Source organism: Prinia subflava, chromosome 21 (genome assembly GCF_021018805.1).
Source record: "Prinia subflava isolate CZ2003 ecotype Zambia chromosome 21, Cam_Psub_1.2, whole genome shotgun sequence".
NCBI lineage: Eukaryota > Metazoa > Chordata > Aves > Passeriformes > Cisticolidae > Prinia > Prinia subflava.
Window position 1 is genome coordinate 1,913,352 of NC_086267.1, and position 71,204 is coordinate 1,984,555.

General features: G+C 49.0%; 1 protein-coding gene across 1 annotated transcript; it reads right to left on the bottom strand.

Moving 5' to 3' along the window:
- Nucleotides 1–7,130: 7,130 nt before the first annotated feature.
- LACTBL1 (lactamase beta like 1) lies at nucleotides 7,131–22,929 on the bottom strand. Its single transcript, XM_063417077.1, has 7 exons — nucleotides 22,909–22,929; nucleotides 19,487–19,631; nucleotides 17,558–17,667; nucleotides 16,283–16,440; nucleotides 14,159–14,406; nucleotides 10,403–10,508; nucleotides 7,131–8,109 (listed from the first exon to the last, which is right to left on the bottom strand). The coding sequence occupies exons 1-7, from the start codon at nucleotides 22,927–22,929 to the stop codon at nucleotides 7,131–7,133; spliced, it is 1,767 nt and encodes a 588-aa protein (XP_063273147.1).
- Between the last annotated feature and the right edge of the window lie 48,275 nt (nucleotides 22,930–71,204).

A 71,204-nucleotide genomic window follows, 5' to 3' on the forward strand; every position in this document is an offset into this window, starting at 1 on the left:
CAAATTTCCTGGCAGGCACCAGGGAACGTGGATGGTGTTAAGTGATCAGAGGCTTTTCTGCATCCTCACAAGGAAGGAGCACCCAGGTGCGATGGCAGATGGGGACAGATGTGAAACCCCTGAGGGGGTTAATCTCTTACAGCAAACACAATATCAACAGATTTTTGGGAGTGATGGGGCTGAACCCCAACCAACAGCAGTCAAACACTGTGGCCAAGAGAACTGGCACTGGAATACTGAAGATTTCCCCAGTTTTCCCAGTTCCTAGGAGGAGCTGTGGCAGCTTTCTCCCACAAGTTGTGGGAAGCAGCCTTCTTGTCACCCTGGAATTGACTTGCTCTTTCCAGAAGAGCTTGTTTTTCCCACAGTTTGGGGGCTGCAGGGCACAATATTTTCCAATTGCCTCTTTGGGAGCACTTTGCACCCATCTTTCAGATTTTTGATTTAACCAACTGCTTTTCTTACATCTTCATCAGTATATCTGATAATTAGCTGAAAGTGACTGGAAATTGTGGCTGGACATTTTTATATTCGGCTCCCTCTTGTGCTCATTCCATCCTCCTGCTGACTCCTCTCTTCCCATGTTTTTCCACAACCTTTTGCCAGCAGGATGCTCTCACATCTCACCCACGGTGCTCAGGTGGAGCTGAAATTAAATGAGATGTGCCTGCCCATCCCTAGCAGAAATATGGCTCCTTGGAGGAATAAACTGGGAGCTAAACAGGAGCTGCTGCCAGGCAGAGCTGGCACCAACCACGATCCAAATAATTGGGTTTGAGTCGGGAATGGCTGCCAGGGGAGGCTCAGCACCTGCCTGGAGCCACAGCCAGGCCATGAGGGGGAAGGAGGGGGAGAAGACACCCAGTGCTGTGGCACTGGGCAGCACCTGGGCTGAGGAGAGCAGAGTGGGAATGGGGGAGAGGTGCAGGAATTGTGAGCGACAGACATCCCAGAATCCCAGAATCTATTAGGTTGGAAAAGACCTTTGAGATCTTTGAGTCCAACCAATGTCCTGACACTACCTTGTCCCCCAGACCATGGCACTGAGAAGGATTGTGTGACATCCCTGTGACAGGCTGCATGGCACAGGTCACTTCAGACTTGCAAGCTCCACCCAAATTCCTCCTAAAAATGATTGGAGGAGCAGCAGGACTGTCCTGATTGTAAGTGTTCTGTCTTGTGATAATAATCTTTGTGTCTCGGCTTGGGGTGAATGTCCAGAGCTCTCAAAATGCCATGAGGCCAGGAACCTTTGTGTGTGCAATGGACAGGTAAATAATTACCATTTACCATTAATGGTAAATAATTACCATGGACAATAATTACTTAATTATTTAATCAAGTACACACTGTCTCAGTAATAGCTTGTGACTATATTTCAGCTATGCTCTCCTCTGGCAATTCCTGTTTGTATCTGCAAAACGGCCTTGAATCCAGCCCAGGGGAGAAAGGGATTTTTTTTCTTTCTGTTTTTATGTTTTTGAGTGTTTCTGGGAATGAAACATCAATTTACTTTTATTTTTTTTTTCATAATTTTTTGTCAACTTGGCTAGCACCGGAGACTGAAATATAACTGTAGTTCAGCTCTGTCTGTGCAGTGATTCCACCTGGAACATTAAAACCATGTTTACTCATTAGCCATGAGGGGTGGGTGTGCCAGAGGAAAAAGCACTTTTCAGGACAATGAGTGGATAATGTGAATTTGGGGGATATGCTCCACTTCAGGCTCTGAGAGGAAAGGGATGAAAGGTGGGAGCTTCACAGGCTGGAGTGACCAGAGACAGGGAGCTTGCAGCAGTGAGGGCTGGGGATAAATGGGTGTCTTGGGTTGCAATATGTAACCAAAAGTGTGTATTCCATTTGCCATCTGTTGAATCCGGTTGGGGAGGTGTTTTTCTTTATCTCTTGTATAATCCATTCCTCATAACTCCAGCGGGGAGGGGGTGGGTGTCTCCTGTTAATGGCCAGCTGCTAAAACCAACTGTGGCAGGGTTCTTTATCCCTTCCAGGACCCATCCTCCCTGCAGGGGATCTCTGCTGTCCATGGGCCATCGAGGCTCCCTGCAGGGCTGATCCAATTCCATCATCCATGGGAGATGCTGCACCCAGGGGAGGAGCCCAGCATTCCCACCTGGATAAACCCTGGGATTTGTAACCCAGCACAGCCTGTGTGCACTGCATTCCCACCTGGATAAACCCTGGCATTCAGAGCCCAGCACAGCCTGTGTGCACTGCATTCCCACCTGGATAAACCCTGGGATTCAGAGCCCAGCACAGCCTGTGTGCACTGCATTCCCAGAGGGAGAGCAGACCCATCTCACCACTTCTGGACTTTCTCCAGGATCATCTCTGCTCCAAGAGAACCACATCTGTCACTGCAGGAGGATTTATTTGGACTGTTCCCAACACTCTGACCAACAGGGTGTCAGGTCATGTTCTGACTCTGTCAGTGTTTCTAGGATTTTTTGTTTGTTTGTTTGTTTTTGTACTACTACATTTGTATTTTTTAAATATTCCTAGTAAAGAGCTGTTATTCCTATTCCCATCTCTTTGTCTGAAAGCCCTTTAATTTCAAAATTTTAATAATTCAGAGGGAGTGGGTTTACATTCTCCATTCCAAGGGAAGCTCCAGCTTTCCCTGGCAGTCACCAGTCCTTCCAAACCAAGACAATGGGACACAACTGCAAAAGAGAATGGGAGCAAAATCCTCATAAATGAGGTGTAGCTGCAGGAGGGAGTGGAGCACAGCCATCCCTTTATGCATATCAGGTATCAGTGTGGTCCTCACCTGAGCTGACACTCCTGAAGGCAGAGTCCTTCCAAAGGGCAAGAAATTGTCATAACTGATGTCATGTTAGAATGGGACCACAACAAGCACCACCTTGTTTTGTTTGGAGCTATTAATCTGTGAACCTCAGGTCTTCAGGGCAATGGTGATGAGCAAGTTGAGAACTTCTCCTTACCTGAGAGCAGATTCTGGAGGTGTTTCCCTTCCAGCTGAAGAGATGCTGATAACAGCAGGGCCTGGGTCCATCCCAGCCAGCTGGGGGCTGGGGATCTGTAGTGTGATTCATCAGTTTATTCCAATTATACCCTTTGACATGAGATGAATCCACTCCACTGACTGGAGTCATAAAAACTCACTGGAAAGGAGTTCAAAGGGTTCAAAGTTCTGAGATGTAGGTGTTTATATTTTGCCAGATTATTCTCATTCTTTGTGGCCCAGAGTCTTTTAACTTGTGGAGTAACTACAGTTTAAGGGACACTATTACAATATTATGTGGTTTCATTAGTGCTCCTTAGGGCAGAATTTGGTCTCTTAAACCAATAAAGTAAGTTTTGTTCCTGTCTGTTTTTGATGCTGGGAATGTTAATGAAGCATTTTCTATCTGTTTGGTTCCCTGATGAGTAATTCTAAAAACATTTTTAAAGCACTGTGTTTCTATAGGCTGTTGCAGACACATTGAGTCACTTTTTAAAGCACAGATTCTGTGAAAAGTGAGCAGATGGGCAGATTTTGCATGTTTGTTGTACGGATTGTGGAGCCAGTCTCTGACATGGGTGAAGTAACAGTGGGATATTTTTAAATTCAGCAGCAAGCATACACAAAAGCTTAAACATTATTCATAGTAGTAGCTTAGACTCTGTAAAAGTTCAAGGAAAAAAACCAGGCAAATTCACAACGAGCTGTTAAAGCTGGTGTAAAACACCTGGAAATTGAGTCAGGTCACCCCACCCTCCCCCTCCCAGGGACAGAACTGTCTCTCCTCTCCTCTCCTCTCCTCTCCTCTCCTCTCCTCTCCTCTCCTCTCCTCTCCTCTCCTCTCCTCTCCTCTCCTCTCCTCTCCTCTCCTCTCCTCTCCTCTCCTCTCCTCTCCTCTCCTCTCCTCTCCTCTCCTCTCCTCTCCTCTCCTCTCCTCTCCTCTCCTCTCCTCTCCTCTCCTCTCCTCTCCTCTCCTCTCCTCTCCTCTCCTCTCCTCTCCTCTCCTCTCCTCTCCTCTCCTCTCCTCTCCTCTCCTGCTGCTTTGGCACAAAGTGACAGAAAGAAGTTTGGAGTCAGGATTGTGACTCTCCATGACTGACTGGACCACCCCAGCGCTCCACCTTGTCCTGTCTGCCATGCACAGCCTCTCCCAAATCCTCTGTACAGATCTTTCAAGGTGCTCTTTTCCCCCTCTGTGTCAGGGAAGGGCTCTCCTGCCCACACTGAGCTCTTGTTCACCTTCCCAGGGTGAGCCAGGCTTTGGGGGGGGATAAACTTTGCTGCAGCTCAGGAAATGAATTTGACTCTGGAGTGGCAAAGAACATAATTTGCTGTTGATGAGAATGAATTAGAGCCCCCAAAATGTTGGTGAGCAGGTGTGAGGATGACTCACTAGAAAAGACTTCTTGGTGTCTACGTTTCTGATGGAAAACTAAAACATCTCCAGCTTTCCCTCACACAGATGGAGGTTGTCCAGTGTGGTCTTTCCTCCTGGCCAGTGAGTGACATGGGATATAAATCCTATTTTTTCTTGGAAGCTTTTGAGGGTCAACAATCACTTCTTTTGTTTCAAAACAAGAAGGACAGCCCCATATTGGCTTGTAGCCCTCCCTCAGAAGAAGCAGAATTAGACCACTCCAGGATTTTGCAATCAGACATCCCATCCCATGGGCTTGGCTGTGTCAGGAATGTCATGGCAGTGGCATTGTCCTCAGGAAATCAGCACCAAACGTGCCTGCACTCACCCCCCTGGGCATGACCACACAGGACAGCAGCATTTCCACAGATTTTATTGTTCTTACTACAGGCCAGACTAAACACTTGAGCATACAAGGTTGTACAAGGTATGGGAAGTGTTAATCTACAAAGTCCAGAGGAAACCAACACAGCAGCAGCTCTGTAAGGCAAGGTTTGCATGGTTCCATGTGCTGATCAGGGAGCTGAAATTATCTGAGAAAAGGCAGGGAATTTCTGGGCCTTCAGTGATGGTCTCTCTATTCAAAACTGAAGCTGAAGTACAGCCCACAGTGAAAACACTGAGAGAACCAGACAGAAGGGAGCAGAGAGGGGGTTTTTCATCCTCTCTGAGACATGTCCACATCCAAGAGTCTGTGTGGACCAGAAGCAGCAGGATATTGTCCTGTAAGAGGATAAACCTCTTAGCAGAACATGCAGACAAAGGGTCTTTGATTGTGCAGTGCCCCTGTCACACTTCCCTCTGGATTTCCATGCTGTGCAGCCTCTGCCATGTCCTGAAGTTTGGATATTGGCTTTAAGGTCAGAACTGTCCTGCCCTGCCTCTTTTGCTTGCTTTTATTTCAGCTCCACCCAGTGCTGAAATATCCCCTAATTCTGAAGAGTCATTGAGGACCCAGGACTCTGCAGTTGTCATGGTCCTGTCTGCCCTCGTGTCTGACACTGTCCCTGTCACAGTGAGGTGGTGTTGGCCATTGACAGCACAGAATCATTGATTTACTGAGGCTAGAACAGACCTTCAAGGTCATCGAGTCCAACTGCTCCTCCAGCACTGCCAGGGCCACCACTAAACCTGACCCCAGGTGCCACATTCACACCTTTTGAACACCTCCAAGAGATGCCTCTACCACTGCCCCATTCCAGTGTCTAAACACCCTTTCTGGGAAAAAAGATTCCCAATATACAACCTAACCTTCCCTTGGTGCAGCTTGAGGCTGTTTCCTCTCCTCCTGTCCCTGTTCCCTGGAGCAGAGCCCGACCCTTGCCTGGCTGTCCCCTCCTGTCAGGAGTTCTGCACATCCAGAAAGTCCCCCCTGAGCCTCCTTTTCTCCAGGCTGAGCCCCTTTCCCAGCTCCCTCAGCTGCTCCTGGTGTCCCAAACCCTTTCCCAGCTCTGTTCCCTTCCCTGGACACATTCCAGCCCCTCAATGTATTTCTTATGGTGAAGAACCCAGAACACACCCAGGGTTAAAGGTGGGTCCTCTCAAGAGCCCAGCACAGGGGTCAGTCACTGCCTGGTCCTGTGCTCACACCATGGCTGGGACAGGTGAGGTGCTGCTGGCTTTCTTGGCAACCTGGGCACACCTGTGCTCATGTTCAGCCACTGTCACCAGCACCTCCAGGGGTTTTCCCCCTGGGCAGGGTCCAGTCACTCTGCCCCACACCTGGAGCACTGCCTGGGGTTGGTGTCACCCATATCCCCTGTCCTGCCTGCCTTGGCATGGAGTGGACACAGGAGGGGATAGTAAAACACACCAGTGGCTCTGTAGGTGTAGGGGCACTGTCCCCAAGGTGGTGCTCCCCAGGCTGATGCACGTTCCTTCATCATCTTCACTGCCAGCTGCAGAAACCCAGTGGGTACATTTGCATCCAGATGTCCTGCCCAAAACATACAGAAAGGTTCCCTTGCAATCCTGAATTTCCACACCATGCTCACACACTTTCCTGGATGCTGAGACTGTCACAGAGCTGAGTCCAGCTGGAACATCCCACCTTATATTCCTGTGCTCCTGCTCCCAGAAGTGAGCCTCAGCATCTGTACTGCTCCAACAACCTTTGAAGGACCAGCCAAGGAGCCAAGACAGAACCACATTGCTCTGCACTTCTCAAAGTTTATGATCCAGGGAAGAAACAGATCCTCACCTCCCAGGAATCCCAAGCAGGGCCTGGTGTTAGACTGGTGCTATTTTTTAGCACATAATGCTTTTGGCAAACCCAGGTAAGGGATCTTGTTTGTGACAGACAGGCTCTTGAAAAGCCCTGGAAAAATCCTGGGACTGATGAAGAGACATTTTCTGAGAGACCCAGGGAGTTCTCAGCCCTTTGATGATAGCAGTGGATCACCACAGTGGTCACCAAACAGACAATATAAGAGTGGACACTTCAGTGCTCATCTTTTTATGATGGCATCCAAACACATCCATCCAGCACATTCCCACTTCTTTTTCCTGCAGGTAACTCCAGGTGCCAGCTGGCCTCTTGTGCACTGCTGGGGGCCAATGACAAGTCATTAAAGTCACCTTAAAAGTGAGAAGGATTTTGTTTGGCAAAAGAGTCATTTGTCTCCATCCTTCCCTCTCGAATGGCATCCACAAAGCCACACAGGCAGGAGAGTCTGGTAAGACACAGATGTGGAGCCAGCTCCCAGCAGTGGAGGGTGGAGCAGGGCGTGTTTAGCTGTAGAACACGGGCTTGCGCAGGACACGCACAACGTTGTAGGTGTTCAGCCCCGGGGCGTCAAAGCCCGGGGACAAACCCTTGCGGTCGAAGGGGTAGAAGTTAAAGAGCTGCCCATTCTGTGTCTCCAGTGAGATGGAGGCAGAGCCCAGGTGCAGAACACACGGGAACTCCTTGTCAAAAACGACCTGGAAAACGCGGTCTTCCAGGTGGTGGAGCTTGATTGTCCGGTACTTTTCGGGGATCAGCTCTTCCACATGAGGCCCAAACTGCTGCATGACCAGCACCCCACCAATCCCAACTTTGATCTCGTAGAAAGTCAGGTTGGAATAGGTGTAGTAGCCAACGTAAGGGATTGGGTTTGGAGGGGGAACCAAGCTTTTGTCGGCCTCTCTGAATGCCGTCTCCATGGCGGGGATGAGATACTCGTACGTCTGAGTCACAATGTTCCCACCCTGGGGTCTGGGCCCTGCCATCAGCACAATGAAGCTCAGGCGGAGCTTGGGGATGAGCGAGAAGGTTGCTGAGTACCCATCCAGGTCCCCATCCTTCCTGATGACGTCGTACCCCAGCTGCTCGTTGATCTCCCAGGGCGTGCCCGTCTTGTTGGCGAAGTACTCGACGGAGCACTTGAACAGCGGCGTCAGCATCGTCTTCACCGTGTCGGGCTCCAGCAGCCGGCGGTGGTAGGTGCCCAAGAAGACCATGGCCAGCTTGGCGAGGTCAGCAGCCGTGGAGTACATCTGCCCAGAGGGCCTGTACCAGCCCAGGTCGTAGAGCGGGGCCGGCTGCTGGCTGCCGTAGAAGCCCACGGCCATCTGGGAGCGGACGGGCGCCGTGATGTCGAAGCCGGTGTCCTCCATGCCCAGGCGGTCCAGGATGTTCTCCGAGATCCAGCGCTGGTACTGCCCGTCGGCCGCGTGGTCAGCCAGCACGTGGGCCATCAGGGAGAAGGCCAGGTTGCTGTAGTGGCACCTGGGGAGGAAGAGGAGCGTGTTGGGTGTTGGGCTGCATCGGGTGGATGTTTTCTGTGTAAGGAAAAGGGTCTCGGTTTCACCCCAGCACCTTTTAAGGCAAGAACACCAGAAACTTCTTTGCTCTCCTGGCAGTAATGCCAAGACAAAAATGCTGATAGGTCTCTCTAGGTGTTTCTCAGAAAAGTAGTTATTTTCTGCTGGGCTATTTGCCATAAAACCCACCCAAATAGTTCAGTATTTAAGGGAGAGCACTGAGGCTTCTTGGCGCATTTTCGGGGTGTTGTAGCAGGTGTGTGGGACCTGTTCTTTGGTTTTATATTATTTTCTTCTTTAATTAAAACCTTTTTGCTTTTTTCAAGACACAGTCCATCAAATTATTTTAAGCCGTTGCTCTATGAGGGCTGGCCCCTCAGAGGTGTCAGACCTTCATGGGGTTTATCACATCTGGCCCCACACAAGATTCCATCAATTGGGGTCAGCTGTTCATCAGTGACAGGCAAAAATCAGTGGCTGGGTCTCTCTCCTTTAGGGGAAAATTCACATTTTATGGAATGACAGATGAAAGGGAGGCAGAGGAAAGCTGTGTGTTGTTGCCATGATTTGTTGTTAAATCAAGAAAGAGAAATGTTTTATGGGAACATCAGCAGAGCTGTTTAACCCTGATGTACAGAGAGAGCTGAAGATGGAAAATAAACAACCCCTCTATATTTGCATAACCTGACTTGCTGTTTATAATTGTTCGCCATCCATTCTTTTTAAGAGCAGCGTGGAGAGTTCCAGGTGCTCACCTTAAAGGTCTCAAAATCCCGGGTAAACCTCTTTGGGGATTTGCCATGGGATAATCACTTAGACACCTAAGCTACCTTAAGATGGTAAAAGCACTTAAAAAGCACTTAAAAGCCCACAAAGCAGCATCCAGCAACGTGGAGTCATTAAAGAAACCTGAGTGCTCCAGTCTTTAATAACCATGAAGTGATTTAAGTCTTCACACTTGAATGAAGTTTAATGGCATGAAGACATGAAGGGGCATTTTTTAAAAATACATTTTCAAAATTCATTATATTTTCAACCCTGTTGGTTTTTTTAATTGTGTGAAGCGACACATCTCATTGAGACCTATTTAGATCATAAATTTGGTACCACTTCAACCTTTTCCAGGCCATTTAGTTGAATAAAAGCATGGTGAGCATATACATTCTTACCCTAAGAATACGCACATTCTGTATATAAAACCATGTATCTGAAATGGAGCTGAATTTCAACACAGAAATATATTTTTAAACATCTATATCAGTGAATGGGAACTTCCTTTGGGAAGAATGGGAAGCACAACCAGGAAAAAGGAGAGAGAGTAAAAACTATCAACATATCAATTAACAAGGCGTTGCGAGACTATGAGGGTCCTTATTTATCTTCATGAGGATCATAAAATAAAGATACCAATAGAGATAAGTTACAATAAAGACATAAAAATACCAAAGAAGATGATGGTATTAAAATCCTGAAATCCTTTCAGGAATATCTGTTGTAGCCTCCTACGTGATGTGGAACAGAGCTAACACAAGTGACTGGCAGATCCTCAGCCATCCTGGGTAAGTTATTTCAGACTGTAATTAATTACCAAGAAATGCTGGAGTCTTAGAAATTTTCTTCCCAGTTTGTTTGAATCCTTTCCCTCATCTGCTGTCCACTGTTGAAGGCTGTGGGGAAGTGTCCAAGGCCAGGCTTGGAGCAACCTGGGGTAATGAAAGGTGTCCCTGCCCATGGCAGAGGGGTGGAAAAAAAACGATCTTTAATGTCCCTCCCAACCCAAATCAGTCTGGGATTCTATGATTCCATGATATTTTTGAGTGTTTGCAACCCACGTGTCAGACTTTTAACAGGCTACAGGAATTGAAACAAGCATTCATAGACCTTTTAGATAATTTAGACACATAGCTCACCACAGACATGATTTTAACTGAAACCTGTGATGATTTAAACTGCTTAAATTAAATTGCCTTTCCACTTTTGAAACCATGCATCATTTAAGGCTCATTAAGCAAACTGTAGCAGTTTAATTTGGCTCATCTGGGCTTAAAAAATTAAACCCAACCCTGACACCTTTTTTTTTTTTCAGGAAAAAAGACCTGACAGTCTTTTTTTCTCCAGCCTCTGGCAGGTGTGTGGGGAAGATGGCTGGAGCTCTCTTGGGAATGGGTGCCTTTAATCCACTGGCCATGGAAGCTGGGGATGGGGCTGAGGGTGGAGAACACATCCAGGCCAAGAACTTCTAAATAAATGCCTCTGACCTGGTTCCTGGGTCGGCCACCAGGACATCATCTTTGAGCAGCGCGAGGGCGTCCTGCGTGTTGCCCTTCCAGAGCAGGCTGGTGGATCGCAGCCTCCTGGGCAGACCTGTGCCAGGGGAAAGAGAGAGAAATCATGGAAATGGTGGAGAGAGAGCAGAGGCAAAGGTTTAATGGCAAAATGGAAGCACCAGTGGTGTGCTGCACTGCACCAGGTAGATGTTTGCTATATCAGAAAAAGGTTTCACCCCAAGACGTTTTAAGGGAAGAACGCCAGAAAATTCTTTGCTCTCCCTGGCAGTAATGCCAAGACAAAAACAGTGATAGGTCTCTTTAGGTGTTTCTCAGAAATGTAACTATTCTCTATTGGGCTGTTTGGCAAAAACCCCACTTAAATCATTCAATATTTAAGGAAGAGCTGGGGCTTCTCAAGGCATTTTTGGGGTGTTATAGCAGGTGTGTGGGACCTGCTCCCACACTGTGCACAGCTTTGTTCTTTTGTTTTGTATTATTTTCCTCTTTAATTAAAACATTTTTGCATTTTCAAGACACATTTGATCATGCCATCTCACTAATTATTTCAAGCCATTTCTCTGTGAGGTGCTGGACACCCTCAGAGTGTGTTGGACACTCATGGAGCTAAAATCTCCTGGCTCAGGGAGAATTCCAGTCGTGGTGGATATGAAGCTCTGGAGGCACAGCAAGGGCCTGCTCCTGCTGAGCTGCAGGACAGGGTCTCAAGCCATGGACTCCTGGCTCTGGGTTACATGGGTCCTGCCCCAACTTCAAATCTGGGCTGCTGCATCTCAGTGAGAACACCTCAGTGGATGATGGAAATTATCCTGGATGCCCCAGTGTGGTTTGGAAGAGAGGGGCAGATGCAGTGTTGGGATATTTCCATGTGACTGCATTCCCTTGAGTACAAATGTGTGTAACAGCCCCTTTTAACAAGATTTCATTCTACACACTTCATCACACAGGGCCTAAACTTCTCTGGACAGCTCCAGGCTTGGCCTAAAGTATTTTTATCTTCCCCTTCATCTTCAGCAACATTTATTCAGGGTTTCTGAATATAGAAAAAACCAAGGTTCTTTCTACTTTCAATTATTCAGGGTTTCTAAATGTAGAAAATATCAAGTTCTTTTCACTTTTCATTCCTCACTGAACATGGACTCCCTAAAATTTTTTGGTCAGTACTTTTTGAATCACCCCAGCTCCTCTGCACAGGATCTGTGTCTTGCCCAGGCCAGAACTTGGATCATTTTTGGAATGGAATCCTTGATATGGATGTGCAACTTTCTTTGATGTTTGGGAGGAAATTGGAAAATGTATGTTTCTGACAGAACAATGACTCACAGCCGTGTGCTAATGATCATGTCCTAATCATGGATCCACTAAGGTTGGAAAAGCCCTCCAAGATCACAGAATCCAACCATTAACTCATCACTGTCATGTCCACCACTAACCCATGTCCCCAAGTGCCACCTCTCACATTTTTTGAACACCTCCCAGGATGGTGACTCCACCACTTCCCTGGGCAATCTTTGCCAATGCTTTACAACCCTTCCTCTGAAAATTTGTTTCTTAGTATGTGATCTAAGCATCCTGTGGTGCAACTTGAGGCCTTTTCCTCTTGTGCTGCATCCTGGCAAAGCCAAATGATGCCCCATCCTTTTGTGGCAGAACTTGTTTTTCTCAGCTAGCCTGAACTTGGCATTTGAGCTGGAGTGAGAGCATTGCTTCTGCCCCTGCTCTGGGGTTGTTTGTGCAGCTGCATGACCAGAAAAGAGATGCACTGACATCTTCCAGTGGACAATGGGCTCCTTCATTACTTGTCCCAGTGGTAGCAAAGAAAATGTTGGAGCAGTGGGAGAGTTCACCAGCTCTGTGACAGCAGTGCAGTGTCTCCTTGAGGTTCATTGGAAATGATAAACCAGAGCATAACATAATCCAGAGTCGTTGATTTTCACCTCATGGGCTGCTAATTGAAGTGACAAGCACGCTGTTAATAATTTACAATTGCATCCCATCCTGTCATTTGTGTGGAAAATCACAGCCTTAACAAGCTGGAGCTCCCCTCCAGCAATGGGCCCGTCAAGCGCTGAGGAGAAAAACCTTTGGAGTTACTTTTGTAATAAGCAATGGAGAGACCAGATAATGAGGATCTATTACAGATCAGTTTCCACTGGGAAATTCAGATGAAACCCACTTTACAATGTGTCATGCAGTGGCTTTGATCCCAGTGCCAAGCAGAACTTATTCCTTTTTGGGGTTTGACACGCGGCAAACTGAAACTGGAACCGGAACATTCCTTTGATTTGCAGTTGGGATTTTGAAGCTGTGCATCTCCTTCTGCTGAATTGTCAGGGTCCAAGGGCTGATGTGTCCTGTGGGAGTGCTCTGGGAAATTTGGGCCACATTTTAAAATCCAAAAATACACAGGAGCATAAAAGGAGCCGAGCAGGGGCACAGATCCAGCACGGTGATGGAAGCAATGGAAGGGCTGCAGAGTACAAGCAATTATACCGTGACCAGGTACTCTTTTGACTGATGCTCCTTATAACATTTCTGGGGTGCACTTCACACCTCCCTGGGTGACAGCAGCAGCCAGAGCAGCTCCAGGTGCTCGTGAGAGTCAGAGGGAACCAGGCAGAACTGGTGCCCCTGAAGGGCACAATATCAGGCTGGATAGAGCCACATCTTGTCTGCAGGGAGAGGGGCTGGGCAGGGAGGTGGCCACTGGCCACTTTGGGTTGTTTATCTGCTTCTTTCCAGGATTCAGCATTTTGGGGAGCCCTCATTTTCATATTGGCTTGCTTCAGATGAGGCTGTACCCCATCTCAAGGTCCTGCAAGTTGCAGACATGCTATTTTGATTTTAGGTCCTAATTTTAGGGCATTTATTCCAGTCTGGAAGAAAGTAAGTGTTAGAGAGATTAACCAAAATACCACACGTGATATCAGCACACCCTCTTTGGCTGTTACAGTTTGTAATCCCTCAGTCAAGAATTAGCAGCTTTGTTTCTGTGAAAGGTTAAAGTTCTTTGTCCTGTGAGCTCCTTCTCCTTTAATGTGTGAGTTTCCCAATTCTGAAGGTAGCAGCAGATTAACACTTCTCTGACTGCAAATGCCAAGCTATTAATAGCTCAGGAATCCCGGATCAGGAACCACACTGACTGCTAAATTTAGCTCAGCAATCAAGCTCTTTCTATTCAAAGCAAAGAGATTTGACCCTCAGCTCTACATCTCAGAAAAATGAGAGCACTCAGGGCTGGAGTACAAAACACTGTTGTGCAGTTGGAGCCTGATTTCAGGTCATGGTATTGAGGAGAAAGGAATCTGTTACCTGAAAGGAATCTGCTCACATGAAAGGAATTTGTTCACCTGAAAGGAATCTGGTCACCTGAAAGGAATCTGTTCACTTGAAAGGAATCTGGTCACCTGAAAGGAATCTGTTCACTTGAAAGGAATCCATTCACCTGAAAGGAATCTGGTCACCTGATAGGATTCTGTGTTCACCTTGCAGGAGAAAAAAACTCCTCATCTCAGCCAGTTTCCTGCCAGGTGTTCTGGACAAGAGTTCCCTTTGAGCATGCCACGAAGCTGTGACACCCTGCCTGATCCCTGGGAAGTGCAGAGTGCAGGGTCCAGGCTGGGAAACAGCCTCCCAGCAGGTTTTTCACTCCTGGGATCTGTCCTGCTCTCTCTGTGGTGTCTTTCAGGGCAGAGAGGCCCAGGGACACTCTGGGAGCTGCCTTACCTGAGAGCTGACTGGCCATTCTGCGCAGGGTGACTGGGGATGGCTTCAGTGGCCCCGAGCCTTTTTCCAAAAAAACCAACCCATCTGCTCTGTATCTCTGCTCCGAGTCCTTGAGCCTCCCCAGAGGGTTCTTTATTACAAAGTTCTGGGCGTAGCGCTCCAAAGGGTCATCAAGGGATGTGACTTTTCCCTCCTCCCACATCTTGTACAGCATGATGGTGGGGAAGATCTTGGAGACACTGGCAATTCTGTTAGGGAAGAGACATTTGGAGAAATTTAGCATTAAGAAGCCCGTGAAACAAGAGGTCTTTCCTCTAACTGTGATCTAACTGTGATGTTACGTGTCACATCTTTGCTCATTCCAGGTGAAATGGCTAAAATACAGGTAGGAAGTTTGAATTAATATCCTTAAATGTGAATCTTTATAGACTGCAACATAACCTCTGCCTGTCCCCAGCAGTGGGCTGCTGATCTCTTTCTATTCACTTGGCATTCATAAAACCATTTAAATTGTTAATTACTGGTTAGTAAATACCATAAAAACTCTCAAGTAGTTTATTGGAATTTCAAGGTTAAAATCACAGAATCATTTAGGTTGGAAAAGACCTTTCAGATCATGGAGTTGGACCATTTACCCAGCAGTACCAAACTCTCCCTAAATCCCAGATTTCCACAGTTTTGGGTCTATCCAGGCTGTCCTTGGGGTGCAGTCAGCATGTTCTGCTGGTAACTGAAAGCTTGGAGGTTTCAGCCCCCCCAGGGACGTGGACCTGACTCCTGGGGGGTCTGGAACCAGACCTTGAATGTTCCATCCAACCCAAATCATTCAATGGTTCTGGAGGAAAAATGGCATGAGGTCATTTTACCATTATACAGATGGGGAAGAAACAGATAATCACAGCTGCTGAAACTGTCCAAAATTGTTTATTCCAGGGACAAAATTTTATAGTTGGAGTGCAGCCCATGTTTCTTAGATAACACAGTTACAATTGACTGAAAATTGATCTTTAGAGGAAGGAAGCATTTCCTTTATCGTTGTTTTCGGTTTTTAGCACACATTAAGACCTTGATTCTGTCTTAACCTAAAAAATAACAGCCAAAATGAGTTCGACTTCACTGGAATGATGAATAAGCTTATGGGTCTACTTTGTGTAGACATCTACTATGTGTTCTGTAGATATTCATCCCCAAAATCAGTTTTTCCTACACTGACATTATTATAATTTTTTTTTGAATCCTGTGGCACTGTCTCCTCTCTGCTCTCCAAATCTGTGCCAGCTCTCGGACTTCAGGTTTGAGCCTTGAACATGAAACCATTCCCATGTAAGGAATAATATGTTTCCAGGTTTATTGTCATTCCAATTTAAAATACTGTCAGAATTAAATGAAAAAAAACCCATAAATAAATCTAAAATAACTCATCTCACAGTGCTCCTATCCTATGGTGGTTCTGGGCTTCTTTTTCTGCCAAGGTTGGGATTAATACAGGGGAGTCACAGCTTCATGTTGGGACTTGGTGTTTATTAATTCTTATCTATAGTGCACCCTCACAAGCTGTGAGCTCTAACTAGCAAGGTAGAGAATGGAGGTAAAATGGAGCTCCTCTCTATGTCTACAAGGTCTTTTCAAGGACAATCCGTCCAGTTGTGAAATGCCACCTGAATTATTTTTACCTTAAACCCAGTAACTAACCACTTGAAGTCCGCAAGGTGGACTTTATTAACCAATTACAGAAAATCACCCAAACCCATGAAAGTGAAGAAGGACCCAGAAAGGCCCAAAGTCCTCCATCTTGCCCCATACATTACCATATACTAAAACCCCAAATTCTAAGTTTTTCCACCCTGTGAGATCACACAATACCATTCAAACTACACACCCACAGCCCCAGTGCTATCACTCAATTTTGGAAGCCTGTTCCAAGACCTCAAGTCAAAATGTAGTGCTTGCTTGAGGGCCACTGCCTTTTAGCAGAGAAACCATGAAATTTTCAGCCTCCAGGGTTCCAACACCGTTCTGTTCATGCAAAACCTCCAACACAGGCCTGCGGTTTGTGAGGGAGCCTCTGCTCCCAGGTATCAGCTCTCCCCAGGTGTGCTCGCACAGCTGTGCCAGGTGCCTCACCTGTAGATGGTGTACTCATTGGGCGCCCCCGAGGCGGGGTCCGAGGCGTTCTTCTTCCCAAAATTGCCCGTCCACAGCACGGTGTCGTTGTAGATGACGATGGCCGACATGGCCGGGAGGCCGGAGCTGTGCATCTTCTGCCGCAGCATCTGATCCACCTGGGGAAGGAAGGGAAATCCTGAACTTCCAAAAGTGCAGATTTTTTATCTTCTTGTCTGTTAGAGTCGGGATTAAACACTCGAGAGACAGTGTTTCATGTTTGGGCTCAGATGTTTGTTAATTCTTATCTATGTTACAGTCTCACAGGCCGTGACTCCTAGCTAACAACCTAACAAACGGCTCCTCTTTCTTTACAAGGCCTCTTAAAGATAAACTGTTCAATTATGAAATGACACCTAAATTATTTTTACTTTTAACCCAAGAACCAACCACCCCTGGCCCGCAATGCAGACTTTTCTATTCAATTACAAACACCACCCAAACTCATGGAGAAGAAGTTGGAAAAGAAGAACTTAGCTTAGGCACTAAAACCTCCATATTGCTTTATATATATTACTATATTATAACACCTTAAACTCTAAGTTTTCCACCCTGTGATATCACACACTTCTATTCAAACTACACACCCATAATCCCAGTGCTATCAGTCAATTTTGGAAGACTTTTCCATGGCCTCAGGTCAAATGTCACACCCTCTTCCAGTCAGATGCAGGTCTGCTTCCCTTTCCCCTTCTCCTTCCCTTTCCCCTCCTCCTTCCCTTTCCCCTCCTCCTTCCCTTTCCCCTCCTCCTTCCCTTTCCCCTCCTCCTTCCTCTCCACTCCCTTCCCTGGAGTTATGTACAAGCATCTTTTTGATTTTTAAGCAGGGATGTGGGGAAAGCCAACAAAGAAAGGAAACAAGGAATTGGCACTGGCTGATGAGTTGGGACTAGAGAGTACCTGAGCCAGGCACTCTCCAGGCCATGAGGGCTGCCTAATAGTGGACCAGATGCCAAGAGCCATTATTTTTTGCTGGTGGAAGCTCACCAGACCTTCTGATGGACAAGTGATGATGTTTGTCCATCCCAGCTCACGCTCTGGCCAACAGAACTGCTCACTGGCCTGTTCACTGAAGGAGTTTTACACCTCCATTTCCAGGTTTGTGTGTTCTCCCCCTCCTCAATTCCCCACCTCCTTCCCCAGGGATGCTCAGGGGCAAAATCCTCCATGCCCCTTGTCCCCCTGGAGAACAGCAGCCAAGAGCTGTTGTCCCTGTGGTCCCTGCTCCCCACAGACCTTCTCCAGTGCTTCCTTCAGGATGGGGAGGGGGTGGTCCAGTGGGACAGGCTCAGGATAGCGGGGACACATCTGCACAGCTTCCGACCTCACCTCCATCACAGATGGATCTGGAAAACAGTTCAGGGTGGCACAGGTGACTCCAGCAGACACATGGATGGGCCTGAACCTCACCCAGCAGCCACCACAAGATTTCTTGCGTGTGTTGGCCTAAGGGACACTTCTGCATAGGGAAGGGACAATGCTGAATTATTTCTGTCTGATGTAAGGCAGGGCTGGCAGGGGCACTGTGCCCTGTTATTGCTTATTCCAACACAGGATGTATTTAACTAACTCTGAAACCTGGGAGAGGAAAGAACTGGGGCTGCAGAAGACTTTGGGGTGCCTGGCAGTGGGTTTAGCCCCCCTGGAAGGGCCTGCCCATGTCTAGAGGGAAGTCTGAGCTGGGATTCAGGAAAACAGTGACCAAGAGTCATCCCTTGTGTATCATAACCTCAGAAATGGGGACAGGAGTGACCTGTGAGAGCCACCTGGAATCCAGCACTGACAATGCTTGGTAGGCCCCACACCTACTCCAGCTGTCTCCTGAATCAGCTGCATCCTCCATATCCCACAGACAGCCTAAATTTTTGTGGCCAGCAAAGATCTTTAAACTCAGAGAGAGATGGGAACTCCCTTACTTGGAGGCACTATTTTCCCATCTGATCCCAAGGTTTTCCTAATACAGCTGCCCCGCTCTGTCAGCTGGGGACAAAATGCCATCTTCTTGTTCTTCTTGAATATGCAGCATCAGAAATAGGGATGAGGAGAGAAATGGCACTAGGAAGTCTTGGAGATGGACAGGGATGGATACACACAGCCTGTACTCAGATAAAAATGTCTGGTTTGAAACCTTTTCAGACCTTGGTCTCTGAAATACTCCTGGCATCTTCATAGTGGATTTTATGCCACCTTGCAGCTACTTAAAGCCCTGATCTATTGACACTGTGTAGATTTAATCCTTGCTCATGCAGTGCCTTGAGTGAATTTTGAGTTGAGTTTTGAGTTTTCTATAATCAACAAAGGAGGCCACAAAGATGCTCCAAGGGCTGGAGCCCCTCTGGAGCCAGGCTGGGAGAGCTGAGGGTGTTCTGGAGAAGAGAAGGCTCCAGGGTGAGCTCAGAGCCCCTTGCAGGGCCTAAAGGGGCTCCAGGAGAGCTGCAGGGGGACTGGGGACAGGGGATGGAGGGGCAGGACACAGGGAATGGCTTCCACTGCCAGAGGGCAGGGATGGATGGGATATTGGGAAGGAATTCCTGCCTGTGTGTGGGGTGCTGAGGCCCTGGGACAGGGTGCCCAGGGAAGCTGTGGCTGCCCCTGGATCCTTGGCAGTGTCCAAGGCCAGGTTGGACACTGGGGCTGGACTCCCAGGGCTTGGAGCATCCTGGGAGAGTGGAAGCAACCTGCCTGTGGCAGGGATGGAACAGAATGGGCTTTAAAGTGCCTCCAGCACAAACCATTCTGTGATTCTGTGGTTCCATGAATTCTAGTGTGAACCAGGGGGCTTAAGCCAGGGCAAAGATCTGGGGAATAGGAAAGAGTGCAAACCCTGAAGCTGAAGCACATGGTAAGGTATAAAAACCCCTGTTTCTAAACTGGAGTAACTAACAGCAGGAAGAAAAAAAGAGATAAAGAATCTAACATAAAATGCTTCCTTAGCAGTTATCCAAATCCAGGCCAGGAGTGATGGAGCTTCTTTGCACACCAGCAGAGTGACATGGTGCCTGCATCAACCCAGCCTTCACCTCCTCTGTGGCCCTGCTTTATTCCTGTCCGGTGAAACCTGTGTTTGGGGAAGTGCTCTTTGGGGAGAAATGGGGAAAAAGCTTTTATTAACTTTCCAAATCTCTATGCCACACCTTGCCCAAGGTTCAAACCCCCCCTACTCACTGGGCTCCAGCTTGGGGAGGCTGTACTGCCACAGGAAGCAGCCGGTCATGGCCACGGAGAGCAGGAAGAGGAGGACGACCAGGACGTGGATCCACTTCACCTCCATGGCAGGGAGTCTGAGGAAGCTCCGGCTGCAGGGTGCCTGCTGGGAGTGGAGAAGGAATGGGCTATGAGGGAGAGAAAACACCTCTGTGTGTGTCAGCTGTGAGAGGGGCCCTGTGCTGGAGAACAGAGCTGCTGCAGAGACAGGGCTCACCTGCTCTGCTGGAAGTGTCCCTGCCCATGCAGGGGGTGGAATGGGGTGATCTTTGAGGTCCCTTCAACCCAAACTGTTCTGGGATTCTGGGATGATTTCAGCACCCAGAATTCAGAATTCAGAATTCAGAATTCAGACTGGCAGGGCAGACCAGCCCATGTTGGGGTAACTGGAACCAGAAATGATGTTCCTGGCTTTCGGTGAGCTCAGTGAGCCATTCGCTCTCCTCCCCTTGTTGGTCTTGTGGAGCACCAACCACTCCTGTTGCCTTGTCCCTCCCTGCAGGTGAAGCTCATCATCCCAGCCTGGCAGGAGTCTCAGTTACAGCTCTCCCTTCCTTTCTTCTCGACCACCATGACTTATTCCTGGATCTCTTTCCAGCCCCTTTTTCCAGAGTCCAGCATCTGCTCATGGCAGCCACCAGGCAGACCATCTGAGCAGATCCAGCTTTTCTAGATGAATGATGGAATTTTTCACTCTGTGCTGCCCTCACCCTTCTCTGTTGTGCCTGTAAATCCCATTCCATCACGTACCATCTGTAAGCTTGGCATTTACAGATGCCATGTTTTGGGAAAACTGCCTGATATTTGAGTGTGTGCAGCTCTCACAACACTGGAGACCATCCAGGTTGGTGAGAGAACCAGATCAATGTTGAAGAAAAACAAGGAACAGATGACAAATGAGGAGGTGCCTGAGCCTGAGCTGTGCTCCTTGACTGCCTGCACGAGGTCAGGAGGGTGCTTTTGAAAGTTTGGCAATTAATGTTATAAAACATATGGCCTGCCATTTGCATCCAATATGCTCCACATTCCTAAGCTGTTTCAGGTTGTCTGGACTCACTTGTAGGATAGACAGATTGAAATATTCCCTTTAGATTTCCACACAGCCTTTACCCCCTCCCTGGTTTTGAGATACAGGATAGTTTGTGCAAAAGCTTCTGCAAATGAGCTGAGCCTTGTCACTCACAGCCAGGGAATCTGCAGAGCCTCTCCCAGACTCACACACGATTCCATGGATCCAGCTGGGTTTTCCAGCCTTCACTGGAACTCTGGGTTGCAGTTGTACTTTCTGCATAATAAAAGAAATATATCATAATTTTTCCTGAAGGCCTTCAGCCTGGTCAGGCATTCCCACAGGAATTTCTGAAAGCAGCTTATGTCAGGTTCTTCCACAACATAATTAAAATTCAAGCATGGCTTAAGACTGTGCAGGTGCCTGCAGACCCACTCACACCTGAGCCTGCCTGAGCTCTCCAGGTCCTTATTCCAGCCTGTGAAGTGTTTTTAAATAGGGGAATGCCATCCTGACACCAATCCTGGTTTTGTTTGGATACACCAACCTCCTCCAGGGCCTGAGCAGGCAGGAGATTCCGTCACTCATGGAGAAGCCTGAGCTGAGATCTCTCTAATCCCCTCACACTGGCAGGGCTCAGTGTGTGTTCAAGGGTGTCACCTGGAGCTGCTTTCCTGCAGTGAGGAGGGGGACAGGGCCCTCAGCCCTGCATTGGTCATGGGGTGACTTTCTTGGATTTAGTACCATCTTAATAACATTGACTCCTCCACCAATTTTCAGTTCCTCTGACCATTTTTCTCTCTATTTCTTTGCTTCTCTGAAAAGCCCTGATTCCTGAGTCCCAAAGAACAAGGTGAGAAGACTCTTTTCTGATATAATCCTCATCTCATGGACTCCAGACTCCCTGGGCCACTAACTGAGGACACAAAGGTACCGACTTTGAGCTCATCTTTTAGTCCAAACCCACCCTTCAGTCCAAACTCCCCTTTGCTTCATGTGGATCATGAGTGCTCTGAATGGCTCTTTTTCCTTCTCTGCCCTGTGGGAATGCAAAGAAACCCTGGCAATACCATGGACTAGAGAGATGAATCTCTCTTTTAGTGGTGGGACATCATATACCCCACCATGTGAGAAATATTCATCTGCCCGAGGAGACGCTCTACCCTCCAAACTACCTTCCAGGGAAAATACCAGTTTTTCCCTGCACCTGAGAGACTGTCAGGCAAGCAGATGGATAGATCCCTATAAACACTCATCACAATTCCCACTCCAGGACCTGTCTGGTCTCACCTTCCTCTGGTTCCCCCCTCACTCCGTGTCTCTGTGACTGTCACTGCTCATAGCACAGACACAGCCAGGCAGGGGGAGGGGGACACTGAGCACTTAAACAAATGCAAATGAATGCAAACACATGCAGGAGTGAGAGCACACAGCTTCCCACGGGGACAGCTTAGCAGTAGGATACAATTTTTTCCCCCCCTGAGCTCTGCAAAATTAGGATGGGCAGAAAAATCGGGGATTCCCACTGGGCCACCCAGGTCACTGCCCTGCCCCACCAGGGCTGCTTGGTCAAGGCACAGCTCAGCAGGGATTAGAGAGAGCCAGAAACACCCCCAGCCCCTCACGTACCACCTCCAGGAGCTGCCTCAGTCCCAAAGGCCGTTGTCCCTCCTCCAGGCATGTGGGCACTTCAGCAATCCCATCCTGGCCAGCCTCAGCCCCGGGCAGGGGGGAGCAGGAGCCCTCAGCATCTCCCAGAGAGAGGCAGCTCCGTGTCACGGGCAGGTGCTGCTCTGAGTTTACCTCCCCAAGATTCCTGCTCCAGGTTTATCTCCCCAAGATTCCTGCTCCAGGTTTATCTTCCCAGCAGTCCTGCTCTGGGTTTCCCCATCCATTTGGCCCATCCAGGCCCTCCCCAGAGAGTGCTGCTGATCTCCCCCAGGAAAGGAGCTTAAGTGACAGGGACAGCATGGCCTTTGCCCAGGAAAGCGCCCCAGAGATTGGATGTTAATTCTTCCTAATGCTCCTGTGCCATGTGTGTGAATCACAGCTGAGACCAGGAGGGCTTCACCGTCTATTTATAGCAGCTTCATCTCCTCCTGACATCTGAACAGGAGGCGATTAAGCAGGAGAGGGCCGGTCCCTGAGTGCCTCCAGCCAGCCCCTGGAGCTGCTCGAGGGGAGGGGACGTGGGGACTCAGGAGCTCGGGCACTCTCTGGGCTTAATCCTGAGCAGCCTCCTGGAGTTCCCCCACAGTGACAGACAAGGGAGTAATTCCCAGCTCCCAGGCTGGCAGGGCAGAGATGGAGCTGGGATTTCTTCCCTGTTGTCTGCCTGGATAGGACGGAGGGAGGTGCACGAGGGGATCCTTACCCGCAGCTGTAACCCCTCCATGGCCCCTCAGGAGGCTCTGCTCATCCTCTGTGCTGCTGGTCCCCACAAAGAGAGGGTTTGTGAACCCCTGTGATGAAGAGAAGAGAGTTGGTGCAGGAAAAAAGCAGAGCAGAGAGTTAACAAAGCCCCAAGTAACAAAGCCCAGCTCAGGAGAGCAGAGCTGCAGGGACAGACTGGCTTTGGATGGGGACATGGGGGTTGGAATGAGGTGGACTTTAAGATCCCTCCCAACCCAACCCATTCAGCGAGATAAATCACAGTAAACACAAAAGTTAAGTCCTCAGCAACACCTTCCCTCTCTCTGCCTCTGCTCTGGCAGCATCCTGTGTTTACTCCCAAGCTCTGGGACTCTCCATTTTCCTTGACCATCCTCACCTCGCCTCCAAACACAAGAATCTGAAGTTTGGAGACCTTTAGAGCTGACACATTTTCACTGTGGCTTCTCCACAGGGTCCTGCAAGGCTCCTTCACCTTGTTCCCTCTACACAGCCAACAACACCCCCCCACTCTTGGGAATCACACCCACAGCCAGGGGACTGCGTGACAGGATTGGGGATGCCAGGATAACACCACCACCACCACCCTTCCCACAAAACCTCCCCTAAAATCTCCCTCATCCACCTACCTGGCACCAGCAATTCAATCCCCAACCCCCCCAAAAGAGCTCTTACCAGCCTTGCTGCTACCTCGGGCTTCCAGCTGAGGAATTTGGGGCTGTCCTGCAGCTGCAGATGTTAAGAGCATCTGAGGCACTAATCCAGCTGCCAGGCTCTCTGAGCATGGATTAATGGGCCAGGCCTCACCCCTCCACAAGCAGCACAGCATCTGGCCAGGGATGCAGCCAGAGGGAGGATTGCTGCTGATTTCCTGGCTCCAGCAGTGCTGCAGGGTGGGAAATGGGGAGCTGGGGTGTGGGCATCCGTAACACGCTGTGAGATGGAAATGTTGATAATAAACTACTTATATTATATTATATTATATTATATTATATTATATTATATTATATTATATTACATTACATTATATTACATTATATTATATTATATCATATTATATTATATTATATTATATTATATTATATTATATTATATTATATTATATTATATTATATTATATTATATTATATTATATTATATTATATTATATTATATTATATTATATTATATCATATCATATCGTATCGTATCGTATCATATTACATTATATCATATATGAAAGGATCCAAGGTTGTGGTCCTGAGATGTCCAAATGTTAAAAAAGTTTCTTTGCCCTTGGCTTCCTGCAGCAGAGTCTCAGACATCTTATTCCAGAAAAAAAAAAAAGAGAAATATTAGAGTGCCACAGCAATGGGGACAGCTTGAGCTGGGTGTCTCTGCAGAGGGACCCTGAAAAAAGACATCTCTGGGCTTTCCTACCCCCGCAGTTTGTGCTCTTCATGCCTCCAGTGGTGATTTTTGGTTTTTTGCAGTCTTTTAACACCTTTTTGGACTCTCTCTGTCTCCAGGCACACAGGGCACTGGCTTCTCTTCTCTTGTGGAGCTGCAGCCTCCACTGATGGCTGGAGCCTCCGTATCTCCTGCTCTGTGCTTCTGAGCCAGGAGAGCTCGGGAGCCCAAACCCTTCCTGATTCAGGGGAAGCACTGACCAGCAGCAGCTCGAGCATCAGTGTGTGGTCAGCATTATTCTCCCACTGCATTCAAGACACAGCTCTGTACCAGCCACGAGGAAAATTACTGGCAAGATGAACTCCATTCCACCTAAAAGCACATCTGGGTGAGAGTTCAGAGCTTGTGACTTGAGGCTTCTGCAAATCCAGCTACTCAGACTAAGAAAGGAAAGCTAAGCAAGCAGCTAAACCACACGATGTTATAACTGTAAGTGACCTGTTCTGATTTAAAACTTACTTATTAAGCCAAACAACGGATATTTCTCAACCCATCCTTGGGGGGCCTGAGAGTGAATGGTTTTCCACGGGGTCCCAGCTTAGAGAAACTTCAGGAGGGGTGTAAGAAGATGTTGTGGTTTCCAGGACAGCCTCTCCCTCCTGCTCCCAGGGCATCCCTGTGACCCAGGGAGCCACAGCCAGCAGGGAACATCCAAGGGGCACTGCAGCCACAGGATTTTGTGTTTCATAACACCAAAGGGCTGCAGAGGTCAATCCGTGGAGTAGCTCTGACCGTGAGTCAGTGGGATGGGGAATGACCAAAACAAACAGCTGGCTGAGGGCTGTTCAGGCTTCTCCCCCCACTCAGCTGCAGATCAACACAAAGATCTGCCCACTCTCTCCTGAGCTGCCTGGCCTGGCTGCATCTGCCTCCATTGCCAGCCAAAGAACACTGCATTACCAGGTATTTTTACAGTTGTCCTGGAGCACAGAGCCAGAGTGCCCATCAGGTTCTCTCCAGCTGAATTGTTTTTCCATCCCTGCCCAGCACAACCTTTGGCACTAAGGTGAGTAATGCAGGCACTTTGGAAATCAGCAGTGCGGGAAATTCCCCCCACACAGAGCCCCTTCCCTGCTGCAGCACCTGCTGGGCCCCCACACCTCTCCTGCTTCCAGAAACTTCTCCTTCTTCTTGAGATCCTCTCCCATCCCTTTTCCCCAGCTGAGTTTGGGGAGGCAGCTCACCATCCCACAGGGGCTTTCACAGGAAGGGGCTGGGGTCTGCAGTCAGCAGAGCCCCCTCAGGGGGCTGGTCCCAGTCAGTTCCAGTCTGTCCCAGTCAGTCCCAGTCAGCAGAGCCCCCTCAGGGGGCTGGTCCCAGTCAGTTCCAGTCTGTCCCAGTCAGTCCCAGTCAGTCTCAGTCCGTCCCAGTCTGTCCCAGTCTGTCCCAGTCAGTCCCAGTCAGTCTCAGTCCGTCCCAGTCTGTCCCAGTCAGTCCCAATCAGTCCCAGTCAGTCCCAGTCTGGTCCCAGTCAGCTCCGTGGCCAAGGCTGAGCCCACCAATGGCTTCACTGTGAAATGTATGAAAACATTCCAGAAAGGGAAGAAAATGCCAGATGGGAGGAGAAGGAAAGAGCGATGTGAGAGGCGAAAGAGGAGCAGCAGCACAGAGCAGGAGGGGCTCCACGGAGCTGAAGATGTTCCCTGCAGCCCCAGGAGGACTCAGAGCAGGGCAGAGGTTCCCTGCAGCCCCAGGAGGACTCAGACAAGGGCAGAGGTTCCCTGCCCCCGGGAGGGCACCATGCCATGGCAGATACCCACACAGCATCCCACGGGGAAACACTCCAGGGCAAATGGGTATTCCTGAAGAAAACACAGCCCATGCAGGACCACACTGCAGGAGGTTTTCCTGAAGGGCTGCAGCCTGTGGGGTTCTCATGCTGGAGCACAGGAAAGGTGAGGAGGAAGGAGCAAAAGGAAGAAACCACTTTGTGCTGACCTTGACCTGCTGCCCTCAATGTCCCCTGCACCACTTTTTTTTGTTGAGGGGGCTGATTAGGGGAGTTTGGAGTGAAGAAGCAAAACTGAATCTGAGAAAGGACCGGGAAGTGAGGAGGAAACATGTTGGTTTGATGTTTGTATTTTTGTTTCCCACTCCCCAAATTTTAAGGCAATAAATTAATTTCCCTTTCCCCAACTTATGTCTGTTTTAACCTGTGGCAGTAACTGGTGACTTCCCCATCTTATTCCAGCCCGTGAGTTTTCTTGTCCCTTTTTATCCCAATATTTTGGGGAAGTGGGCAGCTGGGTGGGTTTTCTGCTGTCAACCAAGGCTCTCTCATCACCACAACCGTGGCAGGGGGTTGAAAGGAGATGATCTTCAAGGTCCGTTCTACCTCAAACCATTCTGGGGTTCTGTGATTCCATGATCACATAAGGAAAAGCTCTCCCCTGTGCCTTTCCCTCAGTGCTGCTCCTCAATCTCTCTGCCTTCAAGGGTTTTCCTGCCATTTTCCTGCCTAAAGATGCCCCTGCAGGTCTTCAGGAAGGCCCCAGCCCCTGGCTCAGAGCAGGTCCCTGCACAGGGATCATGGCAAGGTCGGGTTTTGCTGGCTAGAGGGGACTGGTGGGGATATTTTGTGGTCAGATTTTTTTTTATTGGCAGGAAGAAAAAGCACCTCAAACCCTCTGAGCAGATGAATCAGGCCCAGATGCTTGAGCAGCTAAAGAAGGAATCAGAAAATGAACAAGGGGGGCTCTCAGAGGTCCAGGCAGGTGTGATGCCAGCAGAGCAGTGACACGTCCCAGGGGCTTGGCTGCACTGTCCCCTCCTCCCTGGGCTGTCAGTGTCTCACAGTGACACAGGGGGGGTGCTGGGGGAATTGCCAGCTCTAATTGCCCCTCTCTCCTCGCTGCCCTTTGAACCCGAGGGGGCTGAGGGGGGTTCTCCCCCTCCCACAGCCCCACATTGCAGAGCCCAGCCAGGACTTTGTTGTCCCACTGGGTGTCCTTTGTGTCCTGCCAGGCACCATTGTCAGCCTTTGTGTCCCCTTACTGCTGCTTCTTTTCCTGGATGGTTTTGTGCAGTTGAAGTGAGCTTTGGAAGTCAAAAGATGGAGCAGAGCTCCAGAGGGGCTCCAGCTGCACGTTCCTGTACCCAGGACTGGTGGCAGGGGAGGGGGTGACCAGCAGTGCCTTTGCTGTCATTGCCCAGCTCAGGGAATCAGGAAGCAAAAGTCAGAAGCCTGGGAGGAAATATTCTGTATTGGAGGAAGCCAGGACATGTTTTCAAAGGTTTCTTCAAAGTAGGTAAAACAGAGTCACAATGGTTTTACTCTTTTTGTTTGTTTGTTTGTTTTTTGGTATGTCACTATCCCAAGACTTAGGGATTTGGGGGTTTTGTTGAAAACAGATTTGTGACAAAATCAAACAAAACAGGGAGCACTGCTCCCTGCTAGAGATTGGATATGCCTCATTTCCAGGAGGATTTGCCAAGGCCCAGGGAGCACCAATGGCCTGGGCCAGCCTCACCTAGAGTCTCCCCCTCCCTGCCCTCCCTGCTGGCCCAAAGCTGAGTTTAAACTCCAACCTGAGCCTTTGAGCCTTGCCTGGGGTTTGCTCTAACTCTGCTGGTCCCCAGGCAGCCGTGCCCATTCCCTGGCTGTGGATTCCACTGATCCTGACCCTGGTGTGTGAATTCCACCCCCAGTCCCCCATGAAGGAGACTCTGGATTGTCACAGATGGCACAAACAGAACTGCAGGAGGACACGCTGGTGAGCAAAGCAGGAAAAGGGCCGAGTTTATTTACAAAACTCAATTTTATACATTTCTTATGTGGATTGGAGGATGGAATTCCACCTCTCAAACCACATTGGTCAAGCCAACTGTTAATCGACTTTCTCTTCCTACTTAAAAATCTGTAAATGATGAAAGACAGTTAGCAAAACACAGCCATTGTTTATAGTACAAAGTGTGATAAAGTAAAAATTCTGACTCCAATATGAAGAACATTACAGAAGGCTTAGAAAAGTCTTCAAAACCAGGGTGACACTGGATTGCCCTTCCCTGTGAGGCTGGTGCTGCTCTGCTCCCCCTGCTCAGAGGCCATGGGGCTGTGGAATCCCTGACTCTGTGGCCACAGCACCATCCCTGGCTCCCAGCTCGTGTCCCTCAGGAAGCATGGAGCCCCCTGACAAGGGTAAACTCCTTTCTATACATTTCATTTATTTAATACATTTACAGGAAACACTTTTTTAAAAAATCTTTCTCGACTTGCCCACACGTTGAGACAAAAATTCTCCCTCTGCTCCTGGACCAGCACACAGAGAGCAAACAGACATGTTCTGGATGCCACAACCTCCCTAATTATCTGCAGGTCATTAACACACAGGAGAGAGTTCAGTCTTTGCACCAGTGCAAATCTCCAGGCTGCCTCTGGGCACTGGAACTGGAGATGCTCTGGGGGCTGGAGCCCCTCTGGAGCCAGGCTGGGAGAACTGGGGCTGCTCACCTGGAAAGGGCTCCAGGGAGGCCTTAGATCCCCTTCCAGGGCCTAAAGAGGCTCCAAGACAGCTGGAGAGGGAGTTGGGACAAGGGCCTGTGTGGATTTATCTTCTGTTAGAGCCGGGATTCATTCCTGAGAGTTGCAGTTTCGTGTTCGGACTTTGATGTTTATTAATAATTATCTATGGTACAGTCACACAAGTCGTGAGTCGTAGCTAACAAGGTAGAAAGTTGAGGTGCCTCTAACCCTTTCCAAGGTTATTTAAGTGCTAATCACCCAATAACGAGGTGACACCTATATTATTTATACTTTTAACCCAATAATCAACCACCCAAGGTCTGCAATGTGGACTTTTCCACCCAATAAGGAAAAACCAAGAAGAAGAAGGACTTAGACAATGCATTAAATCCTCCAAATTGCCCCATATATATCACTATATACTAAAACCTTAAATTCTAAGTTTTTCACCCTGTGGTATCACACAATACTATTTCAACTACACACCCACAGCCCCAGTGCTATCACTCAATTTTGGCAGCCTGTTCCACAGCCTCAGGTCAAATGTGGTTCTTGCTTGAGGGTCAGTGCTTTTTAGCACAGAAAGCCTGAAATTTTCAGCCTCCAGGGTTCCAACAGGCCTGAAATTCCAGGGCAAGAGGGAATGGCTTCCCACTGCCAGAGGGCAGGGATGGGTGGGATACTGGGAAGGAATTCCTGGCTGTGAGGGAGGGCAGGCCCTGGCACAGGGTGCCCAGAGCAGCTGTGGCTGCTCCTGGATCCCTGGCAGTGCCCAAAGCCAGGTTGGAGGGCTTGGAACAACCTGGGATAGTGACAGGTGTCCCTGCCATGGCAGGGGTGGGACAGAACGAGCTCTAAGGTCCTTTTCAACTCAAACCACTCTGGAATTCTGTGATTCTGTGATCAATCTCTGCAGAAAATCCCCCGTGCTGGCTCCAACAGGGGCTTCCCTCACTCTGTGCAGCAGCAGCGGAGCCGCCACCGCCCCACGCTGGGGCTGGCACAGCTGGACCCGGCTCTGGCTCCCTCTCCTCTTTCATAGCTGCTCTGAAGCCTGCAGGGAGCTGGGTTTTCACTGAGTCGTTTCAAAGCTCTCTCATTAACTGCTTGCCAGCAGCCAGCTCTCCCATAATGGGGATCGCCTCTGGAAATTGCAGCCCCATAGCAACAAGGAGTTTAATGGCCATTATTCCTAAACGAAGGACACAAGGCTGGTAATCCACCTCGTGCCTCTGGCAAAGGCCCTTGGAAATGATGATTTCCCACTGCAGGTAAGGCAGGAAAACACACACAATCTCAGGTGTGTTTAAATGACCTGGCCTGGAAGAGTAGTTTTTAACATTTCAAAATGCTGGAGCTTTTAAATATTTCTTTTATTCTTTTTCATGGAGTTAAGTGAACATACAGGAAACCTTTATGTGTTTTAGAAATCAAAATCTTCCTCACAAAAAACGAAAAAAAAGAGAAACCTGTTCTCAAGGACAGGACTCACTCCACGTGGTCTGCAGCAGAGACTTCTGGCACCCTGTGCTTGTCCACTTTCAAGCTGAAGAAGTTTTGCTGTGTGTCCCATTATACAGCAGTACAGAACCCCAGAATCCCTGACTGCTTTGGGTTGGAAGGGACCTTAAATCTCATTTTGTCATCCCCTGCCATGGGCAGGGACACCTTCCACTGTCCCAGGCTGCTCCAAGTCCTGTCCAGCCTGGCCTTGGACACTGCCAGGGATCCAGGGGCAGCCACAGCTGCTCTGGGCAACCTTAGCCCATTGCCACTGCCCCTTCCCTGCACACCCAAACCTGTCCCCATCCTCTCTCCAGCCCTTTCAGGCAGTGGGAGGTGCAGTGAGTTCTCCCCTCGTGTGTACAGTTCTCCAGCTCTATCCACCCCAGTGACCTTCCCCTGGATCCACCAGGGAGCCCTGGGGCAGCTCCACTCAGCCCTGTCCCCGTGATCTCTGTGCCCTTGGCTCTCACCATTTCCTTCTCCATTAATTTAAGAAAATACACAATTTGCCACTAAAAAGGCCTTTTTATGCCATTTTTTTCAGCATTAAGGAGAGCAGAGCCAGGTGGGGGTTGGGCTCTGCTCTCAGTAACAAGTGACAGGGGTAGAGGAGATGGCCTCAAGCTGTGCCATGGGAGCTTTAGGTTGGACAGAAGGTGAAATTCCTTATAGAAATGGTGGCCAGGCACTGGAACAGGCTGCCCAGGGCAGTGGTGGGCTCACCTTCCCTGCAAGGGTTCAAAACCATGTCAATGTGGCATTTGGGGACCTGTGTAGGAGAGGACCTGGCCGTGCTGGGTTAGCAGTTGAGCTTGGAGATCTTAGAGAGCTTTCCCAACCTTAATTATTGCAATTCTTAATTAGTTATTTTGTTAATTCCATGATCTCTACCCACCCAGCAGCTCCATCACCCCTGTCATGGGTTTCTTTGAGCTTCCTTGGACATGATCAGGCTGAGCTTGGTAAGACCCTGACTATCTCCAGCCAGGATGAGTTAACAGTGGAAGGGGTCCCAGATGTCCCCGTGACAGGTGGTGGCATCACCCTGCACATGCCCTGCACAAGGAAAGGGGAATATCAGTTTGCTTGGGTGGAGAGAAAATGGTTAGAGAGGTTCAGGGTGGGAGGGAGATGGGACCTGAGGGGAAGGTGTGCATGGATAAGAGAAACCCTGGAGAGGGCTGAGGGCAGCCAGCACAGAAGATACTGGTGGATTCATGCCTGGCCATGACTGGCTTGGGACCATGAAGATTTTAGGTGTTTTTCCCCCTGCAGCTGCTTTTTGGAGCCCTTGGGACTGCATCCACTGCTTTTTTTCTGTGCCAGTGGGGCTGCAAAAGCTTTCTGATTTTTTTTAGTGAAAGCAGCGTTTCTCCCATAGTCACCAAGGCACTCCAAGAGCTGGAAAAGACTGAATATTATAAGAGATATAATAACCTTCTAATATTATTGTACATCTTCTGTAGAGTGGATGGGAGGCTTGAACTCTGAGCCTCCCTGAGGGGTCACCCAGCCAAGCCAGGCAATCCCTGCTGGGGACCAGAGGGACCCCAGGGAGGGGGCTCAGCACCATTTGCTGCTTCTCAGCAGAGCTGTGTCCTCTGGCACAGTCATTCCGGGATGCTGGAGCTGCCTCCCAGCCTCCAAACCAGGGAGACACCAGCGTGCAGTTCTCCACTGCAGCGACCTGGCTGTGCAAACCAAATCACTGCAGGAAAGAAGAGTTCATTCAGGTCTTAAAAGCCCAGTTTGGGAAGCTGCAGCTCCAGTGGCAATGAGCAAGGAAAGCTTTCCCTTCCTCAGGCCACAGGAGGATGGGGCGTTTGGGCAGCAGCAGAGGAAGGAGGCGCAGGGCTCCCCAGAGCACAGGGTGGGCTCTGGGCTGCCTTGTGACTCCTGAGCTGGGGCTCTGCTGGGTTTGTGCAGCTCTTTCCTTCCCCAGGCATCTCTGGCACCCCAGGGCCCACCCAGGGCCATGCCAGCAGGATGCTGTAGGTGCCCTGTGCCCTCAGAGAGGTGGCCCCAGGACGTGTCACCTGCAGCGTGACCCTGAGGCAGCAGCGCCCTGCTCCGCCCTGCTCCGGGCACTTTAAATAGGTCAGCAGCAGGTGACTGGATGAAATTACCCTTCATTTTATTGTGAGGGAGCTGCAGACGAGGCCCTTCCCCGTGGCTAACAGCAGGGATTGCCAGTGACAATGTAATGATTTTAATCCAGCAGTTTGCATTAACTCCTTGCACGCCGCGGGCCTGCGCTGGCTCAGCCCCGCCACGAGGCAGGTTGGGATGATGCCACTGCTCTAAAGGGGCACAGGGACACGTCCCAGATGCTCCTGTGGGCCACAAACCCATCCCTGGGGATCTGGTGTAAAGCCCAAAGGATCTCTCTGTGCTCTCCTGGGTCAGTGCAGAGCCCCAGCTGGGGGAGCTGTGACAGCAAAGCACCAGTTTAGCCCAGGGATCAAAACCTCTCCATTTCTTGTAAACAAAAAGTCACCCCAGGACAGATGGACTCGACACGAGGCTTTCCATGGGCCAGGGCAGGAGCAGGCTGGGTGCCCAGAGACCCCTGCCTGATGCAGGGATCATCAGGCAGGGATCAGTTTCCTTTTTTTTTGACTTACCGAAAATGGGGAAAACCTCTGAGCAGCAGTTCCACTGCAGGCTGGTCAAGCAGCAGGACTGAGACCCTGGTGTCCTTCCCACAGCTCCCAAAATATAGCCAGGAATAGCCAGCACTTGTGAGCCAACTTTGGCTCTGTTTCAGCTGTTCCCCAAGCTTCAGAGGAACCTTCACAATTAATAAGTTTCTTAAGGTGAGGCTGGAGAGAGCGTGGAGCAACCTGCTCTAGTGGAAGGGGGGTGGAATGAAAGATGACCTTTAAGATTCCTCCCAATCCAATCATTCTGGAATTCTGTGATTAATGAAATTATCTTGATTTATGGTAAATATGGCCCTTTCCACTTTTTAAAAGAATAGTTTCTCTTGAATTTGCTCTCCTTATTTATGGTAAATATGGTCACATCAATTTCCTTTTTTAAAAATAGTTTCTCTTGAGTTTGCCCTGCCTGTGGCATATGGGAAGGAAACAAAGCCATGAGCTCAGGGTGGCTGGGTGCTGAGATGTGAAGATGATCAATTCCTGAGGTGCCAGAGTAGTGCTGGGCTCCTCTGCAGCCTGTCACAAAGTGCCACTGACCACGCTGGGCTGTCCTGGCACTCACAGCCTCAGCAGGGTTATCCTCTCCCTGCTAAGCCAGTAAAGGTGTTGAAACCATGTCCAAACCCTCAGGAACAGCATATGGAGTGTTTGTGAGACTCCTACAGATTCCTTATGCTTCACCTGTCTGACAGGGAAAGTGTAACTCCAACCTGTCCACGCCAAGCTTATCATTTGACACTTTAAAAATATCAGAAATAAAGAAAACTGGGGGCAGAGTAAAGAGGAGCCCGGCCCTGGTGATGCTCAGCCATGGAGGACAGACCCTCCCAGCTCAGCACTTGGAGCTGGGGGTCACTGAATCACAGGCTGGGTTGGGAGGTAACTTTAAACATCACCAAATTGTGAAGTCAGAGGGATCTTAAAGTGTTCCAGCCCCTGCCCAGGGCAGGGACACCTTCCACTAGACCAGCTGGCTCCAAGCCCCATCCAAACTGGCCTTGGACACTTGCAGGGTTTGGAAATAAAATCCCAGGAACTCCCAGATGAAGGAAGGGTTTAAATGGAAGCTGTGCAGTTCTGAACAAAACCAGTACAGGGGAAGGGCAGGTGAAGGAATGGGACCCTTGAATTTAAAACTTGCTGATACATTTGTGACCCTCCATCATCTGAAAAGAGCTGTGCCAGGATCATGTACCTGATCTAGTGGTTCAGGGGGTTGGAAGCAGGGTCCTTTCCAGCCCAGAGCAGTCTGATTCCATGACAGACAGTGGGGTTGGATCTGGACTCCACTTCCAGGCACTTCCAGGCTGTATTGATATCTCAGGGTGGGGCAGGATTTGGGCTCTTGATTTGGGAACTCACAGGCATTTCCAAAGTGAAAATGTGATCCATTCCTCTTTTTTTACTTTATATGGCATTTCCAAAGATGGGGCAGACTTAAAATGATTTGGTCCAAGCGAGCAGGAGAGCGTGGCTGACACCTTCCCCTGGCATCCATGGGCAGTCTGTGCCAGGGGACACAGGGCTGGGTTCATCCCTGTGCTCCCAAAGCACAAACCTCCCTAACAGCACTGGAGGGGATTGGGATTTTTGGGCCCACTGGGATTTTTGGGAATGGTTGCCCATTGGCTTGTGGCAGAGGAGCAGTGTGGGATTAAAGCTTTGAGACCTGGGGAATAAACCTTCAAATCACACATTCCATAAGCTCAGGTGCAGCTTGCCCGGGGAAATATTCCAATTCACAAATTTATAGGGGAATTTGTTGGAGGGACTTGAGGTTGTCTCTGCTTCAACCTCCAGCTCAAAGCAGGGTCAGATGTGAGGTCAGAAAGGACTGCTCAGGGCTTGTTCCAGTTCTGCCTCAAAAACCACCAAGGACAGAGACTCCACAACCTCTCTGGACAACCTCTTCTGACATTTGATTCTACACATAAACCCAGCTGCAGTATTATTATTATTCCTTTATTATTATTATTCCACTATTATTATTATTCCTGCATCATTCCTTTATTTGTGGAGCTCTTAAATGTGAGACAGCGCATTTATTAAAAAAATAGCCCTAAAAATATAAAATACATATATATAAAATATGTGTATATGGGGCTATATAAAAATACAGCCCTAAAAATGTGCTTATTACTTAATAGAACCACAGAATTATTAAAGGTTGAAAAGACCTCCAAGGTTGTCGAGTCCAACATTTGACTGCAACTATAAATCCTGGTTTCTGCCCTGTGCTACTTCCAGTCCCCTTTCCTGTCCTAATAGACAAAATTCACAGCAGGTAAGGGTGGGATGGTGGAAAGAACTGGGGAGATGTTCAGATTTCCTTCAAAGCTGGGTGTTGGTACTGACAGACACTGCCCAAAAAATGTGTCTTGGTGGATTTGATTCATTGGTAAATGATGAGTAACTTAATCCATTTTAATACTTTGCTTTCCCAGAACGATTCAAATGAAGCTGTTTCAACAAAGCAGAGGGAAGAAAAAAAAATCCCCTACAAAATACCCCCAAAGCTCACAATACATTTTTATTTTCCTTTGGAAGAAAGAGAAATAATTTAATCTTACTGTGTGGATGTCAGTAAGGACCACTGGTCCCAGGAGATAAGGATGAAGTCCATAAGGAAGAACACTCTCATAAATGTTTCATCCTGACAGAATATTTTAAAAAAAGTGATCTGGAAAGAAAAACAGAGAATAAACAACTATGAGCATTTCTTTGTGCAGGTGTGAGGAGCAATGCTGGCAAACAGAAAAGGTGAATCCTTAAATACAAAGGAGCCTAAAGTACAAGAAAACATGAGTGTGAGAATACAAACACAGACACTTCTGAGCAGGGCTCGGAGAAGCCAAAATACAGAAGATTTCTGTTCACTCAGAGGTAAAATCATTGGAGGAGGGAGGATGATGGGCAGCAAATTGAACTGCAGGTGTCAGTCCCTGCCCTGTTCCTGTGCTCCAGCTTTCCATGTGTGCCTGCACACAGGGAGGAGATGCTGATGGTGCAGGAGGGAGAAAAGGGCAGCAGGAAAACAGCCCCAGTGCAGCCAACCCCGTCCCGGGGCTGTGGGTCCTGCTGGGAGGGACCACAACACTTCCAGTGCCCCTCATCCTCCTCAGTCCTTCCTCAGTCCCTCCTCAGTCCCTCCGGCACAGAGACACTGGGAACGTGCCAAGGGACTGATGGCATGTGCTGATCTGCAGATGAATTTGCATCAATTTGCATACATCTCCCTCTCAGTTTGCATTCATTCCCTGAGATGCCTTTAAGAACAAGTAAAACATTGTCTGCTCTGAATGAGTCAAATTTTCTAGTTTAGTTTTCTGGGGTTTTTTTTGCTGATACACAAATGTGAAAAATTCAGCTACTGGTTAATTTATTTTCTTCCATTCCTATTGCTTTTCCCACCTCTCTTCTACCCTCAGCTACCACGGTGATCTATTCCTTTTTTTTTACATTATATGAAAACTGTTATCATAAATTATTCCCTCACTTGTGCACAAAGCAGGCAATATCCCAAACTGTGGCACTGACTGCCCAATTTGCACAACACTGATGGTTCACAGATTGATCTTAATATGCTCCACTTTTCATTTCCTTTCCTGGAGGAACAGGCCTCAATGCCGACATCTGCTTGGTGAGAAGTTTCAGGTAAATAGAATTCCACACAATTAAATGTTGAGGGACCATTATCCTGATGGGTAAAGCTCTTTGCTGTGCAGGTGAGGGGGTTGATCATGGACTGGGAATGCTCATTCTGCAGGGAGCACTGTGGGGAACAGCAGGTATTTTGGGAAATGTGGTCACTCTGGGACCTGATGGAGTGAGAGCTAATGCTTTGTTGGCATTTTATTCCTAATATCCCACCTGGAGCCTTGTTGTCTTTTTGATGTTCTGTAAGTGCCCTCCAACTGTTTGTGGGCTGTGATCTCCAGCCCCTCAGCATCATCTTTGTGTGACAGCACAAACCAACCCCTGCCACCTGTCCTGGGGCCACGTGTCAGAGCCCTGCCACCCCTGCCAGCTCCTGCCACCTCAGCTATTCCTGTCACCTCAGCCAGCCCCTGCCACTTCTGCCATCCTCTGCCATTCTCTGCCATCTCTGCCATTCTCTGCCACCTCAGCCAGTCCCTGTCACCTCAGCCAGCACCTGCCACACCTCCTGTGAGTTTCTGTCACACCCTCTTGTTCTGGGTGGAGAAGGGGGTTTGGGGGACGGACAAGAACAGGGGATCCCAGCTCTGAGTAGAGGGAGCTGGTACCTCCTCCCGGCTGGTCCCAGTCCTGGAGAAGCCCAGTTTGTGGTTTCCCCGGTTTGCCATGAGAGTGCACTGTTGGCTCATGTTCCATCTGTCCTCCTGGTCCTTCCCAGCTGGCTGATCCGTGACTTCCCAGCTGCGCTGCTGACCAGGGTTACCCTGCCCTGGCCCGGAGCACTTGGAGAGGCTCCTGCCGTCCCACATCTGAGCTTTGCTGAGGTTCTTCTGGGCTAAAGCTCTGCCATTCCCGTGCCAGCTGCTTCCTCCTCTCTGATGTTGCCCACAAACACAATGAGGCTGTACCTGGGTTATCACCCAGAGAGCACATGGAGATATTGAACTACCCCAGGCCACTGCTCCGCCCTGGGACACTCAGATTGTCACCTCCAGTTAATCAAACTCCAGTCCCACTGTACCCACTGCCCTTCCTTAGGGATGGTCCATTGCCACAGTATTAACCCAAGATTTTTCACTGTTTTATCTCAGTGATGTCCAGGCTGTGCTAGACGGGTTTAGGTTGGAGATCAGGTAAAGGTTCTTTCCCCAGAGGGTGCTGGGCACTGCCCAGGCTCCCCAGGGAATGGGCACGGCCCCAAGGCTGCCACAGCTCCATTTGGACATTCCCAGCACAGGGTGGGATTGTTGGGGTGTCTGTGCATGGACAGGAGTTGGACTGGATGATCCTTGTGGGTCCTTTCCAGCTCAGGACATTCCATGATTATCTATTCCATGTTTCCACATCTTTCCTGAAATTGGTCTCCTGTTCCAGCACCTCCAGGTCACCTCCAGTTCCCTCCATTCCCCTGCTTCCCTCCCTCAGCTGAGCCCCAGCTGCTGTGTGCCCCTCCTGGCTGCAGCCTGACCCTTCCCCTCCGGGCATCACTGGGACACGGCCTGTGGCTCTGGGCTCTGCCTCTCCCCGTGCTTTGGGGCTGTTTGTCCTGGCAGGAGTTGGGTTTGCCAAGCACCCCCTGCCCTGCCCTCCAGGAGAGCCCAGGCACAGCCAGGTCTGGGGGATGTTTTTTGCCCAGGAAAAAAAAAAAAACAACAGGGTTTGAGATGTTGGAATCCATTCCCGTGTGGATCTGCTCTCTCTTGTGAGGCATTACCCCAGTTTTTTGCCATCTCATTGCAGGGCTGGATGTCCTTACACTGATTTATGTGCAGCAGGGAAAAGGCAGGAACCTTTCCAAGCACCTTACATGGTTTGTTCATGACAACCTGTGAGAGGGAAAACCTCCTTCAGTGACCAGGAGAGGAATGTTTGGAGTCAGTGGGACAGAGATGGGGATGTTCTCTCATTTTCCCCCTTATATAACATTATTACCATGCCAGGAGATGGTCTTTTCCTGTTTTTTTTAAGTCACAGGTGAAATATTTAATTATTAATAGCTGTGCTCACTATTAACTGTAAACCACAAATCTAATCAAGGACCTGAGTTGTGTAATCAAACTCCCAAGGAAAACCTGAAGATTGCTCTGAACTTGGCATATAAATAAATGCCAGCAGAAAGAGGTGAGGCCCTCTGAGCCAGGAGTTCCTTCTGAGCCAGGGGACTTGGCAAGGACTCACCCCAGGCTCTTGGAGAAGCTGAGTTATTCCATTGCCACAGAGGGAGGATTGACTGGGGATGCTCCTGATGGATCAGTTATTTACTGATCCTATTGTTAACTACTCAAGTTTTAGCTACAAACAATATATAAGAGATGTTTAGAGTTAGTTTGTCAAGCTATATCTTTTAATTAGCAACTTGCTCTGCTGTTTTTAAAACTCTTGGAGGGCAAACTGTGAATATGATCTCTAGCCAAGAAAAAAAATCCCTACTCACTCCTCAAAAGCCATTCATCCTGCTTCTCTGGAATCAGATGCTTTTGGATTTGGCTTTTATTTCCCATTTCACTGCAGATTGGCTCAGGTTTTCTGTAGTTTGCTGTCTTTCCTTGCCCACCTCGCAGCAGGCAGTGCAGCAAGAAGGGTTAAAGCCTGGGAGTGTGCAGGGGACATGCTTGACTTTCATTACTGGTTATGGCACAGGAGACAGAGAACCCAGCATGTCCTCTTTAAAGGAAAATTGTGTTCCTCTGCCTGCTTTAAGTGTGTCAGCAAAGCAGTTGTGAAGGATGCAATTTACCGAGTCTTTCAAAAGCCTTTGTCAAAGTTCCTCCCCAAAGTGGCAGAGAACCGAAAGCATCTCACGAAACTCTGGCATCTGGCAAATTCCAGCCAGGCAGGGGCTGGGCAGGGATTCCCCTGGTGTGGTCTGAGGGCACAGAAGAAGATGAGAGGCTGCTCTTCTAATCAAATGTTTCCTTCTGGGGTTGTTCAGCCTGGAGAAAAATAGGCTCAGGGGGGATCTTCTGGGTCTCCACAACTCCCTGGCAGGAGGGAGCAGCTGGGCTTGGGGGTTGGTTGGGCTCTGTTCCCAAGGAACAAGAGGAAATGGTTGGATATTAAAGCAAAATCCTTCACTGGAAGGGTGCTCAGGCATTGGCACAGGGCAGTAGTGGAGTCACCATCCCTGGAAGTGATCAAAAAAACAGCAGACTCTTGTGCTGTGGATTGGTGGCCATGGGGGTTAAGTTGTTTGAAGGTTGGACTTGATTATCTTGGAGGTCTTTTCCAAACTCAGCAATTCCCTGGTTCTCTGAGATCCACCCCCATCTGTGCTCTGCCTGCCTGGGCTCACAGAATTGTGTGGGCTGTCTCCAGGTAAGCACAGGCTGACTGAAGGGACGTGAGTGACAGCAAAAGGAAAGGGTGTTGCTTGTACAAAGCCCAAGGCCCAGGTGGTTTGGCAGCAGGAACCTGTCCCCAGCAGCTCTGGCAGCCAAACTCCACGGTGTCTGTGCTATTTCTCATCTCGTGTTATCCCAACAAACACACCAGATCCACCAGAGGCCCCAGACAAGGAAACACATGCAACAGAAATCAATCTCACTTAAGACTTACTGAGGGCGAGGCAAGAAAAAGTCTAAAGCAAAAGAACACACTGCAATAAATGTTGACTTCTGGGTCAAAACTACTGCCCAAAAACCTCTTATCCTTGACAATCACGAGCACCCAGGGAGGGATTGGAAGGACACAGCAGCTGAGACCCTTTCTGTGCTGCATTTGGAACGGGTGTCAGCTGCAGTGTCCTTCCAATCCCTCCCTGGATGCTCTGGATTGGTGTGGAAAATGGATTTTGGATAACAATTTATTGCAGTGTGCCCCACCCATGCATGTCCTGGTGTTTGTACATGTACATGGGAGGACGCAGGGGGGCAGGATCAGCTTCCCTGGGAAGCGAAATGAAATCAAATCAAACCCTTTTCTTCCTCCTGACACTTACTCACCACTTTTGGTACACTCGCCACAGTCAGTCCAGAACCTTTCTCCTGCATTCCTGCAAAAGCTCCTGGGGGCTGCTTTGCATGGCTGAATGGAATAATTTCCTGCACAAAGAGCTCTGTCCCTCTTCCCTGAACATGGGGTGCCTGTCCCAGCTTGCACGTGAATCTCAGGGAAGATGCATTTCTGCAGCTGTTGTCTGTGCAAAGGGAAGGGTGAGCAGCCCCAGAGCTTCCCAGGGGTTAGGAAAAGGCCCAGCTGTCTGATCTGCAGGTCCCTGGCAGCACAGGGGAAAAGATTCAGTCCCTAGGGAAAAAAAATTAAAAAGAGGTCAAAATCCCCAATTCCAAACTCCAATTTGCCTTTCTCTGCAGACAGCAAGTGTCTTATGGGAGAGGTGGGAGACAAGGACTCGGGGAGCAGGGAGAGAGACAGAGGGCTTGGGAAGGAGGGAAACACTGCCAAAAATCTGTGTCTGCAGGCGGCAGGAAGGGACAAGCTGAGACCTGAGGATGACATATCATTTTCTGTGCTAGGCTGGCAGGTTGTGAAGGGGCCAAAGGCTGTAAGTCACAGACCTGGAGGTGTTTAATTGTGCTTCCCAAAGCTCCAGCAGTGCTCAGTTCCCTGGGGAGCTGGGCCTGCTCACCCCAGGCCAGCAAGGCTTTATGTGTGCCCTCACCACAGTGCCCATCACTGGAGAAAACGTGGCTTGGGATTCCAGGGTGGCTTGGGATTCTCTGGTGATGAAGTGGGGCCATGGGGATCCACATAATCCTCCCTCTGCACCCTTGAGCATGGGATTTTGGGCATCTGAACCCTCCTTTCTGCAGGATCCTGCGTGTTCTGCTTTGTTTCACGTGTATGAAAAGGGCAAGGGAGCTGATGGTGGCAGGACATTCAGCAGCAGCAGTGCTGTGGTTAAATTACAGTCAGATCCAGCTCTGATTCCTGCTCTCCTGTGCCTTCCTTCCTCCCCTGAGGGTCAGAGGCAACCAAAGAGTGAATGGAGCTCAGCTACAGGGACAGACCGTGGCATTCCACCCAAATTTCCTGTCCAGAGGCTCCAACCATGCCTTGTCTCCTCTGGAGTGCAAATTTCTGTGCCCCAGAGGTGGTCCTGGGCACAGAGCAATGTCCAGCCAGCAGCCAGGGCCTCCTCCCAGCAGGGAATCACTGGGAAACATTCCTGGATGAGCCCAGTGGCTCTGGGGCAGGAGAGAGCCCAGGAGGAGCTGACGTGGAAAATGCCTCCACCAGAGCAGCATTGATGGAAGGTACTCACAGAATCCATGGAATGAGAGAAGGGCTTGGGTGGGAAGGGACCTTAAATCCCATCTCATCCCACCCTCTGCCATGGGCAGGGACACCTGCCACTGTCCCAGGGTGCTCCAAGCCCCATCCAGGCCTGGCTTTGGGCACTGCCAGGGATCCAGGGGCAGACACAGCTTCCCTAGGCACCCTGTTCCAGGGCCTCCCCACCCTCACAGCCAAGAATTCCTTCCCAATATTCCAGCTAACCCTTCCCTCTGTCCATTTGATGCCATTCCCCCTTTTCCTGTCACTCCATCCCTTGTCCCCAGCCCCTCTCCAGCTCTCCTGGAGCTCCTTCATTCTCTGGAAGAGGCTCTGAGGTCTCCCTGGAACTTCTCCAGGCTGAACACTCCCAGCTCTCCCAGCGTTTCCTCACAGGAGAGCTGTTCCAGCTCTCATCCCATGTCCCTTTCCCTCTCTGGATTTCCTCCTCACTCATGGAACAACCCCAGAAGCCAGAACAAGGAGCACAGTGCTCTCTGGAGGAGGAAGAAGCCTCTGTGGGAAGCCCTCAGTGGTGGCAATCAAGAGAGCTGAGCCCCAGTTATCCCAGTTATGTCACTAAATCCTCCCACAGTGGTGCACAGTACCAAGGGGGCTGGAGGATAAAATCAGAGAATGTCACTAATGTCACTCTGGCTGCACCCTGGGAATGTCACCTTGAATGTTCCCTATCATGGCACAGGGTGCCCAGAGCAGCTGTGACTGCCCCTGGAACCCTGGAAGTGTCCAAGGCCAGGTTGGACAGGGCTTGGAGCAGCCTGGGACTGTGGAAGGTGTCCCTGCACATGGCAGGGGTTGGAATGAGATTAACTTTGAGATCCCTTCCAACCCAAACCCCTCTGGGATTCTGTGATTTTGAGATTAACTTTGAGATCCCTTCCAACCCAAACCACTCTGGGATTCTGTGATTTTACGATTCTGTGCTTCAGCCCCCAGTACCCATTTTCTCTGTGCTGGGTGGTTTTTGACACACAGGGATGGTTGACCACAGTTGCTCCCCCAATTTAATGGGAGCCAGCACTGGCTTTTGTCTCTGTGCTGAGCTCCACCCCTAGAGTGACACTGACTTGTCACACGAGGCTTTCACCTGGGCTTGAGGCATCTGGAACTGCGTTTTCAGGACAGGTCAGGGCACTCTGATAAAGGCCACCTCAGCCTTTCCCACTGACTCAGATGCTCCTTGTTGTGAAACACTTCCCTCTTTCCCAACACTGCAGTCCCAGCCAAGAGGATCATGCAAGAGCCAGGGAAAACACAGAGGAAAAAACAGGGTGTAAAAGAGTTTGTCTAAACAAGTTCCCATCACAAATCCTGATCCTTAGTTCAGAGACAGTGAAAAATAAAAGATACAATTTCCTCCAGAGGTGAGATGATGGTGAGACTTCCTACTGCTCACCACCACTGCTAGACCAAGGGAGAACAAATCCCTTGAGGATGAGGGGAGAACGGTCAACAGATCAAAATTCAGCAGTTACCCAAGACCAGGAGGCTCAGAACAGTGACCTGCAATTGGGAACAGGTGAATATCTCACCCAGCCATCAGTGCTGCCAGCCAGCACCAGGGAGCAGGGGAGACAAACAATTCTTGTTTACAGCAATAAAGAGATCGGTGCTGAGTAGGGAACTGCATCCATTCACACCTGGGCTTACCCAAATGCCCCACTAGGGCCAGCTGATTGCTCAGGTACAGGCGATTTGTTTCCCAGGCAGCCCAGAAAAGCTGCTCAGAAAGGTTTTGATGTGCTCTCAATTACTTGTGGAGCCAGTCGATGAGGGCTTTGGGTCAGCTGGGAATCTGTGGGAATTTGAGCAGCACCACTAATGGCAGCAGAGGGGCTGGAGCCTCCACTGTCTGTGAGTGCTGCTGCTCCTCCTGGCCCTTTCTGGTCATTGTCCAGCTGCATTGTGTTTGCACAGAGCTTCAAGATCCCCTCCCTCCTGCACAGGCCCTTTAAACCTCTATTTAACCCTGAATATTCCCCCAGACCCCACTGTGTTTCTTGCATCGAGTCGCTGCCACCCCTTCCTGTCTTGCACGAATTCTAATATTCATCAAAGAGCTCAGGAATGCCTTATGGCTTAATAAAATCTGTCTCAGCCAAGGGAAAAGATTTAGACAGGAATCAGCTCACTCAGCAGAGGAAACAGTTCTAACAAACTCATCAAGCCATTTCCCATAGGAAACCAGTTCCAAAGGCACGTTGGCAAGCAGCAGCCTAAGACAAATGGAGATCAATTTGCTGGATAAATTGCACACTGCAGACTGGAGGGTGACATAATTGTGGGTTTTCTTCTTGTGACAGGTGAATCTCAGAGCCAGGGCGCCTTAGATCATACAAAATCATTTGTTAAGGAAATGAAGTTTTATGCCAGCTTACCAAACCTTAGACAATGTGCAAAAGGGGGAGGACACCTCAGAGCTGCAAAGAGTTAATTTATTTAGGAGGGATACCTTAGAGAAGGCTGACCTGAACCACAGACTGGACAGAGTTAGAGAATAAAGTAGGGATTTATTGAAAGGCCTCCAGGATACACCTTGGGCAGGACAGGGCCTGACCAGGTCTACACCCAAGGTGGACTAAAAATGGTCACAAAATGGAAAAACGGTCACGAGATCTTACATTTTTATAAGTTTTGGTCCATTTGCATATTGGGGTTTAATTGTCCAATTACAGCTTCAGGTTGTGAGGTCCCATCATTCTTGTTCCTCCCTCCAGCCACCCTTGTTTGTGCTTTTGGGCCTGGAAGTTGTCCTTGGTGTGCAGCAGGACAAGGATTTGTTTTGTCTCCCTACAAAAAAAACAACCCATCATAAGCACCCCCTCTGCAAGGGACTCAGTGAGGATGTGGAAGGTGCCTCACAAACAATTCACCAGAGTCTGGAGCTGCCCAGCACATCCCAGTGCTGCCCAGCTCTGGGGGGTGAGGGGTGGGAAGTGATGGTCTGGTGGGGACCCTGAGGGAGCTGTGATGGCTGAGAAGCAGAGATTTTGCCATCACTGGGTTTCAGCCCGTGTCCTTTGGTCATTTGTAAATTGGTGATCAATATTAATGTTTACTGGAGCTTTCTGTGAGTGCAGAGGCTGCTGAGCCATCAGAGCACCCTGGGGGTCCTCTCATGGCACAGCCCTGGCTCTGCTTGGTTGGTACTTCCCAGAACTGATTGTCTGTTCACTGGAGAAGCTCAGGAAAATGCTTCTCTTGGCACTATGACTGCTGATTTCTTTGGTTTTACTTTTACAAGGAGTTGCCCAGAGAAGCTGTGGCTTCCCCATCCCTGGAAGTGTCCAAGACCAGGATGGATGGGGCTTGGAGCAGCCTGGGACAGTGGAAATTGTCCCTGCCCTTGGCAGGAGGTAGAACTGGATGGGCTTTAAGGTTCCTTCCAACCCAAACCATTCGATGTTTCTATCAGTGTGTTATTTCCAGCCTTGCTGTCTCTCACATAATCAAACTGTAAGTTAAATCACTGCTAGAGGCACCACAGAAATTCTGTGTAAGTACCTGAAAATCAGGCACTTATCTCAACAAATTTCCCCTGTGGCTTTCTGCTCATGCTCTGCCGGCGAAATCCTCTATCCCTTCATTTCCCTGACACATTTTCATGCAAAGCCCCTGCCACTGCAGCTCTTCCCCTGGAGACAGACCTGCAGCCCGGGGGCTTTCACCCCCAAAGGACTGAAGAGGGGTTTTTGGTGGGGAGCTGGGCCCTGCAGCCCTGGCCCTCGGTGCTCCTGCTCTGTCCCTGCTGCCAGGGCTGCCAGGGCTGCCTGAGTGGCACTGCAGCCACCAAGTCCCCAGCAGAGGCAGGGTCACACGTGGTCACTGTAATTAAGGTCTTTATTTTCCAACGCGTTTCCCTGTCAGTCGTGCTCCTGAACTTTTGAACTTCCCTGCCATTGGGTTGGGACTCCTGGGGAGGCCTCGCTGCCACGTTTTTGTCCCACTGTTGTTCCCACTTATCCCCATCACCCCGGTGCTAATGGATACCCAAACCCCCAGCTGGAGGCTCTGGGCAGTGAGGTGGAAGCCCTGAAACTGTGACACACAAAGACCTCTGGAGCTGTGCCTGGGTTTTGTATTCCTGGGATCACCCTCAGCCACAGGCACCTGCATGACACAGGTCCACATTGTATCCTGTGAGTACCGCAGCTCCTGTGTGTATCCTGTGAGTACCACACCTCCCTGTGTGCATCCCGTGAGTACCACAACTCCTGTGTGTATCCTGTGAGTACCACACCTCCCTGTGTGCATCCCTTGAGTACCACATCTCCTGTGTGTATCCTGTGAGTACCACATCTGGCTGTGTGCATCCCTTGAGTACCACATCTCCTGTGTGTATCCTGTGAGTACCACATCTGGCTGTGTGCATCCCTTGAGTAACACAACTCCTGTGTGCATCCCTTGAGGACCACAACTCCTGTGTGCATCCTGTGAGTACCACACCTCCCTGTATGCATTATATCCTGTGAGTACCACACCTGGCTGTGTGCATCCCTTGAGTACCATCTGTGTGCATGGTATCCTGTGAGTACCACACCCTGCTGTGTGCATCTTGTGGGTACCACAACTCCTGTGTACATCCCTTGAGTACTACACCTTGCTGTGGGCATCCCTTGAGTACCACCTGTGTGCATTGTATCCTGTGAGTACCACACTTCCCTGTGCACCTCCTGTGGGTACCACACCTCGCTGTGTGCATCCTGTGAGTACCACAACTCCTGTGTGCATCCCTTGAGTACCACACCTCCCTGTGCACCTCCTGTGGGTACCACACCTCCCTGTGTACCTCCTGTGGGTACCACACCTTGCTGTGTGCATCCTGTGAGTACCACAACTCCTGTGTGCATCCCCTGAGTACCACCTCTCTGAGAGAGCCACCTCTCTGTGGGCTCTCCCTGCCAGCCTGCGGTTCCCTCCCCGTGGAGCGGGATCATTCCCAGCTGCTGCACTGCCAGAGGAGGCTCCGCAGCCCAGCCCAGCCCAGCCCAGCCCAGCCCAGCCCAGCCCAGCCCAGCCGGTCCCTCCTCCTCCGGTGCGCACCAGCAATCCCACCCTGCCTCCCGCACGGGGATGCGGGGGGCGAGGAGGGGCGGTGACCCCGGCAGCTCCTGCCCTTCCCAGCACCCAGCCCATCCTGTGGCTCCGGGGTGCAGCCGAGTCGTGTTTGGAGCTGGCACCTCCGCGGGATCCCGGCAGACCCTTGTCAGAGTCCAGGACATCCCTCTGGCCTCCCTGGAGGGTTTGGAGACCGGACAGGGGGTCTGGGATCTGTCCAAGGGGCTCAGCCAGCCTCACACAGAGCCCAGGAGGACACTGCCTCTGATCCCTGGCTATGGGAGTGAATACTCACAGTGTATGAAGAATCCCAAGCAGAAAGAACTCAAAATAAGTAGTAGTTAGTGAATCACAGAGTGTAAATGTAGAATCCAGGATTTTTAGTATATAGGTTTGAAGAGGCAAGATGGAGGAATTGGGGAGTGGTCCTGTCCTCCTTGTTCTTGTTCTTTTCCCCCATTTTCTGCTGAGTTGGATCACAGGGACTGGTTTAGAGTAGAAATGACATGTTAACATAGGTAGTGAGTATTGGTAAGGTTTTGTAAATCAAAAGTTCGTTGTGGGCAGTGGTTGGGTCAGGGGACCGTACAGAAAGCCCGGGACCCTCTGACCCGCCCAGTCCTGCCGGGGTCCTGCTCTGCTGGGGACGCCCTGCAGAGCTGAGACAGAGCTGAGAGATAATGAAAGAATAAACAACCCTGGAAACACGGACTGGGGACTCAGTTTGTCTTCTCTGGCTCTGGTGCTGGACCTTTCAGGCAAGAAAAGCTGAAAAACCCTACAGACCTCAGGGAACAGCAACCCCGAGGAGAATCTCAGGGAAAAGCAGCCCTGAGAGGCCGTGTCCTGCCTTTGGTGTGACAAGTCCTGCTCCCCCCTTTCATCAGGACGTGCCTGGGTCAGGGCTGTTTCTCCCTGCTCAGGTTTTCAAAGGCTCCACATCAAAGTCAGCCCGTGGGTTCCTCAGTTTCTTTCATATATCCCACAATGGCCTTGTTAAATCACAGAAACCTTTTGCGGCTTTTCTCCTTTCTTTCCTTTCTTCCTCTATTATTTTTTGAAATAATGTTTTCAATTGGGGGGAATTGATAAGGGAAACTGGTTGTTGGGGGAAGGAAATATCTTCCATAGCATTTCTTTAGGAGTCTTGCTTATCAAAGCACTGGAAAAGAAGCACCAAGGAAAATGCAAGCAGATGGACGAAATGCTTTCCTTTTATATATATTTTTTTCATGTAGCTTTGGAGATGTGCCTTTGATTTTCTCATTCTTCTCCTATTTGCCCCCAATTTGAATCTACAAATTTCAGCTAGGGAACTGGCCAGAATCACCCCAGTGACCCATGGAATATCCCTTTCATTTCTCATGCCTTAAACTCCCACGTTACAGGATCAGAGAAAACTGTTAAACCCCAAATTCCCATATTTGTGCTGGGTCCCTTGAGCCCACAGGAACGTGATGCAGCTCCAAGAGGGCCAAATAATCCAGGGACTCACACTTCTGCTGTGAAAGGTGTGAGTAATTTGGGTCAAATGGGGCACACTGGGTTCTATTAAGTCATCTGGGTGTCTGTCAACAAATCCTGCCAGCTCCCACTCACCCATGACAACCCTGCCCAAATTCTCCAGGGTACCACCTGTTTCCAGGCAGATCTCTTTGGAATTTGCCATCCTTTTCTTTTAACCTTCTCAGAGTTTTTCTCCCTCCTGGACATGAAAGTGGAGGTTTTCTCTAAGCTGTTACTACCACTGCACCTTCCACCACTTCAAGTTTTCAGTCTAAACTCAGTCTGTGAATCCATCTCTATCTTTCCTTGCATGACTACTATCCAATTGCTTAAAACATCTGCTCCCCAGGCAGTCTGAGTTCCCCAAAATATTTACAGAGAGTGGTCTGATCTTCTTCAGATCATTATTTTGCTTCTGGGCGATGTCCTCCAGCCCAGTTCTTGTGCCAGCCATCCCAGGGAATGTCTCCTGGGTGGGAGGTGCACTGGGAATGCTGATGGGCTGGACAGGTATCCTCACCTGCACCAATGCAGATGACAAAAATAGATTTTTATGTGCAATAAAGATGCTCCTTTCCCCGGGCCCCAAAGGGCAGCACAGCCCCAGCTGTGCCAGCAAGAGCACAGCTGGAGGGACAGAGCTGTTCCCACCTCAGCATTCCTGAGACTGCATCTGAAGGACTCTGGGCAGTTTGAGGACACTTTGGGGAGGCCAGAAAAGCCTGAAAAGTCCAGTGGAGAGTCACTGAAACACCCCAAAGTACTGGGTGGGTGTTGTGGAGGGAACTGGGGCTGCTTGGCCTGGCTGGGGAAGGTCTGAGGCAAAGGTTTGATCAAAAGGCTCTGGCCATGGGAATTTTCAAAACTCAACTGGACAAGGTAATGAGAAATCACAGAATCAGAGAAAGGCTTGGACTGGAAGGGACCTTAAAGATTATGCAGTTCCAACCCACGTGCCGTGGCACCCTCTACAACAAGGTTGCTTCTAGCTCAGTCTAACCTGGCCTGGGACATTTCCAGGGATGGAGCAACCACAGATTCTCTGGGCTTCTCTGGGACTTTGAAGTTAGCCCTGGGCACAGATCAGGATGTTGGAGGTCCCAGAGGATTTTTCCACCTTTCTGTGACTCCAAGAAAGTCAAAGCCAAGGTTTAGGGCACACTGTACTCCTCAGCCCCTGCTCACAGCTGGTTCACCACCATCTGTCCCCCCGAGTGTGCCTGGCTGGGGGTGTGACCCAGCACTGCTCCAAAGCTGCTGTTTAATTACAATATCCAGCCCTGGGCTGGCAGCAGTGGAAACACTGCACCAGTCCTGGTCATTTCTCCAACAAGTTCAGCCAAAGGAAGGCACCAGGTGATCACCCTCTGGGAACAAGATTCCCTGTTTCCTACAAGATGTGCTGTTTGCATTCCTCTCCTGAACTCTCCCAGCGGTTCCTGCCAAGGTTCCTGTGCCAGCAGGAGCTGCCGTATCACGCAGGGACCATCCCTAGTTCTGCCTACACACCACACCTTTGCCTGACCCTGTTTTCCCACCTAATAGGAGAGGCCACGCTGGCAAGAACATCCAAGTCTTCCTCTGGTTCCAACAGTCATGTCAAAGAGGGAGCAGATGGACTGACAGCAAAGGTTGGAAGGGGAGGTGACAAGAATATTCTGTCTTTCTGTTCTATCTTGGGTCAGTTCTTGTGTCTGCAGACATCAAGCAGCTGCTGGGAACTCAGGGTTGGGGATCCTCAGAGTCTGCCTGAAGGGTCTGCATTTAAAATCAGATATCTCTAAGGTTGTGAGCATTGCTGGATCTGGTGTGAGAGCAGAGCAGTGTCCTCAAGCTTTCAGGGTGTGGGGGGATGTTATCACCTCCTTTGCTCATCACAAACTGCCTCCAGCATCCTGCTGTTCCCACCTGCAGGAACACGGCCTCTGGGCCTCCAAGTACAGCCCCAGAGGTTCAGACTGGTCTGAACCCAGACTGGCTCTGTTTGTTCAAATACGCCCTTGAGCAACTGCTCACAACTTGTCTTGGCCGGGGATCAAGACCTGCGACAGCACATCCCAATCTCACATCTCATCCCAGCCCAAACTGGTCCCAGCACAGAGACACCTCGGGGCTCCCAGCCTGCTTTCCTCCCTGCTCAACACCCGCCCCCAAACCCAGCAATGGCTCCTGACAACCTCCTGGTATCAGAGGAGATCAAATGTTCTCAGAGGTACACAGTATTTCAAAAGTGATGAACCACTAGAGAAGGGTTTGGCAGGAGTTTCCCAGCCCATCCAGACCTTCCTTTTCCAGGGCAGAGGCCAAGCACTGATCTGCCCCTCCTGCCTGTGGCTGTTGTGGTCCCTCTGTTGCTGCCATTCCCAGTGGTCTCACCCTGTGGATGCAGTTTGCAGAGTCCATAAAACTGTCAGCAAAGGGTTTCCTCAGGCTGATCCCTGCCAGGGCTCCGTGCTAGGGTCCATCCCCACCTGCCATGGACAGCGTGGAGCAAGAACAGGCACTTTCCTGTCCTCAGGGTCTGCGAAGGAACAAGAGACTGGAGAGGGACTGGGGACAGGGGCACGTATTGATAGGATGAGGGGGAATGGCTTCCCTCTGCCAGAGGGCAGGGTTAGATGGATATTGGGAAGAAATTCCTCCCTGTGAGGATGGGCAGGCCCTGGCACAGGGTGCCCAGAGCAGCTGTGGCTGCCCCTGGATCCCTGGAAATGTCCAAGGCCAGGTTGGACAGGGCTTGGAGCAGCCTGGGGTAGTGGCAGGTGTCCCTGCCCATGGCAGGGGGGTAGAACAAAATGAGCTTTAAGGTCCCTTCCAATGCAAACCATTCCATGATTCTATGTTTCTATGATCCAGGAAAGTGAATTTTGTGGGATGGGAGTCACAGCAGTGCCATGGGGAGTGTGGGGGTGCCACAACCTGCTAGTTGTAAGCACAAACGTGGCTTAAATTCTTGTCTGCCTGGATTTAAGACATCCCCCTAAAACTGGAGTTCTCTGGTGTCAGGGCTTGGCTCTGTGCCTCACTCAAGCTGAGCTGGGGACAACACCCAATGACTTGTAGAAAAAGCCCAGTGGGGAGAATATGTGAAAGAGCACCAAAAAGCTGTGGTTGATCCCCAAATGCAGAGCTGCCCTTTGCCAGGACAGTGCCAGCTACAAGGAGGGTGTTCTGGGCTCTCTGTGAGTGCCCTGCTGGCAGGTTGGGAATTCACAGTCCCACTGTGCAGGGGGATGCAGGAACACAGTCCTGGGACGGGTGAAATGTGAGTAAACTCCAGCATGGCTGGAAACCTTTCAGAAGCAGAGAACAGAGGGAACAGCAGTGGGCTGGCAGCAGGAAGGGAGGGTGGAGGGGCTGCTGCCAGAGCAGCTCATGTATATTCCCTTCTCCAGAGCTGGAAAACAAGCTCCAGCCTGGCCACCCCTGCTGCTTCAGCAGACACAGGCACAGAGCAGAGGAGGCTCTCCTGCCCTCGGACACCTTCCTGGGGAGAGCGCCATCAAAAGCAACTGGATTTTTGTGCTCAAATAGCATTTCCTATCAAAAAGGTTTCCTTGATTATTTCCCACAAAACTGCAAACCTTTGCAGTAGCCCAAACATCACAGGAGGAGGCTGAGGGGCTGGCTGTGAGGCCAGCTCAGGGCAGCCCCATCTCCTCGGTGCTGAGCTTAAATTGTTCCTCTCCCAGCACCAGCCCAGAGCACGAGGGAGCACTTGGGAATCATCAAACACCCCCTGCCCTCCATCCATATTCCCCCACCTGATCCAGCTCCTCCACAGCAGTGTGGACAACACAGAGCTGTTTTGTGCTATTCATGTGTCCTGTGCCTCAGTTTCCCAGTTTCCTGAGTGCTGAGAACAAGTGGATAACATCCTTCTGCTCCAGGAGATAACAAGGAGTGGCTGCTGGGCACACAGGACTCAAAATCTCCAAATAAGGCATAATCAAAAACCTGGTTTGGCGTCAGTGCTGTGCTCCAAACCTGGGATCAGAAACTCCTCTGCCTCTCACAGAATCATGGAATTATTAAAGTTGAAAAAGTCCTTTAAGATCATGGAGTCAAACCATTCCCCCAGCACGGCCAAGGCCATCACTAGGTGATGTCCCCAAGTGCCACACCCACGTGTTTTTGAACTCTTCCCCACTGTCCTGGGCAGCCTGTGCTAGTCCCTGACCACCTTTTCTGTGATAAAATTTGCTCTAATATCCAACCTAATCCCCCCTTCTGCAGTTTCCTGAGACCTGCTGTAGATTCTGTGTGGTTTAGAGCCTTTTTATGGAGATCTCTCATCCAAATCAGGAGGAGATGGGAAATAGGATGAGATCTTCCACAGAATCACAGAATCATTTAGGTGGGAAAAGCCCTCTAAGACCACTGAGTCCAAACATTATCCCAGCACTGCCAGGGCCACCACTAACAAAAGAAGACATTTCTAGCAACATAAAATCTTTCTCCTTCCAGAGTATCTCTGTCTTACAGCAAAGCTCTGGCTCTCACTCACTCTGGGACTGGTTTTTGAAGCAGATCTCTGGAAATCTCCAGCATTAGGGAAACCCAAGTTATCCCTAGACAGGAGTGTTGGAGAGACCCCTGGCAGGATGAGATAGAGCAGAAAGGCACAGGTGCCATCAGTAATAGCTGTTGGAAAAGGCTGGGGAATGGCTGTAAACAAATTTATTCTTCATTCCCACTGACCATGTCCCCTGAAAGGTTAGAATCATCAAATTTGGAATATCCTAAACTGGAGCAGCTCATAAGGATCAAGTCCAGCTTCTGGGCCTGCACAGGATGGCCACAATTTGCCTGACTGAGCATCTTGCCTGTTATTAAAGCTCTTTTTTTTACCCTTATGATTCCCTGTGATCCTTCTGTGAGGGGTGTAAGGAGCCAGGGACAGGATCCAGCAGCAGGGTAGGGAATTGCCAGTCCTGTAAGCTGGCAGGAATTAGGGAACTGAGACAGCGCGGGCAGTGGATCAGCCAGTGGAGACACACACAGGAGCAGAGGGCAGAGTGTAAGGAAAAGTTACCAGAAGAATTCCCTGGGAAGGACAGAGAATCAGAAAACTTAATGCCTAGCCCAGAAAACGAGGTAAAAAAGACTAATTGAACAAGAAAGAAGGAATGCTCAAAGTAAGGAGAGCCAGTCACATGCAGGGCTCAGAATACAGGGAAATCATGTGGGCTGGGGTCAATATTCCAGCAGGAGCCTGGGCAGAGCTCTGAGAATTCAGCATTTCTGATCAGAGAGAAGACAGGCTCTTCTCAGGACTGGCTTTGCAGCTCATCAGCCATGGAGGGAGAGAGGGAAGGGGGGATGGAGGGAGTCAGGGCTGGGGGCCCCTCTCCTGCACTGGGACCATGGGCATGGCTGGGGAGGAATCACCTTGGCCCAGGAGTACGAGGGGTTCTCACACTCAATGTGCTTCCCCAAGGTCTCTGCGAAGGTGTCAAGGTGAATATCAAATGGTCCTGAGGAGCCCAAGGAATTGGGCTAAGGATGCAGTTGCCATGGCAACAGAGTGGCTCTTGGTCAACGCTATTGAGTGATGTGTCACATTCATAAAGTCACAGTGCTGAGGCAGCGCCTGTGAGGAGCCTTTAGAGCAACCAGGATGGGGCAGAGAGAGCCAGGGCCGGGGCTGGGCTGGGCTGGAACTGGTGCTGGGCTGGAACTGGGGCTGGGCTGGAACTGGGACTGGGGCTGGAACTGGGACTGGGCTGGGCTGGGACTGGGGCTGGGCTGGAACTGGGGCTGGGCTGGAACTGGGGCTGGGGCTGGGGCTGGAACTGGGACTGGGCTGGGCTGGGACTGGGGCTGGGACGGGGCTGGAACTGGGACTGGGACGGGACTGGAACTGGGGCTGGGGTCGACTGGGCTGGGCTGGGCTGGATCTGGGGCTGGGCTGGGACTGGGGCTGGGACGGGACTGGAACTGGGGCTGGGGCTGGGGCTGGGCTGGGGCTGGAACTGGGGCTGGGACTGGGATTGGGACTGGGACTGGTTCTGCAGCTGGGACTGGGACTGGGAATGGGACTACTGGGGCTGGGGCTGGGATTAGGATTGGGACTTGGATTGGGGCTGGGATGGGGACTGGTTCTGCAGCTGGGACCAGGACTACTGGGACTGAGACTGGGACTGGGACTGGGGCTGGGACTATGGCCGAGCCTGTGACTGGACCCGAGGCTGGAGTTGGGCAGAGATATTCTCAGTTTATTTCCTTCCACATGAAAGTAGGCAATTTCCATTGTTATTCCACACTGTGGCATGAGGAGAGGTAGGGAAGTTCAAAAGCCAACAGATGGATCCAAACACAATGTCCTATTTTACATTCATGCCATGACCTCGCTCAAGATTAACCTTTAGGAGAAATCTTCCTGAAAACAGCTGAGCAGAGGCATTTTCTTCTGTTAATGTCTTCTGGAATGTCCTGAAATGGAAGGAATCCACTGGGATCAGAGTCTAGCTTCTGATGCTGCACAGACACCCCAAAAGTCTCACCCTGTGCCTCAGAGCCTTGTCCAAACACTCCTGGAGCTGTGGCAGCCTCGGGGCTGTGCCCATTCCCTGGGGAGCCTGGGCAGTGCCCAGCACCTCTGGGGGAAGAACCTTTCCCTAATATCCAACCCTAAACCTCCCTGAAAGAGCTCCAGCCATTCCCTGGGTGCTGTCACTGTCACCAGAGCAGAGATCAGTGTCTGTCTGTCCTCTTCCTCACAGAGGATGTTGTAATTGGGATGAGTCTCCCCTCAGTCTCCTCCAGCTGCTCCTTACAAGGCTTCTCCTACACCTTTCCCCATCCTCGTGGCCTCCTTTGGACACCCTCTAAGAGCTGAAATGACACTTTAATGTACTTACTGTGTTTGTGTGTCTCCTCCACTCCTGCAGGGTTCAGGTGTTGGTTCCCTGAAGCCCTGGTTTCATTCACTACACGGAGCCCAGAGCCTCTCTGAGCTGCAGCAGAGTCCAGCCCTGGACAGGTGAGCAGCCTCACAGAGATCCTGTGGCACATCCTCCACTCTCAGCTTCCCTGAACCCAGACTGGGGAGCTGGTGCTGCTGGGCACAGATCTGGAAATGCAGAACGTGTCTTGCTCTCACCTTACAGCACAGAACTGAGCTGAGCTCATCCCAGAGATCTGTTGTCAAGTCTCTGCCCTTTGGATTTTGTGGTTTTTTCCTTACTCAGTAAATGTCAGATCTAAAACACCCAAACAGTCAGAGCAGAACCTCAAGGCACAGTTTTTTTCCAGCAGGTGCCACATAAGAGATTTCCCACCTAGTTGTTCCATAACCTGTGGACTTAATGCTCAGTTTCAAACCACACACACAACGTATTGATGCTCCTTTCTCACAGAGACTGAGCGTGCTGGGGGGAGACACTTCTGTTCTCCCTTTCCCAAATAATTGTAGGGATCCCTCCAGATCCCAGCAGAGATGTAGGATTTGCCCTTTGTCTCTCGGGCAGGTGCTCTCATTGCAGGATATGACACAGCTGTACGTGTTTTATAAGAAGACAGAGGTCTAAGTGTCTAAACATAGGAATAAGTTTCATGCTCCAAATCCCAATTTCACAAGTTGCCTAAGTGCTGCTCTTGGATAGACACGTGAACTCACGTGGAAGAAGCTCCACACAACCTGTGTCATTGCCATCTCCAGTGCAGGCCCGTGGACATCCCTGTGCTCAGCATCATCCTCATCACAAACCCTGCTCACTGAGCCTGGGCTTGCCATTTTCACTCCAGTGTGTGCAGGTCCCCCCAGCTCAGCACTGCAAATTCCATCCCTGGAACTGCTCCTCACTTTGGGAAGTGCTGCACACCAGGAGTTCATAGTGAATTTAGCCAGAAGAACGTTGTCATGATGAGGGATGAGCGTGGAGGAAGAAAGAGTTGAACATTAATAACAGTGGACAAGGCTTGTCTGCATTGATGGATGGTTCTAGTACCAGGAAATCAAAACAGATTTAGACTGGACTCGGGATAATTTGTGAATTGGGCCACAGCAAATGAACCCATGAGCACCTTTTTGTTCCTCTGTGCCCTCAAAACAGCATTGCAGAAACATAAAAAGAAACCTCTTTCCCCCACTTGCATCCCAAATTGCTGTTTCAAAAGACAGACCCCCTTTGAACAGGTGTCCTTGGGGTGTTTGTGACAAGGTTTTGATGGGGAGAACTCCATGGGAGAGCAGAGGCTCTCTACACTCCATGCAGGACCTGCCCTAGAGCAGATGGAGGTTCCTGGCAGGAAGCACAGCCTGTGGAGGAGCCGGGCCAGAGCAGAGGAAGAGAATGAGAGAGAATTTTTGTTGCTCTACATCCTGACTGAACCCTGTCCTGCACTGCCTGTTCTGTAGTGAAGGGCTTGGGTGTGACCTTTGGTGGCAACCACAAGGGCAGAACAGGATTTGGAATGAGGTCAGCCAAGGAAAGGAAGGAGGAAAGGTCATTCCTCTTTGTGGGTTAACATTTGCCTTTCTGATTCCCACTACCTGAATCATTAATTTAAAATGTTTAAAAAATATATATATTTATGTTTTTATATATAATTTGGCACTAAATTAATTTCCCCAAGCTGAGTCTCTTTAGTCCACAACAATGGGGCCCTGAGCAACCATATCTAGTGAGGGTCATCCCTCCTTGATGGTCTTTGAGGTCCCTTCCAACCCAAACCATTCCATGATTTCCGTGATCTTTGGTAAGAGGTCTTCCATCTTCTTCTCAACCTATGAGGTTTCTTGTTGCTGATCTTCCAAAGCCTCTCCCCTCCTGCTGCAGGGAGCAGTGAGTGAGCAGCTGGGCAGGAGTTTGGCAACTTACTGGGACCAACACACCAGTGTCCACTCCTTTTTATCGGAGGTGTAAGTCTGCCTACATAAAAAACATTTTCACTAGACTTTGTCAAATGTTATTTGCTCCTTTCTGCCTGTAGCTGCTCATCAGTGTGTAGTTAATTAATTACCACTCCAGCCAGTGGTTCACCCACCACTGGTGTGAGCTGTAACACCCAGCTTGGCTTCAGTTCTCTGGTCCCAGAGCAGAACACAAGGATGTCCAGCAGAAAATCCTACACAGCTTTTATTGGAGAATTAAACTTTGAAATGCCAACTGGACATTTAAATCATAGAATCCCAGACTGGTTTGGGTTGGAAGGGGCATCAAAGCTCATCCTCTTCCACCCCTGCCACGGGCAGGGACACCTTCCCCTGTCTCAGGCTGCTCCGAGCCCCACCCAACCTGGCCAAAATCTAAACTTGTAAACTGAACTTATTACTACTTGCAGTAAAATCACTTGCAGGAAGTTTTTCTACCATCAAGGCTACTCATTCGAAATCAGTTCTCTAAGAACTCTCTATTAGAGACAAACAATCCTCTTTGCCAACAATAATCTCATCAATGACTTAGTGTCCTTTAAGCTGCTTTTTTCCTGAAATACAGCACAAAACATGCATGTGCACACAGACACACACACACTTTTTATCCTTGTTGAGCAGTCCTCACCTCACACTGAATCTGTGCCATTACCAGAATTTTGGTTTTTAATGTACTCAAAAAACTTCCTTGCTCTGTTGATTGCAGCTGTGGATTTTTCACTGAGGACCTTAAACCCCTTTATCAATTTTCTGTTCTGCCAAGTGTCTCCTTCTCAGAGACTGTCAGGTATCACCCCCTCCTCCTGTTATTTAGAGCTTGTCTTTTTCAATAGTTCAGCCCATGTCCCTGGGAGGTGGGGGCTCAAACTGCAGGAGCTACTGTTACTGGAAAGAAAAGATGGGCCCCGAGGAAAGCGGAATGTGGGACAGACAGATGGGGCAGGATGGAGGGGGTTGGTTTGACTTGGATACCTTGAGGGTCTGAGAAGAGAGGAAATGGATGGGTGCCTAAGAGATGAGATTGCTGTTGGCAGCATCACAGGCTGGGGAGCGAGGAGCTGTGACAAGCAGTTTACAAATGTGAGCCATGGGTGGTCTCCCCTTGGTCTGCAGCTGTGCTCCAGAGCTGCTCTGGCCACTGGGGAGCTCAGCAGTTTATGGGGTTGGTGACATGTTGTCACTTCACTGATCAAGGCAATGCTGGCCGGCCGCAGGGAAGGGAGGCGAAACTCGGGGCAGGAGGAGAGGGAATGGAGAAAGAAGCTCAAGGAGCAATAAAATCAGTGCTGGACACAGGGAAAGAGGACAGAAAAGCACGACACACTCATAGAGAACTACTTAGTTAGTTTAACCTAACTACATAGAGGTTAAAGAAAGTAAAGTGAAGCACAAGCAGCATGAGGTGTGAGCGGGTCTGGTAGAAAACACAGCTCCAGTAATGGTGTTCTTCCCATCCCCCAAATGTCCTTTAAATTGAGAATATGAATGCCCTCGTCTAGTGAGAGAATGAGGTGGGGAACTCCTGCACAATCCCCCTGCCCTCACTGGGTTTCTAGCACGTTCCCTTTCCCTGCCCCACACAGGAATTGTCTTTGCAGCTCATCGTAGATGATGAGAAACCTCAGCCCAAAGCCAGAGAAGCCATTGCAGCACTTTGTGCAAAATGTGGAACACATCCCTGTGGATCCCAGAGCTCCAATCCCCCTATTCCTGTACTGAAAGATGGAAATTTATGCTCTAAGGCCAGTGGCTGTCTTCTTCCCTAATGTCTTCTCCTCCTTAGAGCCACAGAATCCCAGGCTGATTTGGGTTGGCAGGGACAGCAGAACTCATCTCATTCCATCCCCTGCCATGGGCAGGGACACCTTCCACTGGCCTTGGACACTTCCAGGGATGGGGCAGCAACAGCTTCTCTGAACGTTCTTGTGGTGCTCCTCTCTCCTGCACAAATCCCCTTGCTTGGTCAACCTGTGCTCCTCACCCTTTTCCACTGCTACCAAACATCCCTTTGCGATTTTCCTTACTAGAGATTATGAGAGGAACACCAACATCTGAGCCTGTCAGAGTGGTGCTGAGCCCCTGATCCAGCAAAGCAGCCCCTCACAGACAGACACCTCTGGCCAGGAAATCCTGCTTGGATTGTGGCACATATGGAACTGAGCCAGAAATTGAGAGTGCAGAGCTGTTCCTGCTGCCCATTGTGCCTGGTTCTGCACAGTTCCATACACAGTGAGTTATGCAAATAATATCTCCAGCTACTTTTTTTTTTTGTTTTCAGACTGTTTATCCACAACTTCAAGCATAAAATTGTGGCACTGGGAAATGGAAAAGTATCATTTGGTTCATAGAACATCTGTATTCTGCACATGTTGCTCCTGTCCCGTTTCTTAGGATGAGGGCCCATCCCAGATAACAAGGGGCAGGACAAGAGGAAGTGGCCCCAAGTTGTGCCTGAGGAGGTTCAGATTGGATAACAGGAAAATTTTTTCATGGAAAACGTAGTCAGGCATTGCCACAGACTGCCCAGGGCAGTGGTGGAGTCACCATCTCCGGGAAGATGCTAAAAAATTGTAACTGTGGCACTTGGGGACCTTTAACGGTGACCATGGCAGTGCTGGGGCACTGGACTTGATCTTAGAGGGCTTTTCCAACCTCAGTGATTCCCTGATCCTGCAAATTCCAGAAGACAGCAAATGCACAGGATAGCAAACCTTCCAGTTGGGAAAACCACACACAGAAAGCTGAATCCATCCCCTGACTGGTTGGGTGTGCAGGGGTTTGGTCTCCTTCTTTGGCTATTTAGTCCCAAACCCACTGTGCATTTTAAAAAGTAGGACAAGGAAGAGACTTGTGCAAACAAAAGGTGCACCTGGAGAGAGGGAAGGGAAGAGGAACATGGAAAATTGTCATCCAGTCCACAGGGGGAATAATAAAAAAATGTAATTGTTCTTTGCAAGAAGAACTTTCTGGGTTTTTTGAGGTCTGTGTTGACTGTTTCAGGTATTTTTGTCTGAGTTTTTGGTTGGTTGGTTTGAGGTTTTTTGTTGCTCTTGTCCTGGTTTGTTTTGGTTTTAGTTTTGGGTTTTTTTCCCAAAAAGATGAATCTGACCTTGAAAGAACTTTCAATCATTAAAACCAAAGCTATGGAGCTGTGAAAGGAGCTGCTAACCAGGAGCAAAAGATATTTCCACACGGGTTTTCAAGTAGTTCCTGAGGCTGCTTTTCCAGTGGACTTTGCATCAGTCCTTGTATCCAAACCTGCAGCAATTACCAAGAAGATTAGAAAGCTGCCCATTGGTGTCAGGAACAGCAGTCCCAGGGAAACAGTCTAATTAAAAATCAAATAACCCAACATTTAGATAAATGCAGAGTAGCTTGATTGGGTCAAACCATCAGAGCTGCTGAAGGGAGAAGCGTGTCTTGTTAACCTGGCAAAGTTGATAAAATCCGAGAGCAAGGTGACCCAAGTGCGTGTCATTTCCTTGGATTTTGAAAACACTTTTTATAAGGTTCTTCATAAAAGACATAAGGAAAACAAACAGGTATAGGAGAGAGGGAAATGAGTCATAATAACTGATTTCATTAAAAGATACAAATCAAAGAACTGCAATGGAAGTTTGTTCCCCAGAGGAGTAGAGGCAAGAAAAGTTTTTTTCAATAGTCTTTAATTAAATATTAAAACCAATGTTAGTTATATTATCAATAAACATGAATTTAAAATATAGGAAATACCAAACATCCAACTGTCTTTGTAACAAGGCTCTGAACTACCCATGACTTTCAAATAGATTTCCTTGGTCCTTTTCCACAAACAACCTAAGAAACTTCTCTTTAAATCAAAACCAAGAACAAACCACAGAGATTTTATCTGGAAAAGGATAAGAACAAGGAGGAATTTTTTTTTCCCAGTCCACCTGCCAGATCCAACAACCTGATTCTATTCTGGGCTGGAATATCCCTGCTCAGAAAAAGTCATGGCAGTCACTAAGTTTGATGTCCCACTCTGGCTTCTGGAGCTCTGGGGAATGAGGGCATTAAAAAGTGGAAAGACACACACACAAAAATGCCTGGGTACTGCAGTTTCTTATGGGTTCAGCTAAGCAAACAGAATATTCTGAATATTGGGAAAGGAGGAAAGATGAGTGATTATCTGCACTCTGGTCACTCATGGAGAAACGCAGGATTCAAAGAGGAGATTGTGTGTTTCTTTTTACCTTCCCTAAAGATGGTGAGATGTTGAAGCACAGCAACTTTTTATGGCAAATAATGAAAGCTCAATGAGTCTGAATTATTTTAGGTATCCCATCCAGGTGGGTGTTGTGCAAGTTTTGTTTTTGGAATTCCTGGGGAAAAAAATGCAACAGAACCAAAGCAACAAAAAAGAATACCAGAACGGTTTCATTTGGAAGGGACCTTAAACTTTATCCCATTCCCACCCCTGCCATGGGTAGGGACATTTTCCACTACCCCAGACTGCTCCCAGCCCTGTCCAACCTGGTCTTGGACACTTCCAGGGATCCAGGGGCAGCCACAGCTGCTCTGGGCACCCTGTGCCAGGGCCTCCCTACCCTCACAGGGAAGAATTAGGAAAAAAACCCAGATATATCTGAGAAAAGTTTCAGTAAAAGTAGTGTAAATATGAGGCCCCTGCCTTCTCCATGAAGGCTGTCAGCACTGTAATAACCATTCCCAGGTGTCAGATGTTTCCTGAGACAGGAATGATGACAAATGGTCAATGTATTTTTATGTCATGTAATAATAGACAAACCCTGGGCTGGAAAGGACCCATGGAGATCTTGTGGACCCCATACTCTGAGCAGGTATTTAAAGACCCATCCTGCTGCTCAAGTCTTGTCCAGTCATGTTCTGACCACCCCCAGTGACAGAGATCCACAGCCTCACTGAACCTCTGTGCTGGTGTCTGGCCAGAGTTTGCTTCCCCACTGGTCCTGGCAGGCTGAAATCACAGGGATTTAGGGAAACCAGAAGTTTATGTGATTGCATGAAGTGCCTGCTGTTCCTGCCCCTTTGCAGTGGTGTTTTTACAGCAGGCCTCATGTCTGAACTTCATCTGTGTGACTGATATCAGAAATTATCCCAATATTATTAAATGATAAAGAGGATTTTAAATAGGATAAAGAGACTGGTAACTTCCTCAAGTGCTCTCTGGAGAGGTAACACAATTGCAGAACCAAACCCATATCAAACTAAACTTCAGCTGAGAGGGAACCAAGAGAATGGAGCAACCTGGGAACCAGCAATGAGGGAACAAAGCCTTCTACAGGTGGCAGATTTTCAGACGTGCTTCTCTTTACGGATGGACCACAGGAGACCTGGTGAGACACTGCCCTAGTGCCAGGAGTCACAGTGCCTGCCATGGTGTTTCTAATCAAGCAGCATGAAGGAGGGGCTTGTCAGATCTCCAGTGACAGTGACGGAAGGCACAGTTGATAGATCAGACTGATTAAAAGGGTGATTTTTTTTTCAGGGCACAGCTAATGATGCAGGGCTGCAGCAGTTTGACTGTAGGAATTAAACTCAAGATCACAGCTCGTTGTTTGTGGGGTGGGGATGCCTTGGAGGAGCCTGGAACCACATTGTGATGGTGCTGCATAGGCATGTCCAAACCACTTTGAGAGACAGGGATGTAAAGGGACAGGGAGAGTGGGAGGAGAAACCGAGGCACAGGGGGAAGAAGAGCTCCCTGTCAGTCATTGAGGCTTTCAGCTGTGAGCTGAAACCATTCAGGTCTCCAGTGCTCTGCCCACCCAGCTGGGGGAATGGACAACATCCCAGCTTTGAAAAAAAAAAAAAAAAGCCAATTTTCCTACAATTCTCCTAAATCTTTGGCCATAATTCTGGCATTTTAGGGCTTAGATTTTTTTTTTTTTTCCTAGTTCTGACTGGAAACGGTGAACATTTCTTATATCCATTCAGTACATCAAAATACCATTTTCATGGTCATGTTTCTGGTTCTTTGACACTATTCATGGTGACCTGCTCTGGAAATAAGAATATAACAGACCATGAAATTGCAAAAGATTGCACAGGATTTCAGAGCTTTGCTAGAAAGCTGAAGAAAATCCTTCCCTGTTCCAAGTGAGAAGAGTATGAAAAGATAAAAAGTTCTGTAATCTTGTATGATGTTCTAAAGCCAACAGCAATTTAAGGTATGGAAATTGTGTTTCAGAGAGGATGGATGGTTGGAGAGATACCAGCATGATCACAACACACCTCCTGTGAGGAAAGGCTGGGAAGTGTGGAGAAGTGAAGAGATTTTAGAGCCTCTTCCAGAGCCTAAAGTGGCTCCAACAGAGCACAAGAGGGACTTGGGACAAGAGCTTGGAGCTCCAGAACAAGGAGGAATGGCTTCCCACTGCCAGAGGACAGAGTTAAATGGGATATTGAGGAGAAATCCTTCCTCATGAGGGTGGGGAGGCCCTGACACTCATGAGAGTAGCACACATGAGAGCCTTGCTTTCATGAGGGTTCAATACCTCAGCAGGGTCTCCTGATCCCCACAAGGTCCCACTGCATCACCCTGCAGCATTGTTTCCATCAGGTTCCATGCCCTCACTATGGTATCTTTGGTTCAATGAGGCTCCTCTGAGTTATGTTAGAGGCCTGGTTTTGTTGTGTTCCACAACCTCACAGTGCTCTCCTGGGTTCCAAGAGGCCGTGCAGTGTCACATTAGAGCCTTTGTTCCCAGAGATTTCATGGCCTCACTAAGGTCTCCCCGTGACACAGAAGAGCTTTGGTTCCCCAAATCAGCAGAACCTCACAGCATCTCCCGGGTTCCACGAGCACCCACTGTGTCCATTTAGAGCCTTGGTTCCATGCAGTTCCAGACCCTCACTGTGGCTTTGGGTCCCATGTGTCACTTTAGCATTTTGGTTCCTTGAGATTGCACAGCCTCAGCGTGGGCCCCTGTGGTGTCACACTGGAGCCTTGGCTCCATGAGGGCCCAAAGCCTCGCCGTGGTCTCTTGGTTCCCTGAGGCTCCTCTGTGTCACGTTTGGGCCTTGGTTCCCCTGGGTTCCATAACCTCACAGCAGCCTCCTGCATTCCACCAGTAGACAACAGTTTCAGACTTCAGCCTGAGTTTTGTGAGGTTCTACAAACCTCCTGGAGGTTGCCTGGGCCCCACTAGGCCCTGCCGTGTTCACATCCTGGAGCCTTTGGGGTCCAGGAGATTCCGTGGCCTCAAAATGATCTCCTGAGCCCATGAGGCCCTGCTGCTGCCCAGAGGAGCTGTGGCTGCCCCTGGATCCCTGGAAGTGTCCAAGACCAGCTTGGACAGGGTTTGGAACAACCTGAGGTAGTGGAAAGTGTCCGTGGCAGGGTGGCACTGGATGATCTTTAAGGTCCCTTCCAACCCAAACCAGTCTGGGATACTGTGCAGCAAAAAAAAGTGTCAAAACTGTGAAAAGCAAATAAGAAAATGTACAAGAGTGGAGATAAATATGCAAAGAAGGAACACTGCAGACAATGGATAAAATGCCTTACGAAAAAATGCCTTGTATCTAATAATCATTGGAAAATCAACTATTATACAGGAGTCTGCAGAGCAGAAAAAGCCAAGGAAAGGAAGCACTATAGAAGCAGTGCCTCAAAATATCAGATTTTATATATTTATGACACCAGGGGGTGGAACTGGATGGAGTTTAGAGCCCTTCCAGCTCAAACCATTTAATGACTTGCAGGATTCTCTGATTTCCGGGGGGGTAGAGGCAGAACGAGGCCTCAGGCGGTGGCCATGGTGTGGACTGAGGAGATGTTGGTGATGCCTTGGAAGGCTGACCTGAAACAGAGACTGGACAGAGCTGGAGAATAAAGCAGGGATTTATTGAAAGGCCTCCAAGATACACCTTGGGCAGGACAGGGTCTGACCAGGGCTACACCCAAGGTGGACTAAGAATGGTCGCAAAATGGCTGGCTGGTCATGAGATCTTACATTTTTATAAGTTTTGGTCACTCTGCATATTGAGGTTTAATTGTCCAATTACAGGTTCAGGTTGTGAGGTCCCATCCTTCTTGTTCCTCCCTCCAGCCACCCTTGTTTGTGCTTTTGGGCCTGGAAGTTGTCCTTGGTGTGCAGCAGGAGAAGGATTTGTTTTGTGTACCCACACTCTGAAGAGCTGAGTGACCCTAACTGTGAGCTCAGAGCTGCACCCCTGGGCAGCACAAAATCTGAAAAATATGAAAACTAAAACTTAAGGCATCATTTGACCCCCAACACAAAAGCCAATGCTGAGAACTGAACCCAACACCCCACGACTGTTAAAAGTGACACTTGGTGACAATGTAAGGAAGACCCAACTCTGAGGAACACTTGGAGCTTCTCCTGCACATGATGTGGCAGCAGTCACTGCTCTGAACCCCAGAGAGGGTCATTTTTGGAAAGGACCACAGTGGGTTCGTCCTACAGCACCTGGCACAGGATTGTGGCAGATGAAAGGCTGGAACAGAGCCACAGAAGGCTCACAGATAATGGAATCTCAGGGATGCTGGAAACCAGTGGATAGAGGAAAGTGGTCCCTTGTGTCAGCAAGAAGAGTGTGGGGAAATGAAATATTGAGCTATGGCACAACAGGGCCAGGGGGGAAGCCTGGACAGGGCAGGAAGGTCTCAACAGCTGCCTCTGTACCCCCAGCTCCAATCTAATCCTGATTAGTCCCCTACAGTTATCAAATGCATGGGCATTGATGGGAATTATGGGAGTCTTTAATGTCTCAAAAACGGATTGAAAGGTAATTACTGCTTATACTGGCTCAGATATTTTAGGTGATGGATTTCTTTGCAAAAGTCAAGTATAACACTGCTTTAAACCTCGTTCCTGTGTGGTTATAAAAGTAGTAAAATTTGAATAAAGTGTGATCTTGAGCTGCCTTTTCTCACTTTAACTTTCAAATTGGGCAAAAGTAGGTCTAGAATGAAGGTTTGGAAGCTTAGAAAGGCAAACTTTGAAATCTAAGGAAATGAATTATTGAGCCTGACTAAGCAGCTCTGGGGTCTGTGAACAGAGAAGGCACAGGTACTTAAAATTCAAAATTCAAAAGGGAGAGAGAGCAGTGAGAAGAGGAATATTTGAGAGGTTACAAACTGAAAAAGCAAGTTAGAATGACCAAAACCCCACCTCACATAGGAAATTAAAATTAATGATAGTAAATGGCACTTAAGCCATAGAAACCAAGGGGAGCCAAGAGAAAATTAGGACAGTTGCACACTTGAGACAAAAATAGATCAGCAGTTACCTGTTGCCAAGCCTGAAAATCTTGTAATTTTGAAAACATTTGTACCCTGTATCTGAAAATATTTACCACAACTAACAGCAGCACCAAGGTGATATCAAGGGCATTAACAGAAATCCCAGATAGATTAGGGTGGGTCACGAGACCTGATGTCATCTGAGGAGAAGCCACAATTTGGCCTGATTCAAGGGAAAAATAAAACACTGATTTCTACCTGGACCAGTAACAGCACTGTCTGAACAACAGATCGAGCGAGGACCATGGAAAATGGTTACGGAAATCAGAGATAGTCCCTATAATGGGGTAACAGATAAAACACCTCTGTCTAGAAGAGGGTGAAGCATGATTCAGACAAGTGTAGGCTCTTAGATAGATGTCAAAGTTATGGAACAAGAACCGATAAAGCCAGGGGAGCAGGGAGAAATGTATAAAGTACAAGATAATTTAACAAAGCTAAATTGTTTCTGGATAATTGAGCAGCATTTCCTGGTAGGATCAGTGCTGCCATGCATGGGACATATATGAACTAAATCCCTCTCACTTTCTGTGAGATCCTAATAAATTAGCCATGGGTTTGGGCTCTGGAGCTGAAAGTGAATAAAAGGAGTCTGCAAGTGTTCCCACTGAAGAGGGAATTACCACAGAAGGGAATGGTGGTGCTCAGAGACAGTTCTGAATCCAACAGGACATGGACTTGTGGGGGAAAGTCTCCTGGGAGAGATCTCTGCAGAGAAAACTCCTCTTAGGGCAAAGCTGACTGCAAAGGGAAATATCTTTAGTATGGGATGGTGAACAAAGACTAAAAATTAAGTCTGAGCTTCATGGCTGGAATGTGACACCAAACTGGGAAATGTTACCAAGACTGGCAGAGGAACTGGATCTCACTCTGAAATGGGTCACCTTTTGAATGAGGTGACACTCAGGAGCACAAAGCAGACCCATGTCCTTGCAGCATCTCAACCAAGGCTGTCTTTTTTCATAGTTGCTGTAAAATAGAGGGCCAAGAATAAAGAAAGAAAAATGCATAAACTACAGGTATAAGAAAGATGGCAAAATTTTAAACATTTATAGTTTACATATGGCTTTTATTTTTAACATTGGACCGACCAGCTCTGACACTCATTCAAGACTTCTTGTACAGTTAAAGAATCCCAGAAAGGTTTGGGTTTGAAGGACCTTAAAGCCCATCTCACTCCACAGGGAGAGACACCTTCCACCAGGCTGTTCTGTCCCTTGTGTTCATAATTCCTCCATGGGGAAATGCTGATGTGACAGACAGAACGTAAACCCTGTGAATGTATCAGTAGGCACTGGAGATGGATCATGAGCCAGCTTGGACTGGAATTAAAAAATCCTGGGTCAGTTCTGGGCTCCTCATGACAGGAAAAAGACATTGAGGAGCTGGAGCGCATCCAGGGAAGGGAATGGGGCTGGGAAAGGGTCTGGGGCACCAGGAGCAGCTGGGGGAGCTTCTGGAGAAAAGAAGGCTCAGGGGGGACCCTGTGGCTCTGCCCAACTCCTGACAGGAGGGGACAGCCGGGGGGGTCGGGCTCTGCTCCCAGGGAACAGGGACAGGAGGAGAGGACATAGTATCAAGCTGTGCCAGGGGAGGTTTATATGAAATATTAGAGAATTTTTTTCTTTGGAAAGGACTGTCAGCCACTGGCACAGGCTGCCCAGGGCCGTTCTGGAGTCACCATCCCTGAAAGAGTCCAAAGGGTGTGTGGCACTTGGGGATGTGGTTTTGTGGTGGTGCTGGCAGTGCTCGATGATCTTTGAGGTGTTTTCCAGCCTTAATGACACTGTGATCCCGTGAGCTCCTCCTTGAGGGAGCCTGGCAGTAATCCTGCAATCCCTGTGTCTTGGGGGATACAGATGGTTTGGTTGTCCCTTCCCTCTGCATCCCTTCATCCTTTTGTGGAGGCAGGACCCCACCTGCCTCAGGTGGAACAATTAGTGACTTTTTTAATGAATCACACTCCTGTGGCTCACTCATCCTCTGTGACACACACGATACCAGGGAAGCAGAGCTCCTGGTGAAGCTGCTGGCAAAGATTGAATAAAAAACATTCATTTTGATACTGGAGCATTTTCTGAAGCTTTTATAATTCACTATTGCTGTGAAACTGCTACAGGAGCTGCTCTGCTCAACCCATCAACCCAGAGAAAATGCTTTTCCCTCTTGAGTCACATTTGGTGTCACGAAGCAGGAGCAAATGTTTGAGTGAAAATGCTCACAATAATAGAGAGGCATTTTATCTACTAGAAAGAGGTACAAGGTGGTTAGGCCATTATCAAGTCCTTAATGTAAAAAATGCTTTAGAAAGAGGGAAACTGGCAAAGATGGGAAAATTACTCTTTATCAAGATTATGAAATGCTTTCCATTAACTGGATCCAACATATGCTCCTTGTTCTACACAATCTATCAGATTTTAAGGAAGATTTCTTCTAAAGCTAATAAAACCATTTTTGAAATATTCACTCTGCTCATTTGCATTTGCTTACAGAAAATTGTGTCTACTGTAAAGACAGCAAAGCAGTAATTATTTAAATTAGTTTGATAGATGTTTAGTAATGCTTTGATTAAAATATCAATTTTAGATACCAGTAAGTTTGTGAAAAGCACAGCGTTTAAATGATAATGAATTTTTCTTCAAGAAATAGTTTTATTCTGCACAAATGATTTGGAATGAAAAGCCCTTTTCATATAAAAATTTCAGGCACTCAAACAATGGAACCAGAGCAGAGCTGAGGTCAATCTGGTGACCCAGCTGGATCATTATAAGACAGAAAAGGGGCCCATCTCTGTCAGATGAAATATGGGTGGATCCCCCCTGACAAGAGAAGAGTTTTAGTATGTGGGTGATGCCCAAGTAACACCAGCTTGCCTGGAAAATTGTCCTGTAGGAATGACGGACTTTGCTCAGGGATGAAGCTGAAGGTCACTGGCAAAAGGCAAAGCCAAACCAACACATCCATGGCAGCAGCCAAGCCCAGGCCTCCCCAGGGCTTCTGTTCCAGCCTACAAGGGATTGGTGAGCCCCAGAATCAGAGAGCAGGAATTTGTGAGGATCTGTGGCCTGTTGGTGCAGCTCTGCACATTCATCTCTCAGATAAATATTCATCTAATCTCTACATCAGAATATTCCACAATCTCCCTGCTGACTCTGACCTAAATCCTGTTATGCAAATGAAACTGAGTCGTTTCTGTCCTACCCATAATGGGTTTGGAACCAAGGCTATCTGTGTAAATCAGCTCTTCCTCTGGATAAGCATCTCAAATCCTTTTTTCCCCCCTCGTAGCTCTCTATCCAACTGCTCTGCCTCTCCCCCAGCTCTCCAAACCTGCAGTATTATTCCCACTGTGATCCTGCCCTTTCTGACAGAAAAGCAGAGAGATGTTTGCCCAGAGAAGCTGTGGCTGCCCTGGATCCCTGGAAGTGTCCAAGGCCAGGCTGGACAGGGCTTGGAGCACCCTGGGACAGTGGAAGATGTCCCTGCCCATGGCTGGGGGTGGAATGAGATGGATTTTAAGTTCTTTTCCAACCCAAACCACTGTGGGATTCTATGATTCCATGATTCTATGATTTATAAATGTTTTTTTCTACTGTGTTCTCTTCCAGCAGCAATGTGTTCATGCACCTTCAGACCCACTACTGCCTCCCAGGTCTCTTTTAGAGTGTTGTCTCCAAGCTTCATTCTTCCTGCCCAATATTTTCTGGAATATTGATCCTTACCTGGAAAGAACAGCATGTTGAACTGATGTGTATCAAACCACACCTACATTTTCAGGGCTTTTTCTCATTTTCTCAGGGTTTTGCTGAATTTTAAGCTTTTTTTTCCCCACCTTCAAAAGGAGTGGGCAGAGGAGGAAGATACGGTGACACTGGTTAGCTGAAGATACATTCTCATTTGGAAAATGTAAGGCTCTGGTGGGAGATTTGAACTGCAAATGGGCAGCCAGGGGTAGCCTTGGTCTCTGGATTAAAATGATTATGATTTGAAGTTCAGAAATGTTGGCAATGACAAACCAGGAGTGACCCCCTCCTCCCACTTGGCAATTACTTTAATGTGGAGGGACTCAAGCCCTGTTACCTATTGCAGCCTGAGCAGTCAGCCTGGGAGCAGTAAATTAGATGTGGATTTCTATCTTTTCTCAATAAAACTGTGCTTCTGAGGCAATAAATTTCTGAGTGAACAGGAGCAGTAAAGGTGATGTAGGTGTCTGCTGCACTAATGAGCAACATGCCAGGCTCTGTGCCATGATCGTGAACCTGGGCAGGGGTGCACCACGTTCCTCACTGGAGATTTAGTGCAGCAAGCCCCAGATCCTCCTAAACAAAACCCAAAATGGAAATATTTAGAGCTTAGTAAAGGATTTTTTGCTAACGAGACTTCATTTAATTAGCAAATCTGTGAGCAGGGCTGATCTGCTGTGAGAAAATCCTGTTTGGCTCTCACTGTGCTGATGCTTGCTGTTGGGTAGGAACACCAGGGAAGTGAAACAAGCCCACAGCCAAGCTGCAGTAATTGTTGAAAACTGTTTGGAAAACTGTTTTTGCTGAATTTAATTTCCCTGTGTTTTTCTCAGGCA

Coding starts and splice junctions, on each gene's coding strand:
- LACTBL1 (XM_063417077.1), bottom strand. CDS start 22,929: ATGGAGGGGTTACAGCTGCGG. Junction 19,632..22,908: donor TGGAGGGGTTACAGCTGCGG/GTAAGGATCCCC, acceptor CTCCACTCCCAG/CAGGCACCCTGCAGCCGGAG. Junction 10,509..14,158: donor AATGGCCAGTCAGCTCTCAG/GTAAGGCAGCTC, acceptor CCCCTGGCACAG/GTCTGCCCAGGAGGCTGCGA.